The 71,494-nt window shown below is 43.3% G+C and overlaps 2 protein-coding genes, 1 long non-coding RNA gene and 1 pseudogene across 3 annotated transcripts; 3 read left to right on the top strand and 1 right to left on the bottom strand.

The window, feature by feature from the left end:
- The window catches only part of LOC131730552 (uncharacterized), a 10,470-nt pseudogene extending 2,775 nt beyond the window's left edge, over positions 1–7,695 (top strand).
- Positions 7,696–20,832: 13,137 nt separating this feature from the next.
- Positions 20,833–30,810, top strand: LOC117394639 (zona pellucida sperm-binding protein 2-like). The gene is made up of 23 exons (XM_059020691.1): positions 20,833–20,939; positions 21,307–21,357; positions 21,594–21,686; positions 21,760–21,884; positions 21,994–22,137; positions 22,861–22,938; positions 24,020–24,190; positions 24,322–24,418; positions 24,690–24,913; positions 25,256–25,409; positions 25,572–25,780; positions 25,908–26,025; positions 26,823–27,025; positions 27,286–27,403; positions 27,890–28,059; positions 28,382–28,479; positions 28,728–28,861; positions 28,977–29,024; positions 29,183–29,366; positions 29,614–29,731; positions 29,992–30,079; positions 30,189–30,287; positions 30,676–30,810. The coding sequence occupies exons 5-23, from the start codon at positions 22,072–22,074 to the stop codon at positions 30,789–30,791; spliced, it is 2,493 nt and encodes an 830-aa protein (XP_058876674.1). The 5' UTR covers positions 20,833–20,939; positions 21,307–21,357; positions 21,594–21,686; positions 21,760–21,884; positions 21,994–22,071; the 3' UTR covers positions 30,792–30,810.
- An 18,790-nt stretch (positions 30,811–49,600) lies between these two features.
- Positions 49,601–51,825, bottom strand: LOC117969797 (uncharacterized). The gene is made up of 4 exons (XR_004662674.2): positions 51,391–51,825; positions 50,440–50,471; positions 50,252–50,343; positions 49,601–49,652 (listed from the first exon to the last, which is right to left on the bottom strand). It is a non-coding gene; the product is annotated as an uncharacterized LOC117969797 (long non-coding RNA).
- A 7,977-nt stretch (positions 51,826–59,802) lies between these two features.
- On the top strand, positions 59,803–70,088 carry LOC117435668 (uncharacterized). The gene is made up of 23 exons (XM_059020674.1): positions 59,803–59,898; positions 60,249–60,301; positions 60,541–60,633; positions 60,707–60,831; positions 60,939–61,082; positions 61,829–61,906; positions 62,967–63,137; positions 63,269–63,365; positions 63,635–63,858; positions 64,205–64,358; positions 64,521–64,729; positions 64,848–64,965; positions 65,786–65,988; positions 66,247–66,364; positions 66,851–67,020; positions 67,347–67,444; positions 67,695–67,828; positions 67,944–67,991; positions 68,148–68,331; positions 68,823–68,958; positions 69,267–69,354; positions 69,487–69,585; positions 69,952–70,088. The coding sequence occupies exons 1-23, from the start codon at positions 59,867–59,869 to the stop codon at positions 70,065–70,067; spliced, it is 2,892 nt and encodes a 963-aa protein (XP_058876657.1). The 5' UTR covers positions 59,803–59,866; the 3' UTR covers positions 70,068–70,088.
- The last annotated feature ends 1,406 nt before the right edge of the window (positions 70,089–71,494 follow it).

The raw sequence follows: 71,494 nt of genomic DNA, 5'->3' as shown, positions 1-71,494 counted from the left end.
GGGCACCAAGTGAGGCCTTGGGACTTGATCAACGTATTGCTGTGGAGTCCTGTTTCCATCAATCCCTCACTAGCAGCGGAGTTCTGTAGCAACTAGACCATCACACTTGGACCTCCCCACCGATTGGTCTCTCGTGCACAACAGTGTCCTAATTAGGTGTATATTAAGTGCCTATGTTTCAGTCCTAGTTTGTCTTCTATGCAGGCTTGTGACTTGCTGCTACTCTATGCAAGTGTGAACTGTCTTAAGCTTCATAACTTGTCTAGCTAAAATCACTCCACACTTTCCCAGTCAACTTGGCTTCTTGCCTCCTACCCCAGTCCCATAAAACCAGACTAGCCCCTAGACCTTCTGACCAGCTGCTGTCTCTCCTGTGTTCCAGGCCCAGGAAGCTATCATGTCAGTGTGGCAGGTTGTGTTCCACAAGACCGGACAGCCAGCCAAATCCATGAATGCCTCCGTGGCCCAGTCTCGGGGCTACATGATCAACTCCACCTCCAGTAGGATCCTCTTCCGCTCGCCCTATAACATGCCGGAATCAGAAATGCTTACAGTAAGACCTCTCCAAAAGCACTATTAAAATATCGGGTTCTGTTTTTAGCAGAGTTCCATATTGCTCCATCGGTGTCTCCAAGCACACTTGTATTGCTTCTGTGCCTGAGTTCATGCTATGTTCTTCCAGGTTAATGGAATCCAAGTGGAAGCAATCCGGGCAACTGTCTTCTACAAGCAAAGGTGGATGCTGCTATTGGTGGACACTTCTGCTGCCTGTACCAAGAGTAAGATCTAAAGCTTGGCTATCTTGCCATGGTCCAGAGGCCATGTAAAACGACTGCCATGGTGTGGTCCTCTTTTTAACTGGACAATTACTAGTGCAGTTACTTCTACTAGGTTACAAAAGGAACATCTCTGCATGCTAGCACTACAGAATTCTACAAACAAGGGCCATGATCATGGCCATATTGATTGCCATCTGCTTGCACTTCCTTTTATACAGAAATTCCTAATGGATACAAGTTTTTAACTCCAACTGTCTTTTCCCTCCTAGATCTTGGCACTTTTGATGGTACACATTTGGCTTGGGTTGCACCCAGAGTCCTCACTCCACTGGTCCTGCATATAGAGAAGTTCCAGGACAAGGGTATTGCCATGGGTGTGGAGGGGAAGCTGCTTGACCTTGCCACTATCCGAAGACGGAACTATGAACTGAAAGTCAATGAGACTTTCATAGATATCTCTGTTCCTTATGGCGCGGAGGGTGGCTACCTGAAGGTAATGGGGGGGGGGGGGGGGGGGGGTTGGTTTAGCTCTGGCGTTCCTTCACTGACAACCAGGCAGGTTCTGGATGTGTTGCAGACTCTCTCTACCCCCTAGATTGCGTGCCCTTGGTGTTTCTCTAGATGAGCACTTTGACAGTACACCTGCTTCTGATATCCCGTACACCTGCTTCTGATATCCCAGACACCTGGGAAATGCTCCCGTGGCAGAGTGAAGTTTAGCTGACCCTGAGTAAATCCTGGTTTTAATCTACACGTTGGCCAGTGACCCTTCCTTTCCAGCCTTGGTTCTGCATGCTTTTAATGGAGTCCACCTCCTGCTTTACTCTTGTGACCATGCCCTTCTGTCTCTTCAGAGTCGTGTTATAAATAACCAGTACAACCGGATCTACGCCATTGACCTGTACCTTGAGCACCAGTGGGCAGATGACCAGTGGGAAGCGACCCAGCACCGTTCTTTCAAGCCAGTCCGCACCCCCTCTATTGCTGAGACCCCCTTTGTTGTCAACAGTGAGTACGCTGCCTGCTTTCCAGCATGGCATTTAATGGCCTTGCTGTGGTGCCAATGTGTAATGCAGTGGGGGACGTCCTGGACTAAAACACTAGCCCTGGCTTTAAATCTGTAATGCAAACCCTCCTCCATCTTAACCTCCTAAATGCCTGCGTTTGTAGATACCATCCCAGCAGAAAAGGTCTTCACAGTGACCCTTGGCATCTTCAACCCTGATGTTGAGCTGAAGAACTTCACCATCAATGGGGTTCCTCTGACCCTTCCTGAGGCCATCAACCAAGGCATTGTGCTAACTGAGGTCCAGCACCCCAATGGCACCAAGTCTTTTGTCCTGAAGGTCCCCTTCACCCACCCACTCATCCCACAAAAGGTAGGGATGAAAGCATGCCTATATGTTGATGGAACTCAAAGCTTAAGACCCAAGCTGTACCGGTCTATTCTCCAGTACAGTTGCTGACTGTTACTGCTTCTTTACACCATTTGTTGTTCTCTGGCAGTATATTGGCAATGGTGTGAGGGAGTTCACCTTGAATATCAACTACACCTTGAACATCATCCCTGAGAATGCGCCTTATTTCCACCCTGCAACCATTGTGTGTCAGATTAAGGATGTCGGTAAGTATTGGGGCTGGGAAGTGTCCCTGAGCACTGATTGATTTAGACCACGGGTGTCAAACTCTGTTCCTGGCGGGCTACAGTGTTTTCTGGCTTTCGTTCCCCCTGAGCTCTCAATTATTTATTTCTTAGCAGATGCCCTTATCCAGGGCGACTTACAATCGTAAGCAAATACATTTCTTGTGTTACAGTACAAGTAATACAATAAGAGCAAATTACTTAATGGGTCTAATGATGATTAACCGGACACATTCAACACTTCTCTTCAGGCCTCCATGCTTCATAGGTAGTGTACCTTGAATCCAGTGCATTTCTAAAACCATCCACTGTAAAAGACCTTAATGTTTGATAATTCAACAAATTATCTCAATTGTTAATTGAGAGTTTTGGCATGAAAACCAGAAGACCCTGCGACCCTCGGGCTGGAGTTGACATCCCTGGACTAGACCAAGTCTCTCAACCAAAGGATTGGTGCACTGGTTGTGTGCCCACCCAGGGAATTCCATCATGAAGATGTCTCCCCTTTTTTCAATTGAGCTAGTTTGCAAGCTCTTGAAAGCCTCCTGAAAAATGTTTGCTGCTAGCATGCTGTCATCTTTCTTGGGATTTGCATACACCTCCCACACTAACAGACATGCACCCCTATTGGCACTTGCTGTTTGAGAGAAATGATGTTCATTAAAGCACTGCTGCCCAAAGAAGACTGCCAGCACTCTGCTGAAGCTTGAACTGTCGACGCCTGACCATTACTGAAGGTGTGGTTGGTAGTTTTTTTATTGGCATACACTTCAGGCTCTTGACTCTTCTTTCCTCCCCAGTACTTCCTGTGATCAAGGGCTCTTGTACTGAAAAGAGCCTAGTCTTTGAAGTGACGCGTGGGAACATGGACCACCTCTGGGCCATGTACATTGAGAAACACCAGCTTACCTCTGAGCTGGCGGCTCAACGGGGCTACATCCTCACCAACCAGACCAAGTTTATTCTAGAGGTGCCGCTCTTCAGTATCGGCTGCATCTATGAGGTACACATTTCTGGGGGCCATTGGGAATGTACTTGGCAGAGTCTCCCTAGAGGCTGAACTGGGTGTTTTGTAGGATTACATTCTCGTTCTGGGTTTGAGACTTTTTCTTTTCCTTTGTTTAGGTGTGTGAGCAAACCTGAGCCTTGTTAAATCTGTAGTTCTCCCTGCATGACTAGGTTGGAAAGCCTGCCCCTCTGTTGGTGTGCCATCAAACTGGGATGTTTTTTTCCCCCGTGTCGCTTGTCTCCCTCTTTTCCAGGATATCTCTCTCCGAGGCCTCTTTGTTCGAGTAGAACTGACCCTAATCGATATTGGGACACTCGTGGCAGTGCTGTCCGCTGTACAGTGCTGTCAATTTCCTACCAAGCAGCTGTTGGGTAGGTAGTTCCCCAAAGTGGGCTTGACTTTCTGTCTTGGTGCTCTGCACCTCCCTGCTTCCATGCCTTGCCATTTTCTACACGTGTTGACTAAGCAATCTCTAACATATGCTTTAGCCGTATACCTGACTCCTCCTTCTCCATTGCTATAGAGAGTATTCCACTGATCACATATTGCTTGCAACAATCCGTAGTGCCACTTGCCCAACTTCTAAATGGTCTACCTGGCCTCTTGGTCTGCGGTCAGGTCTCTATGCATATTGGTGAAGGCTTCTACCAGTACGTGCACCACAGTGTGATCCTTTAGTATTCGGCAGGCTTTGTTTGACCTGAAGCAAAATTAATTCTACAGGGTCCCACAGCACTTTTGGCCATAGCTGTAGGTATCGTCTCGAGGCTACTTGGTACACGATTTGGTGTGGCAATCTTGAACTGGTTCATGCAGCAAGTTCTCATGGAATGCTTCAACTTCACCCCATTCTCTTCAGTGTGCATGCCTAATGGTGTGATGACGGTGGTGGCTGTCACCATGGAGCCCATACCAGTAGTGGTACCCAGCAAGACCACCCTGCTGGATAAGACCTGCAAACCCAAAGAGTTTGACTCAACCAGGGCTCTCTTCACCTTCACTGTCAACACGTGTGGGACCAGGAGCAAGGTGGGTTTCCCGCATGGTGCTGTAGACTCGTGCAATAGCCCTTCATACAGGTCTTGTATTGGTGGACTGTACTAGATGCAATACGTATCCCTAAAAGTGCTGTGGACTAGCCTTGCATGTCTGCCCTAGTAAAGACTACAAGATTGCTTCCCCTTGAACTGTTTTTAAAATTGCATGTTTGACAAGTGACAACTCCTGTTTGTGTGTCTTTTTTTAAATGTGCTATTGGCATACAGATTTCTTTCAAATGGGGCTGCTATTCTAATTTCTAGTAGTGGGTGGGGGTGCTTTGTACTAATGGCTTGATCTGGCAATGTTTCAGATTGTGGAGAACTACCTGATCTATGAGAATGAGGTAGTGTATACCAGAGCTCTGTTCCCAGCCAATGCTCCAGTCATCACCAGGGACTCTGAATACAGGTGAGCGTGAGGAGTCCTGCACTTCTAGAAGGCCTGAAATGGGCCTACACTGGCACCTCTCGATACTGACTTTTTAGACTTGGGGCATGCTGCCCAATAGATAATGGTATACTTCCTGTGAAGATTTGCCTCTGAAGGAACCATTTAACAAATTGCAAGTAGTGTACAGTAATGTGTTTCAACTGCATTTTAAAGACCTTGGTAGTCTTATCAAATACTACTGCAACGTGTCTCCCGTAGGCTGACCATCCGTTGCCGCTACCCCCTCAACGACACCATGAAATTGCTAGCTGAAAGGAAGGCTGTCCCTGCCCCCTACTCTAAAAAAAAGTCTTGGATCCCTGGAGTTCTATCCTTACAGCTCTGAGCAGAGAGGTATGGCTTCTAGTGCCTAGTTTTAACTTGCCCAGTCCCGGGACAGTGTTGGTCAACTTTTATCCTGACTACCAGTATCCACCTACTACTATGACTCCATTTCTTGATTTCCCAGGCCCCAAAGCCAGAGATGTTCTGAATCTGAAGGCCCGTCTAGCAAGAGGTTGGTACCTGGTACACCCTTCATACCCACCTACCTTTAATGGCCAGGTTCTGTAGTCTTTCATCCATAACCCACCAGGAATGGTGGCTGTACACAATGCGCTTTAAAAGCATAGCAGTGATGGGCGCTCAGTCAACCTTTCTCCTTCCTGCCAGATGTGACCTTCTCCCAGTTCTATCGGGAGTTCCCAGTGTCCAAGTCTGGGCTGGAGCCCTTGTTCCTGGAGGTTGTGCTCCTCCACCACCAGAACCTGGCTGACCACCTCGTCCTGCGGGACTGCTGGGCCACAGAGACCCCTGAACTGGACGCCACCCCTCAATGGGACCTGGTCACTGACGGGTAAGGGGGTGGCGAGAGTAAGCAGGCAGATGGTATTGAGCTGGAGTTTCATGGTCACTTATGCCAGCTTTTAGAATGTGTGCTTGGTAGAGGTCTAAACTTTACTTGCTACTCTTGCTATGCTGTAGACTTGCATTGCATGATAACCTGGATGCCTAGATGGACGTGACCTGGCAAAGGCCTTTTCAGCATTGCAATGGGCTTTGGCTTCATGTACTTCTGCAATGAGTTGCATTTGCCTTGATTGGTGTTCATCTATATATGGTAAACACACACCATGGCAGTTTCCCTCTGGTGGGAAGTGCATGTAGAACACACTTGGAAGTCTTTTGGAGGCTTCCTAATGTGCTAGGATTCAGTCGTTTCCTAAAATGAATACCTTTGTCCTGTACTTCACCCCTCGAGCTCCATGCCACGAAACCCAGTGTGCGATTGCCTCATGTCGTCTCCTCCTTTTCTGCAGCTGCCTGGTCAGTGGCGACTCCTACAAGACCCGGTTCCACCCAGTGTCTGCCAGCGCTCTCACCAAGAGCCCCCACCACCTCAAGAGGCTTGAGGTCCAGGCTCAGTCTGTTGCAAACCATGCCCTGTGGCACCAGGTTGGTAACTTTTCAGTGAGCTCAACCCGAGCCTTTTGATCTGCATTCTCACCCTCGGGTTAATACACGGCCATCTACTCTAGGTTTGGGGTGGGGGAGGAAAGCTCCCATGTCAAACGATAGTTTAAACCTCCATCTAGACCCTGAAGTAGCTCCCTATTTGAACTGGTGTGGAATGACTCCAAGGTCAGAAATGGGCAGTCCTGCTCTAGAAATGGCTTTCTATAGGCTGACATATTGGTTGGCTGTGTATGAGGCTGAACTAGGGCTCTAACACTGTCGTCTGACCTTTTTTGTGTTTTGCAGATGTACTTCCACTGTCTAGCTGTGGTTTGTGCTTCTGAGAAGGCAGGTGTCTGCAATGAGACCTGTATCGCTGGAGACAAGAGATCAGGTAGGGAGTAGTGGTTAGGGCTCTGGACTTTTGACCGGAGGGTTGTGGGTTCAATCCCCAGTGGGGGACACTGCTATTGTACCCTTGAGCAAGGTACTTTACCTAGATTGCTCCAGTAAAAGCCAACTGTAAAAAATGGGTAATTGTATGTGATATCTTGTAACAATTGTAAGTTGCCCTGGATAAGGGCGTCTGCTAAGAAATAAATAGGCAGGGTGTATCTGACCTCTCCTGCAGTGGATATATGATACCCATTTGTATGTTCTATCGACTCCCAATTGCTCCTTTTTGGATCTAACTCTTTTGGGGTATGTCTTCCAGCCCGCAGTGTTGAGCTGGCTGACTCTGTCAAAGGCTATATTTCTGCTGGACCAGTCCAAATTGTACCCGAGGGGGAAGTTGCCAGTGTTCAAGCAGCCGGTAAGCAGTAAAGCACCAAGACACTAATCCCCTGCCTGCCCTGTAACTGTGTTCCTTTGCATGGTGATGAAGGTTAGGAAACTGCTGCCATTTTGGCTTTTGCATGGGAAGCTTTGTGTATTGCACCAAAGGGGAATCTGGCGCCAAAAGGGCACCTGCAGGGGCTGTAGTTTTTTCTAGACCTCTTCTGTTGCAAGTTTTAGCCAAACAAATGCTTGTCCCAGGCACGCTACATAATGTAACCAGTAGCTGTGCTTTCAAATTAAGCCCTCCAGGCTAACTAGCTCTGCCTCTTCTACCCAACACTTGCATCTCTTCCCCCCAGTGCACACATTGGGTATTGTGTAGCTTCCTCAGGGTTCTAATGCTTGCCATTGTCTACTTTTCAGGTGCGACTCCTCCTCTGGTCCCCTATATTCCAGTCTTGGGAGTTGCAGTGGGAGTCCTTCTACTTGCTGTTGTAGTGTTTGCTGCCAAAGCTATGAGATGTTGGGTTTCTATTTAATAAAAATCTTTGAATGTGAAATTGTCTCGTGTGTGGCTAGCTTTCACATTTGCATCGGTCAATGGATCTGAATTAACTGGGGTATTGGATGGCTAAAATGATGCCTGCAGTCTTCTTCAGCTAACCTTTGAATGTCCTTTTTCAATAACTCTTTCCCATGAGAGGATTCTGCTGTTGCCTCACTAAATGATGCTTTAAACCTTTTGGTTTTCAGCCATGAAGTGAAGAGGGTTTGCAGTAAAACTTGTGTGACCCAAGCATTGGTTGAGGGTGACGAGATCTCTATCGGTAACCTAGACCTTTTTTTACATGCCTGTACGCCTTTTGCCATTTCAAGGGAACGGTATCATAGTGTAATGATTTGGTCCAGTTTCTACCACAGTGTTCACAGGCAAGCCATGTTTTTGCAGTTTATAAATTGAATCAGTTTTTATTCCCCCCCTCGCAATCCGTACTAACATGTACTCCTAGGAGGAAGCATTGCCTTCCTAGTTAGTGGAGAGGCAAGTTGTAAGCTGTTTTTAGAGCTAGCACTGACTGCTGTTGTGCAAATAAGATTCAATTCCATGACAATCCCCTAGAGCAGTGCTTCTCAACCCTGGTCCTGGTGTGTCTTGTTCCAACCGAGCTCTCAAGTACTTAATTGAACCCTTAAGAGCTCGGTTGGAACCAAAACGACCAGGGTTTAGAACCACTGCCCTAGAGAAAAGGAGGGGAGGAAAGCCAATGTGTCTTGGGAACCTGCTACTAGGACTGCTGTAATGGTTAATTATTAGTTCAAATCCAGGGAGGGGCTGTGTATTTTGTCTATCCATTCTACGAGGAACTACCGTTCCTCTCAAATGTACAAGTTAGAAAAACTTGTTTGAAACTACCAAGCATCTCTGTATAGCGCAAAGAGTTTAGCTGTTTTTGCCATGTAGCAGCGGCAAAACTAAATGATTTAGAATTACAATCTGTACCAGTATCAAAAGTCTGAAACTTCCTTACAGCAAATGTGGGGGGAATAAAACCGTACATGCCTCTTGTACACAATGCGATAGAAGTCGTCAAACTAAGGTAACATTGTTATTCTTCCTCTTCTGTCTACTTCTTAAGGGTGTGTAGCGACTTTTTCAAACAGAAAAGCTAAATAACTGATTCCACATGTTGATCAACGTCAAAATAAACCAGAGAATGCAAGCGCTTTGATATCCACACCATTTATATGAAACCATTTGTTTTAAAACGGCACATCGCAGAAAAAAATACGTGGTCTGAACTTGCAACATGACGTTCTTGACGAGCACACGACCTTGGCCCACTGCGCAGTTGTTGAAATGCGTTTTATTTTTTAAGCTTCCATCCGAGCCTGACCAGCTTTTGCTGAAAGTTCTGCGCGATTCTAGGAATGTTTGATTTCCTGTTTGAGAATTTCTAGTTTCCTGTTTGTTTGGTAGATACCACAGCATGGAATTGTACACGAGTGGTATGTAGCTTCCTTGTCTAAATCTCTGATAAATTGTAGTTCCTCGTTAAATTAAAGATAAAGGGATTTATTTGGTAGAAATAAACGATTTAAACAAATACATAGGAGGCATAAATACATTTAGAAATAATTTAAATAAATGTAGAAATGAATACATAAATGTATAAATAGCAAGCTAGAAAATTACGTCATATTAATTGATTTGGCTGATGCGTTTATCCATAGCAACTGACATTTATATACCTATATACAAAGTACATGTCTCATGTAAATATATATATATAATATATATATATATACAGTGTGTGTGTGTGTGTGTATATATATAACATTTCTATTGTAAGTTGCCTAAAATTAATAGCGCATCAAAGAAAGTCACCAAGGTTGAAACATTTAATGGTAGCTACTGAGTCAACATTTACATTGTAACGTTTAAAACAGTCTTCTAAAATGTAACAAACAAGGGTCATTTAAATGTGTTGGCTGAAAAAAGTAACAAGCAGACAAAACTGATTAAAACAAAACAAGTTTGAATGACAAATTCGGCAACATTGTCGAGTTTTGTAAACATTTAAAACTTAGGCTGTGTTCATACAGTAATTATACGGACTGTGTTGCATAGCGTTACGCTGACTTTGAAAAACAAAATGGTAAAACCAGGGTTAAGTGCAAGTGACAAAACCGAAACTCTGTGTTTTTCTTTACACCCACTAAAGTACATATGACGTTTTAAACCACTTCGTGCTACTTAAAGTTTACAAACGAGAGGTGGTCATTTCAGCCCATCTTGCTCGTTTGGTTGTTAGTAGCTTAGTGAGCGAAACAACCTATACAAACTAATCTGAACAAGAAGAAAACATATGTGATATATATATATATTTTTTTAAATCCGTCTAGCATGTTGTGCGCTCGCAAGCACGCTCACGCACAAAATGATCTGGCCCGTGAGCAGAAAAATTCCAGTTGAAACCAGTAGATCTTATCAATTGGTCTCAACTGGAATGAACTGGTCTGTACTACTCACCAGTAGACGTATCAATTGGTCTCAACTGGTATGAACTACTCACAAGTAGACCTTATCAATGGGTCTCAACTGGTATGAACTGGTCTACACTACTCTCCAGTAGATCTCTACTGGTCTATGGTATATTAGTCCATTTCATCAATGGGTCTCAACTGGTATGAACTGGTCTACACTACTCTCCAGTAGATCTCTACTGGTCTATGGTATATTAGTCCATTTCATCAATGGGTCCCAACTGGTATGAACTCTCCTGCACTATCTCTACTGGTGAGTAGTGCAGCAGTAGATCTCTCAAATAAAGATAACACTATGTAACACAATTTTTGTTCCTGGGTAGTAAGTGTTATTTCCTAATTGCTTATACCTCAAAAGTATAGAAAATGGCTATTATTCCCCACAAACTTTGCTTTTGTGACCAGGACAGTGATATTTTGAAATTTACCTATTTCCAATGAGAAAACGGGTGAATTTATGTGAACGAAAAGACACAAATTCAGAAAAAAACAACATATGAATCCAAATTAACATGTATTTATACTAAAGTAATACAAAAATGACTACAAAAGATTTAGTAGTGAGTAGTTTTTCGAGATTTACGATTATACTGTAAATCACTTTCACGATTCAGCCCCCAAATATAGTCTCCCATCATGTTCTCGTTATACTGTCCTTCATTGACAGCTCATCCAGGAGCCTCAAAGCCGTGCTACTCCATAATGGTAACAAGTACCCGTCTCTTCCCCTGGCTCACTCGGTGCACCTCAAAGAGGATTACAACAGCATCAAGACCTTGCTGGACGCCTTGAAGTATCATGAGCATTGCTGGGACCCCCGGAAGGTGCTGATGCCACCACTGCACATCAAATTGGGCCTTATGAAACAATTTGTCAGAGCTCTAGATAAGGAGTTGGCAGCCTTCAAGTACCTTCAAGACTTCTTCCCTAAGCTGTCTGAGGCAAAGGTCAAAGCCGGTGTCTTCGTCAGACCACAGATAAAGAAGATCCTGGAGTGCAATGAATTCCCCAAGAAGCTCACTAGTAAGGAGAAAGCGGCTTGGAACAGCTTTGTCGCAGTGGTTCGGGGCTTCCTGGGCAATCACAAGGCCGAAAACTATGTGGAGCTGGTTGAGACTCTGGTGAAGAACTACGGCACAATGGGCTGTAGGATGTCCCTCAAAGTCCATATCCTTGATGCTCATCTTGATAAATTCAAGGAGAACATGGGAGCGTACTCGGCGGAGCAAGGCGAGCGCTTCCACCAGGATATACTGGACTTTGAACGCCGCTACCAAGGACAGTATAACGGGAACATGATGGGAGACTACATTTGGGGGCTGATTCGTGAAAGTGATTTACAGTATAATCGTAAATCTCGAAAAACTACTCACTTCTAAATCTTTTGTAGTCATTTTTGTATTACTTTAGTATAAATACATGTTAATTTGGATTCATATGTTGTTTTTTTCTGACTTTATGTGAACGAAAAGACACACATTCGCCCGTTTTCTCATTGGAAATAGGTAAGTTTCAGAATATCACTGTCCTGGTCACAAAAGCAAAGTTTGTGGGGAATAATAGCCGTTTTCTATACATTTGAGGCATCAGCTATTAGGAAATAACACTTACTACCCAGGAACCAAAAAAAAATAAATACATTTTGTTACACGGTGTAATTGCAAGCTACTGATAGTAGCTAATTATAGTAGTATGTGTCTGCATCCACAATAATAGGCTCCTATTTGAGTATATATATGTTACTCGTGTAAGCTTTTATTCAAAATTCTAAATTATAGCAAAATAATGTATTAGAAATGAATACAATGTCTTACCTTAGCTACCTCTTTTTCAATGGAAGTTTAAAAAGAAAAGGACACTTAATTTCTGATATTATATTTGTTTAATTATGTTAAGAACAATAAGAAAGTACAAAATCTAGTCATTCCATTAATATTTTATAAAAACTGGTCACAGTTATAAAATATGAAAAAACAAACAGTATATATTATTTTACAATTCATTTACAATGGACTGATGAACAGGTTGCAGAATTGCTGTTTGTTTTTTTTAACATATCACAATAACATTGCATAGATAACATATTACAATTTAAAATGTACCTTTTCTCTTAGTCTATGAGAGGTTAAAATAACAAACAAGTAAAAAATATGTAAATAAAAAAATACCAAAACAAGGTTCTACCAAGGTTCTTTTTCTATCACAAAATGTAATGGTAACTAATGAAATCTTCAGTCTGGATACCTAAAGAAATAAATGACAGGGAGCGTCTTAATATATCAGGGTAAGTGTACCCCCACCAGCACTTATTATCAGAGCTGAGTGGTCCCATAACTTCACAGATATCTGTGAGCATCTAGTGGAATTGATTCCTTGACATTTCACAGCTGTATTCTCTAACACTGCACGATCTGTAAGTATTGAGACAGTGAAGTCAAAATTTGTATTTTTGCAGTATACTCAAGCAATTTGGATTTCAGATGAAAAGATGAATATGAGGCAAAAGTACAGAATGTCACCTTTTATTTCTAGGTATTTCTGTGCATATATGTTTTACCATTTTAGAATAATAACACTTAAAATAAAAGGTGACGTTCTGTACTTTTGCCTCATATTCATCTTTTCATTTCAAATCCAAATTGCTCCAGTATACAGAAAAAAATACCAATTCTGACTTCACTGTCCCAATACTTACGATGGGCACTGTATATATGGGCTTAATTGGAACACACATGGACGACATGTGTAAACTAGATTTGGTGGGCTTACAGAATACATTTACCCTACACTTTTTAGTCCCTCTCATATACATTTGGAAATTTGCAAATATATGCAGTCTGACCAAAACAAATGAAAATACATTTACATACAATATCCGTTGCACTCGGTACAAGAAGTCGTGCTCGTTTGTATTCTGAACACATTGTTATATGATACCGGCATTGTCTTGTCTTTGCTCTATATCAAACATTTTTAAAAATATAATAATCTCGTTTTCAATGGTGGCATTGCTTCTAGCAATTTTTATTATTTCTCCCATTCTTTGCCCTGTTACTTTCATACTTTTGCCCATTTACAACCATTCTGCTGTAAACAACCAAAGTCGACGGTATCTCTTTACCAGCTTCTCTGAATAGTGTCTGCTCTTCCTGTCCTAAACTACTTTGTACATAGCCTGGACCCAGTAGTGTTATTCCATTGCTTGTATCAGAAGCCTGAAGTTCTGGATAATCTGTTAATTTTGTGAAGAACTCAGCAATGCTTGTTTTAATATTGTGGATCTCTTTAAATAATGGAATTGCTTTGTAAAGCAGAAATTTGTTAACGACTTGTTTAGCTACACCTTTTGTACCTTTCACTAATTGTAATAATTTACCATTACCAGACTCAAAAACAAATGCTGAATGTGCCCACAGTGGACCCCAGAGTTTCACACTTTTTGCCAAATGAAGCAAAAGATGGACATTTGATGTCATGTTAGCTTCACCACATAATGATTGCAGCTTTACTACAAATTCGAGCAGGAGAATATCAGCATTATTCACATCTTGAGGTAAAATCGGAGATTGTAACGGAAGATAAATTGCTTCAACAAGAAGTGCAAAGTGCTTCAGATACCTCTCTGGCAGTATTCCTTTCAGACAGGGCAAACTATAGAATAGTAACCAATTTCTCCATTCAGATGCTTTCCAGTACTTTCGGTCTTTTACTGATCTTGGTAATCATGCCATATTCTGCGGTGGTTTAATGCTAAGTAGTCTTGAATCTATGACAGCTAGACATGATGGTGAGCCTATATAACATTCTTCATTTGCATACTGAAGCCACAGCTCTGTAAGTTGCCGTGTAACACCCAAGAGCACACAGTGCATGTAGTCTGGAGTAAAGCCCCAGACTATTCCAAAGTAGGGAAGATTAATTAAAGGAGAAGGACCTTTAACTCCGTTGTATATAATCCTTTCTCTTAATGCAGTTTTCATGTCATTCAGCATTCCCCTGTCTGTCCTATCTGCATACTCTACTTCTGAAACTGGGTATTTGACCTGCCCTGAAACCAACATACCAGGGTGATAGCACCAGCTGCAACCAAAGTATCCATTGTACTGTGTAGAATTTTGCATGGCAGGTCTTGCTACAGAATCTACACAGCAACAAATACCTACAATTTTACTTGTTACTATGGTCTTGTCCATTTTCCCCCATTTTACACCTAATTCTGTAAGCATTTTGGCCTCTTCTACAAAATGCCCAAGAAATATATCCATATTTGGATGCCCCTTGCCAAACCACAAACCTGCTAAAATCAAATGTTTACCCCTTTCACTGGGAGGTAGTTCATTAATCATTATCTGAATAGGCCATATAGAGAAGGAAGATGAATTAAACACCGAACTGCCATCACAATTGAAATTGTACGAAAAGTTTTCTGGTTTACTTAAAATTTTTCCAGGCTGTGATATCTGCCTATAACATTCGCCATCATAAATGTCACATATAGACTCACGGTTAGTCATTTTTCTGGACATTCTATACGACAACACATCAGTACCCTCCAGCTTTTCTAGTAAACATTGAATCTGAGGAGCAAGTGGTACACTTATAAAGAAATTTCCTTCATCCAAGTTGTCTAAGTTACAAACACTGTGACACTGGGGGCATTTTTTCTCTTTTTCATCAAAACCCTTACAGTAATTTCCTACATATGTTTGACAAAATGTACAATAAAAATGAAATTTTGTCAACTCACATGATTTACTAAAAACCTTACTGAAAAGATGTTTCGTATCTGGGACAACTTCTCTCTCAAACAATTTGTTAATTATTTGAAGGAGATCCACTACAGCAACACCAGTAAGGGAGTGCCTCATGGCAAATGTCATAACCATTAAAAGTGCCTCTGCTTTTGTTGTAGAAACAAAATCGCACAGATTGAAATTCAGGTCTGGATTTGACCCCAACATATGTAAGGGATCATTTGAGAAACCAGGACCAGGACTTTCCACATTTACCGCTGTTCCAGATGACATGTGTTCTTGATCACTGTCTGGTTCATCAAACTCATCAGGAAGGTCTTGAATATTTACTTCATAAGCCAGTTCTTCACTGTTGTGGCTGTAAGTTATGTCTTCTGTTCCAGAGTGTATCTGTAAAATATGTATTTTAAAAGAGTAAAATTAAAGTGTTGGCTTTATAAAGAATAATTTAGTTTTCACATAATAAGCGGCAGACCCAGACCCAGTTGCAGGTATGAGTCCTGGAGCAGCGGCAGCAGTTACCCCAGCTACAATATATTATGCATTACTGTTTGTTATATTCATGGTGTTTCTTACCGTAGAACAACTGCTGCCTGAGAGTCTGTCAGAATCTCCCACTAACTGTTCTATAGTTTCATCATTCTCAGTCTGTTAAATAAAGGCAGAATACATGTAATAACGTTATGTTTTTGGTTTTTTTTTGGTTTTTTTTGGGGGGGGGGGGGGGGAGAACAGGATGTTATCACTAGAAAACATTACAGACAACTTGCAATCAATTTGAAATGTGAAATAAACTGCTACTCCTGTTTTATAACTCATGCAAAACTAATGAATGGATACTTACCAAAGGCACCTCTGATAAAGCAATATGATGTTTTCTTTCATGCAGCCACTGTGTTGAGCGCGGCCTGTAATCTTCTACTCCAGGTTCTAAATATCTTTTATATTTTGAAGGCCTTTCCATTTTTTAATTCTGCTGAAACATATACAATATTTTTGTTTACTTTCACTTAACAATTATGAATAACAAGAGAAAAAAACCTATTAATTTATAATAAAAAATACTAAAAATATTACAAACAAAAGGGTATTAAGTTTTAATACACTATATACTTTGTTAAGTATTGTGATTAATTTTTGGTTTAACATACCTTTTGGAAGTTTCTCGAAACCGCTGGCTCCTCTTGTCTCTGTCGTCATTCCCCGTTGTCGGTTAATGGTTGTTACACGCGCGCTACTGATGCAGCTTTACAGTTGCAATAAAATTTGAACAGCTGCGCGAGAAGATTTGGAATTTTCAGACCGGTTCATCTTCGCTAAAGGCTAGAAGGTAAGTTATGTTACCTCTGTGTAATGGTATTTAAAAATAATGTAACTATTACTGTGAAAATTGTAATTTGACTTTTTTCTTGGTAATTTGGGGTGTTCGCTTTTGTCAGATACATTGAAGATGATGTACGTGCTGTCGTAGTCTTTTATTAGAGACTTCAATCCTGAAACGACTAAAGATTTTGACAGAAAGGAAATTTACCAGATTTACTGGACTGAAAGCCAACAAAAACTTCCAGAGGATAAGCATAAACTTAAGCAACATCTGGTTAGTTCTAATAACTATTATAAAGGACAAATTCTATTACTTGTCAGGTAAGGACGTTTTATCTTTTTTTATTTAGGGTGAATTGGACAACGAGGTTAAAAGTAAAAGTAGGCTAATAACATAATGACAATATAAAAAATAACTAGGATACTTGTGAAAAGAAAACACGTTTGGACAATTATTTTGATAAAGGATATTAATACAATTTCGAATGAATAACTTTTTGCAAAGATGGCATTCTATGTAAGAACTAGGCCATATTGAATTGTCTCATAAACATTTCCAGATGACGAGAAGGATTTAAAGAAACAAATTTCCAGTGGAAAACGAATCCATGTTCCCAAGGCTAACCATGATGAAGAAATCGAAGAAAATCAATGTTTTAAAAATCTGGATCTGGAAATCTCCGCAATGAAACATTCAATGGTAAGTATCTTAATATGTAAAAAAAAACAAAAAAAAAAACATAAATAATAATAGTAATTAGAAACCCATATATTTATATTTGATCTGTAATGGTTTCTTGTATACTGTGCATTAGGTATTTATTATTTTATTTAATATGTGTTTTATCTGTAATGGTTTCTTGTAGGCGACAGTGCGTTTGTAAAACGCTGTGGTCCACTATGAAAGGCGCTCTATAAAATAAAGATCGATTGATATATTTCTAAATACATTTTAGCAGGAACAAAAAAGAAAAACCTTTCAGGCACAGAAGCAAACAATGTCGAAAATATTAGAAATAAAAAAAGAAGACAAGGAAAAGAAATCCTCTATTCAGAGAAAAAGGATTATGTGGAGGAAATAGAATCCAGCAGCTCTGACGACTCGGACGTAGACCTTGTACCGTCCAAACTGTTTAAAGAAATGAAAGAAAAATATAATGCAACAGAAAAAAACTATGAAATCCTAAAAAAACAAAAGAGGAATATGAACGAAGAAATGTCACTGGTGAGAAAAGAAAATCAAACGCTAAATACTGAAAACAGAACCCTGAGGGACCTCAACATTAAGTTGCAGAGCAACTTGCTTAGCAGATTTCCAAGAGGTAAGAATTATATTTATGTTTACAGTTTAATTTATTTCATGTAACCCTCCTATTTTGCTCAGAATTTAAGTACATCTGTTATGTTTTGGGTCATTGACATGATGCCATTACAAAGTAGCTTATTTTATATAGTTGTTCAACATACTCTCTCCAGTTACCCACCAAAACGTTTTAATATGTACTCTTATTAGTCATACTCGAGCACATCAATAAAAAAAAATGTACTCTTTATACTGCTTGGCCTTCTTGTACTTATAAATGTGCTGGGGTGTATTTACATGTACTTGGCCCCAGGTTTGTTTTCTAGTAACATGTTTTGTTCATTGTTTTGTTTTTCCAGAGTCAGAGCCCACAACATCTGAAAAACCTATTGCTGTCCATGAATGTCCAGCTTCAAAGGAATCGCAATATATTCCTTTTGATTGCTTGATGGAAATGTAAGCTAAGCTTTACACGATATCCAATTACATAGAAGAAAGGACAAGCTTGTTTCTAAGATACTGAGGCAATACTATAATTCAAAATTAAACCCTGTACCAAGACTATTTGATGAAGTTGTTTATATTATGCAACAATCTATTAATATTTAAATGTTAAAACTGATGTTCTGTTACAAAATATTGTCCCTCTCTATAATTGTGTTGAAGGTGTGTATTGGAGAGGGCATTTGGTTGCCAGAAGAAAAATGGATATGGATTTCCAAGGCAAGCAAAGATTCCATTTTTTGCAAAGAGCTTGCTGTAGCAGTCTGGGGTTCAGAAGTGCTAAAGGACAGGAGCACATAGGGCAAAATCTGCAACAGATTTAAACAAATGAGAGCAGTTGCAAAACGACAGAAAAACCTCTAGAGCTACTGGGAGACCAGTACCAGTAGAGACCAGTAGAGCTACTGGGAGACCAGTGCCACTACAGACCAGTAGAGGTACTGGGAGACCAGTACAGACCAGTAGAGGTACAGAAAAACCAGTAGAGCTACTGGGAGACCAGTACAGACCAGTAGAGGTACAGAAAAACCAGTAGAGCTACTGGGAGACCAGTACCAGTAGAGACCAGTAGAGGTACTGGGAGACCAGTACAGACCAGTAGAGGTACAGAAAAACCAGTAGAGCTACTGGGAGACCAGTACCACTACAGACCAGTAGAGGTACTGGGAGACCAGTACAGACCAGTAGAGGTACAGAAAAACCAGTAGAGCTACTGGGAGACCAGTACCACTACAGACCAGTAGAGGTACTGGGAGACCAGTACAGACAAGTAGAGGTACAGAAAAACCAGTAGAGCTACTGGGAGACCAGTAGAGACCAGTAGAGCTACTGGGAGACCAGTGCAACTACAGACCAGTAGAGGTACTGGTAAACCAAAAGAGCTACTGGGAGACCAGTACCAGTAGAGACCAGTAGAGCTACTGTTTCCAACCCAAACCAGTAGACCAGTTCAGTTGTCCAGAAACCCATTTGAAACCAGTTGCCACTGGTCACCAGTAGAAACCAGTTGAACATTTTCTGTTGGAATTTCCACTAGGGTTTGCTACTGAATCTCTGCTGGTAGTCTTACATTCTGTGTGTATGTTGTTACAGTAAAGTGTAATGACTGGCGTCGCTATATCTGAACTTAATTAATATTTTTTTTAAGAATGACAGACGCAACACTCTGTGGAGCTTTGTATTGGCCTGCGTGACACGCTAACGGCCCCTGTTCGGGCCAGGACCACACCACCAAAACAAGAAAGCCCACTATAAACCCTCGACCCTGTTCCGTATCCTTCTCTCGGTTCTTGTCTGTATCCGAATCCTTTTCACTAGCACCTTACTCTCAGGCAGTGTCCCTCAGCTACCCGATAGGTCTCCCACGATTGTCAGTTTCTCAGCACGTTTTTCTCCGTCACTCTCATAATGTGTATCAAAAATATGTTACGGGTTATTGCCTTCGCTGTAAACTAATGGTGCAGTTGTCCACAATGTCACTATTATTGATGGTTCGGTTGCATTTTGATAATGCCTTAGCTTTAAAGACATTGGGTTGTGCAGATCTACCATTAGGTGGCACTAAAGTATGAAGCGCTGCGGGTGATTCGGATCAGTGAACCTTTTGGTGAAACACTGGTTCACGGCTGAATTAGTATTATTATTATTTATTTCTTAGCAGACGCCCTTATCCAGGGCGACTTACAATCGTAAGCAAAAACATTTCAAGCGTTACAATACAAGTAATACAATAAGAGCAAGAAATACAATAACTTTTGTTCAAGTAAAGTACAAGTTTGACAAACCACAATTCAATAATACAGCAGGTAATAGTGATAGTTACATCAGGATATGATTAAATAGTGATAGTTACATCAGGATGTGATTAAATACAAAGTACTACAGGTTAAAAACTTGGCAGATTACAGTATTCTGAAGTACATGATTAAATGCAGTAAAATAGGGGCTGATAAGCGCAAAATAAAGCACATTTACATGAAGGGTGATAGTGTCCCAGGATACAAACAGAGGAGTTCTACCGGTGCTCTTTGAAGAGGTGAGTCTTAAGGAGGCGCCGGAATGTGGTCAGGGACTGGGCAGTCCTGACATCTGTAGGAAGGTCATTCCACCACTGCGGAGCAAGGGTGGAGAAGGAGCGGGCTTTGGAGGCAGGGGAGCGTAGCGGTGGTAGAGCCAGTCTTCTAGTGCAGGCGGAGCGGAGCGGTCGAGTGGGGGTGTAGGGAGAGATGAGGGTCTGGAGGTAGCTGGGTGCAGACTGGTCAAGGCATCTGTAGGCTAGTACAAGAGTCTTGAACTGGATGCGAGCGGTGATCGGGAGCCAGTGGAGCGAGCGGAGTAGTGGAGTAGCGTGGGCGAAGCGAGGCAGAGAGAACACTAGGCGGGCAGCAGAGTTCTGGATGAGCTGGAGCGGACGGGTGGCGGACGCAGGGAGGCCAGCCAGGAGGGAGTTGCAGTAGTCTAGGCGGGGTTGCAGTAGTCTAGTCTAGGCTAGACATTGTAAAACGGTATAAATTGCACCCTACTTAGCGCTACTGTATTATGTGTATTTATATTATTAAATACCGTTGTTGTAATCAAAACCCTCTGAAGATTAACCCAACACTCCTCGGCTTTGCCTCGGGAGGGGGCAAATGATAAACACGCTCCTATTTGTCAATAATTAAGATCATTCCAATAAACGGATTATTAAACTCAGGTGCTGCCGCCCCGATTGGATGCAAGCTAATTCAGGCGACTTTATAATCCTGTAACCAGTCCTACTCTAGCAAGCGAGTATATCGGTTTCTTTATTATAAATACACGCTGTGCAGCTTGTGGGTTGGTTGCTGGCTTTGGCACGAAGGATGGGTGTAATGGATTGTAAACTCCTTTTAGGGTGAGTTTGATGTGTTATAGTGTTTGGTTTGTTTATGTCTTTAATGGCTACGCGGTTTTAGATGCTTGCGTTATTACTATTATTATTATTATTATTATTATTATTATTATTATTTCTTACCAGACGCCCTTATCCATGGCGAATTACAATCATAAGCAAATACATTTCAAGTATCACAGTACAAGTAATAATACAATTAAGAGCAAGATAAATACAATGATTTTGCGTTACTGTATTTCATTTCTATATGTTTTGTTCTTGCGTTGCCGTGTAAAGGTATGCAGTGTCTTGAGTACACCCGAGTTTGTGTAGGATACAGCGTGTGTCTGAATAACACTTCTTGCATGCATTTTTTTCATCCTCAGAGTTGTGCTGTGTATGCTGTTACCTTTGGATGCGAAGGCGCAAGCGCCACCAGGTAAGTGGCGTTTATTTAATTATGTGGTCTTTTGTAGCTGCCACTTGACCTGCTTAAACGGGAAGTTTGTCTGAAATGTTACAAGCTGTCTCTGCCCTAGCACGGTCTTGCTCTTAAAAGCGCACTGTATTTGCCGTATAATCAACGTTGTTTTCGTTATTAAAACCGGTTAGTTCTCTGAATTAGTTATTGAACCACTGCAAGTGAGAGTAAGTCTCTCGCCTCTTTGCCCGCAGGGACCTTTGTTAATGAGTGTCGGGACCGATACTTCTGGCTGACGACGAAAAGAAGCTTCCTAATTGGAGGGAACTTTCGCTTCGATATCATTGGTAAATATGATTTGATCGGTAACTTGTATTTGCAGGATGCCTCAACATCCAATTAAGCCTTTTTTGTGTTTAGGTAACGACGGCATTCACCCTCTGGACGATAGATACGCCGCATCCTGTGGTTTTACCTACTCTGTTAATATCCCCGGCGACCTGATATTCAGGGCTTCTTTCTTTGCTTGTCACGTCTCCAGCAATGTGAGTCCTGTGCGGTCGCACTTCACACGGCCAGCTCCGTATGTATGGCAACATTATTACAAGCGACAGTGTCGCCTTGTAAACTGATGGCTTTTCTCTCTTTTTTTAGAGTGATTCGGAGTTTAGCTTGAGGTTCCGTTTCGTTCGCATCGACCAGTTCAGCAGAGAGACTTAATACCCGTTCTCTATGACGTGCAGTACTACCAAGCAGTGGTACCCCCGCGAAATCGTCTGTGAAGAGAACTACATGGAGGTAAGACCTCTCCAGTCCTGGGTTTGACCTGTACTCCCACTAGCTATAATACATTGCCCACAATAATGCCTCACCCTTTGGTCCATTATCCTTCTGCAGATTCTTTTCTTTTTAAACTACCTTTCTGTGCCACTGTGGTACCAGTTAATAAAACAATACTTTAATTCAACCAATATTTCCCCATATCTTATTTTGTCAACATGTTGCAACTGAAACTGGTTTAGGACAGAATACCAAACAATAATTGAATTACAAGTATTGTAGAATCTCTTTGGAAACCTATGTGTGCTTTATTTGGATTACAAATCCAAATTGGTGTGCATTGCCTCTTTGCTTCCCATATTTGTGCCTTTTATTTACAGCATTAAACTGAAGGTTTTTCACTAGTAACAATACACAGTATCTGGATGTGTAGTCCTCTACCAAACCCAGTAAACAAATGCAACCTGCCACTGTTGGTGTTGCTAAACTGCAGTGTCCATGATTGTTTACAGTTGTACCTTGTACTCCTTCAGAAGCTTGTATCAAATTCTCAGCAGACTTATTGCTGCATGGCTTAATTCTGGCTGGTTGTGACTTCAGAGCCCAATACCTCTATCGGGGTTCCTCTTGGCTGATCTAGCCATGTACTTCTCAGAAGTGACGGGCTGCTAGATCATCTTTAAGCTATAGGGAGGTCTGAACCTAAATGATTGTATAACATTATCCCCTTGTCATCTTTAGATATCTGTAAGGAGAAATGTGCCAGTTATTGCTCAGGAGGGGATGGATACTGAAGACTGGCAAGCTGCTCTCCCTGCAGTAAGTTAAAAGACACACTGTTTGTTTACAAGCTGCTATCCAGCTCACAGTAGCATCTTGCTGTGAGCAGGACTATTGGCTTGTCTTTCTGCAACCTGTCCTAGATTTCCAACTTAACAAAAGGTTTAGTTCATGTTAATATAAAATGATTGCTGTTTGATGCAAATGCTCATTCATTATATATATATATATATATATATATATATATGGCAGCATGAGCATCAAATGTGTCTCTCATATTTGGGTAAAATGCACTATATCTATTTGAAAAAGGACTTTGTCTCGCTGCAGTGACTCTACTGTGCTGACCAACAATTGATATTTTAGCATCTGATGTTTATTGGGGGGGGGGGGGGGGACAGGGGATACTGCAAGTCACAGGCTAGCATGTGTGGCCACTGTTGGAAGCAGTATGCATGCTTTGCACCAGGTTTCGGATGTTGTCTTGTGGAATCCTGGCCCATTCCTCTTGTCATGCCTGGATAAGCATCTGCCTGTTCAGTGGTCTCCGAGCCCTAGAAGCCACAGGCCGCCCAAGTTCATCGCACAAATGTTTAATTGGGCTTGGGTCTGGGGAATAAAGGCATCCATGGCATGACTCTCCCATTGTGCAAGAAAGCTGTCGTGACACGAGCAACATGTGGCCACTCCTGCAAGACCATGCACGTTGGCCTATTAGGATGGGCTTGCAAGAAGGGCACCAAGTGAAGCCTTGGGACTTGATCAACGTATTGCTGTGGAGTCCTGTTTCCATCAATCCCTCACTGGCAGCGGAGTTCTGTAGCAACTAGACCATCACACTTGGACCTCCCCACCGATTGGTCTCTTGTGCACAACCGTGTCCCTAATTGGGTGTATATGAACTGCCTATGTTTCAGTCCTAGTTTGTCTTCTATGCAGGCTTGTGACTTGCTGCTAATCTATGCAAGTGTGAAATGTCTTTTTAAGCTTCATAACTTGTCTAGCTAAAATCACTCTACACTTTCCCAGTCAACTTGGCTTCTTGCCTCCTACCCCAGTCCCATAAAACCAGACTAGCCCCTAGACCTTCTGACCAGCTGCTGTCTCTCCTGTGTTCCAGGCCCAGGAAGCTATCCTGTCAGTGTGGCAGGTTGTGTTCCACAAGACCGGACAGCCAGCAAAATCCATGAATGCCTCCGTGGCCCAGTCTCGGGGCTACATGATCAACTCCACCTCCAGTAGGATCCTCTTCCGCTCGCCCTATAACATGCCGGAATCAGAAATGCTTACAGTAAGACCTCTCCAAAAGCACTATTAAAATATCGGGTTCTGTTTTTAGCAGAGGTCCATATTGCTCCATCAGTGTCTCCAAGCACACTTGTATTGCTTCTGTGCCTGTGAGTTCATGCCATGTTCTTCCAGGTTAATGGAATCCAAGTGGAAGCAATCCGGGCAACTGTCTTCTACAAGCAAAGGTGGATGCTGCTATTGGTGGACACTTCTGCTGCCTGTACCAAGAGTAAGATCTAAAGCTTGGGTATCTTGCCATGGTCCAGAGGCCATGTAAAACGACTGCCATGGTGTGGTCCTCTTTTTTTAACTGGACAATTACTAGTGCAGTTACTTCTACTAGGTTACAAAAGGAACATCTCTGCATGCTAGCACTACAGAATTCTACAAACAAGGGCCATGATCATGGCCATATTGATTGCCATCTGCTTGCACTTCCTTTTATACAGAAATTCCTAATGGATACAAGTTTTTAAATCCAACTGTCTTTTCCCTCCTAGATCTTGGCACTTTTGATGGTACACATTTGGCTTGGGTTGCACCCAGAGTCCTCACTCCACTGGTCCTGCATATAGAGAAGTTCCAGGACAAGGGTATTGCCATGGGTGTGGAGGGGGAGCTGCTTGACCTTGCCACTATCCAGAGACGGCACTATGAACTGAAAGTCAATGAGACCTTCATAGGAATCTCTGTTCCTTATGGCGCAGAGGGTGGCTACCTGAAGGTAACGGGCGGGGGGGGGGGGGCAGGGGGGGAGTTTAGCTCTGGCGTTCCTTCACTGACAACCAGGCAGGTTCTGGATGTGTTGCAGACTCTCTCTACCCCCTAGATTGCGTGCCCTTGGTGTTTCTCTAGATAAGCACTTTGACAGTACACCTGCTTCCGATATCCCAGACACCTGGGAAATGCTCCCGTGGCAGAGTGAAGTTTAGCTGACCCTGAGTAAATCCTGGTTTTAATCTACACGTTGGCCAGTGACCCTTCCTTTCCAGCCTTGGTTCTGCATGCTTTTAATGGAGTCCACCTCCTGCTTTACTCTTGTGACCATGCCCTTCTGTCTCTTCAGAGTCGTGTTATAAATAACCAGTACAACCGGATCTACGCCATTGACCTGTACCTTGAGCACCAGTGGGCAGATGACCTGTGGGAAGCGACCCAGCACCGTTCTTTCAAGCCAGTCCGCACCCCCTCTATTGCCGAGACCCCCTTTGTCGTCAACAGTGAGTACGCTGCCTGCTTTCCAGCATGGCATTTAATGGCCTTGCTGTGGTGCCAATGTGTAATGCAGTGGGGGACGCCCTGGACTAAAACACTAGCCCTGGCTTTAAATCTGTAATGCAAACCCTCCTCCATCTTAACCTCCTAAATGCCTGTGTTTGTAGATACCATCCCAGCAGAAAAGGTCTTCACAGTGACCCTTGGCATCTTCAACCCTGATGTTGAGCTGAAGAACTTCACCATCAATGGGGTTCCTCTGACCCTTCCTGAGGCCATCAACCAAGGCATTGTGCTAACTGAGGTCCAGCACCCCAATGGCACCAAGTCTTTTGTCCTGAAGGTCCCCTTCACCCACCCCCTCATCCCACAAAAGGTAGGGATGAAAGCATGCCTATATGTTGATGGATCGAAAAGCTTAAGACCCAAGCTGTACCGGTCTATTCTCCAGTAACAGTCAGCAACTGTACTGCTTCTTTACACCATTTGTTGTTCTCTGGCAGTATATTGGCAATGGTGTGAGGGAGTTCACCTTGAATATCAACTACACCTTGAACATCATCCCTGAGAATGCGCCTTATTTCCACCCTGCAACCATTGTGTGTCAGATTAAGGATGTCGGTAAGTATTGGGGCTGGGAAGTGTCCCTGAGCACTGACTGATTAGACCAGGGGTGTCAAACTCTGTTCCTGGCGGGCTACAGTGTTTTCTGGCTTTCGTTCCCCCTGAGCTCTCAATTATTTTATTTCTTGGCAGATGCCCTTATCCAGGGCGACTTACAATCATAAGCAAATACATTTCTTGTGTTGCAGTACAAGTAATACAATAAGAGCAAATTACTTAATGGGTCTAATCATGATTAACTGGACACATTCAACACTTCTCTTCAGGCCTCAATGCTTCATAGGTAGTGTACCTTGAATCCAGAGCATTTCTAAAACCCTCAACTGTAAAAGACCTTAATGTTTGATAATTTAACAAATTACATCAATTGTTAATTGAGAGTTTTGGCATGACGACCCTCGGGCTGGAGTTGACATCCCTGGACTAGACCAAGTCTCTCAACCAAAGGATTGGTGCACTGGTTGTGTGCCCACCCAGGGAATTCCATCATGAAGGTGTCTCACCTTTTTTCAATTGAGCTAGTTTGCAAGCTCTTGAAAGCCTCCCGGAAATGCTTGCTGCTAGCATGCTGTCACCTTTCTTGGGATTTGCATACACCTCCCACACTAACAAATATGCACCCCTATTGGCACTTGCTGTTTGAGAGAAATGATGTTCATTAAAGCACTGCTGCCCAAAGAAGACTGCCAGCACTCTGCTGAAGCTTGAACTGTTGACGCCTGACCATTACTGAAGGTGTGGTTGGTAGTTTATTGGCATACACTTCAGGCTCTTGACTGTTCTCTTGCCTCCAGTACTTCCTGTGATCAAGGGCTCTTGTACTGAAAAGAGCCTAGTCTTTGAAGTGACGCGTGGGAACATGGACCACCTCTGGGCCGTGTACATTGAGAAACACCAGCTTACCTCTGAGCTGGCGGCTCAACGGGGCTACATCCTCACCAACCAGACCAAGTTTATTCTAGAGGTGCCGCTCTTCAGTATCGGCTGCATCTATGAGGTACACATTTCTGGGGGCCATTAGGAATGTACTTGGCAGAGCCTCCCTAGAGGCTGAACTGGGTGTTTTGTAGGATTACATTCTCGTTCTGCGTTTGAGGTGTTTTTTTTTCCTTTGTTTAGGTGTGTGTGTGAGCAAACCTGAGCCTTGTTAAATCTGTAGTTCTCCCTGCATGACTAGGTTGGAAAGCCTGCCCCTCTGTTGGTGTGCCATCAAACTGGGATGTTTTTTCCAGTGTCGCTTGTCTCCCTCTTTTCCAGGATATCTCTCTCCGAGGCCTCTTTGTTCGAGTAGAACTGACCCTAATCAATATTGGGACACTCTCGGCAGTGCTGTCAGCTGTACAGCGCTGTCAGTTTCCTACCAAGCAGCTGCTAGGTAAGTAGCTCCCCAAAGTGGGCTTGACTTTCTGTCTTGGTGCTCTGCACCTCCCTGCTTCCATGCCTTGCCATTTTCTACACGTGTTGACTAAACAATTTCTAACATATGCTTTAGTCGTATTCCTGACTCCTTCTCCATTGCTGTAGAGAGTATTCCACTTGATCGCATATTGCTTGCAACAATCCGTAGTGCCACTTGCCCAACTTCTAAATGGTCTACCTGGCCTCTTGGTCTGCGGTCAGGTCTCTATGCATATTGGTGAAGGCTTCTACCAGTACCTGCACCACAGTGTGATCCTTTAGTATTCGGCAGGCTTTGTTTGACCTGAAGCAAAATTAATTCTACAGGGTCCCGCAGCACTTTTGGCCATAGCTGTAGGTATCGTCTCGAGGCCACTTGGTACACGATTTGGTGTGGCAATCTTGAACTGCTTCATGCAGCAAGTTCTCATGGAATGCTTCAACTTCACCCCATTCTCTTCAGTGTGCATGCCTAATGGTGTGATGACGGTGGTGGCTGTCACCATGGAGCCCATACCAGTAGTGGAACCCAGCAAGACCACCCTGCTGGATAAGACCTGCAAACCCAAAGAGTTTGACTCGACCAGGGCTCTCTTTACCTTCAGTGTCAACACGTGTGGGACCAGGAGCAAGGTGGGTTTCCTGCATGGTGCTGTAGACTCGTGCAATAGCCCTTTATACAGGTCTTGTATTGGTGGACTGTACTAGATGCAATACGTATCCCTAAAAGTGCTGTGGACTAGCCTTGCATGTCTGCCCTAGTAAAGACTACAAGATTGCTTCCCCTTGAACTGTTTTTAAAATTGCATGTTTGACAAGTGACAACTCCTGTTGGTGTGTCTTTTTTTAAATGTGCTATTGGCATACAGATTTCTTTCAAATGGGGCTGCTATTCTAATTTCTAGTAGTGGGTGGGGGTGCTTTGTACTAATGGCTTGATATGGCAATGTTTCAGATTGTGGAGAACTACCTGATCTATGAGAATGAGGTGGTGTATACCAGAGCGCTGTTCCCAGCCAATGCTCCAGTCATCACCAGGGACTCTGAATACAGGTGAGCATGAGGAGTCCTGCACTTCTAGAAGGCCTGAAATGGGCCTACACTGGCACCTCTCGATACTGACTTTGTAGACTTGGGGCATGCTGCCCAATAGATAATGGTATACTTCCTGTGAAGATTTAACTCTGAAGGAACCATTTTCCAAATTGGAAGTAATGTGTTTCAACTGCATTTTAAAGACCTTGGTAGACTTATCCAATACTACTCCAATGAAGTGGTTCTGTGCAACGTGTCTCCTGTAGGCTGACCATCCGTTGCCGCTACCCCCTCAATGACACCATGAAATTGCTAGCTGAAAGGAAGGCTGTCCCTGCCCCCTACTCTAAAAAAAGTCTTGGATCCCTGGAGTTCTATCCTTACAGCTCTGAGCAGAGAGGTATGGCTTCTAGTGCCTAGTTTTAACTTGCCCAGTCCCGGGACAGTGTTGGTCAACTTTTATCCTGACTACCAGTATCCACCTACTACTATGACTCCATTTCTTGATTTCCCAGGCCACAAAGCCAGAGACGTTCTGAATCTGAAGTCCCGTCTAGCAAGAGGTTGGTACCTGGTACACCCCTTCATACCCACCTACCTTTAATGGCCAGGTTCTGTAGTCTTTCATCCATAACCCACCAGGAATGGTGTTTATACACGTGAAGTGCTTTAAAAGCATAGCAGTGATGGGTGCTCCGTCAACCTTTCTCCTTCCCGCCAGATGTGACCTTCTCCCAGTTCTATCGGGAGTTCCCAGTGTCCAAGTCTGGGCTGGAGCCCTTGTTCCTGGAGGTTGTGCTCCTCCACCACCAGAACCTGGCTGACCACCTCATCCTGCGGGACTGCTGGGTCGCAGAGACCCCTGAACTGGACGCCACCCCTCAATGGGACCTGGTCACTGACGGGTAAGGGGGTGGGGGTGACGAGAGTAAGCAGGCAGATGGTGTTGCGCTGGAGTTTTATTGTCATTTATGCTAGCTTTTAGGATGTGCATGTGGGAACTGCATGTTTAATACACTAGGAAGTCTCTTTTGGAGGCTTCCAAATGTGCTAGGATGCAGTAGTTTCCTAAAATGAATACCTCTGTCCTGTACTTCATGCCACGAAACCCAGTGTGCGATTGCCTCCAATGTCGTCTCCTCCTTTCTGCAGCTGTCTGGTCAGTGGTGACTCCTACAAGACCCGGTTCCACCCAGTGTCTGCCAGCCCTCTCACAAAGAGGCTTGAGGTCCAGGCTCGGTCTGTTGCAAACCATGCCCTGTGGCAACAGGTTGGTAACTTTTCAGTGAGCTCAACCCGAACCTTTTGATCTGCATTCTTGCCCTCGGGTTAATGCATGTCCATTTACTCCATGTCAAACGATAGTTTAAACCTCCATCCAGACCCTGAAGTGGCTCCCTAGTTAAACTGGTGTGGAATGACTCCAAGGTTAGAAATGGGCAGTCCTGCTCTAGAAATGGCTTTCTATTGGCTGGCTGTGTATTTGACTGAACTAGGGCTCTAACACTGTCTGACCTTCGTGTTTTGCAGATGTATTTCCACTGTCTAGCTCTTGTTTGTGCTTCTGGGAAGGCAGGTGTCTGCAATCAGACCTGTATCGCTGGAGACAAGAGATCAGGTAGGCAGGGTGTAGGACCTCTCTTGCAGTGGATGATACCCATTTGTATGTTCTATCGACTCCCAATTGCTCCTTTTTGGATCCAACTCTTTTGGGGTATGTCTTCCAGCCCGCAGTGTTGAGCTGGCTGACTCTGTCAAAGGCTATATTTCTGCTGGACCAGTCCAAATTGTACCAGAGGGGGAAGTTGCCAGTGTTCAAGCAGCCGGTAAGCAGTAAAGCACCAAGACACTAATCCCCTGCCTGCCCTGTAATTGCGTTCCTTTGCATGGTGACGGAGAAGGTTAGGAAACTGCTGCCATTTTGGCTCCTGCATAGTAAGCTTTGTGTATTGCACCAAAGGGGAATCTGGAGCCAATATGGCACCTGCAGGGGCTGTGGTTTTTCTAGACCTCTTCTGTTGCAAGTTTTAGCCAAACAAATGCTTGTCCCAGGCACGCTACATAATGTAACCAGTAGCTGTGCTTTCAAACTAAGCCCTCCAGGCTAACTAGCTCTGCCTCTTGTACCCAACACTTGCATCTCTTCCCCAGTGCACACATTGGGTATTGTCTAGCTTCCTCAGGGTCCTAATGCTTGCCATTGTCTGCTTTCAGGTGCGACTCCTCCTCTGGTCCCCTATATTCCAGTCTTGGGTGTTGCAGTGGGAGTCCTTCTACTTGCTGTTGTAGTGTTTGCTGCCAAAGCTATGAGATGTTGGGTTTCTATTTAATAAAAATCTTTGACTGAAATTGTTTCGTGCCGTTTAGCTTTCACATTTTCATCTATCAATGGATCTGAATTAACTGGGGTATTGGATGGCTAAAATGATGCCTGCAGCCTTATTCAGCTAACATTTGAATGTCCTTTTTCAGTAGCTTGCTTTACCATGAGAGGATTCTGCTGTTGGTTCACTAAATGATGCTTTTAAACCTTTTGGTTTTCAGCCATGAAGTGAAGAGGGTTTGCAGTGAAACTTGTGTGACTCTCGAGCATGGGTTGAGGGTGACGAGATCTCTAACGATCAACTAGACCTTTTTTACATGCGCTGTACACCTTTTGCCCCTTTCAAGTGAACGGTATCAAAGAATGATTTGGTCCAGTTTCTACCACAGTGTTCATAGGCAAGCCCCATTTTTACGGTTTAAACATCTGGGATGTTTATAAATTGAATGTTTTTATTCACCCTCCAATCCATTTTACAAATAGTTTTCAAAAGATCCGGAATAACTTTTCAGAATTAATAGGTGTCATGGACTTCAATAAATTCAAAACTTCACCTTTGTTTCAACTCTTATGATCTCATTTCTTTGCTTTCCTCAGAGCCCCTCCTTTATCTGACATTAAGTGAACCAAGGTTCCCAGGATCTTGGTTTATAGTATAATATAAAAACACTACTGCATGCAAAACACTAATTTTATGTGTTATGAGAGATGTTCTTAATATGTTACATCATCTTCTAAGTGATTATATTATGCTAAATTAAAGGTATGTGTTTCTTTTAACTTCATATTGTTTCATCATTTTGTTAATGAGTCAGTTTTGATTCCATACACCATTGTCTAACAGTGTATTTGACAAAAGTTTGTCTCATACAATATTCAAGTCATTTAGTTTCACTAAGTTTAAGTGGTAATAGTTTTCATTACAATTATTTATCCACTAAGATGCACTGACCAGGCTCTGACCTGTACCTCTCTGGGAATATGTTACTGCTAGCAGTTTCCACAGTCTCTTGTTTTTTTCCAAGGTCAGAGTCTATGCAAAGCACTTTATTAGATATATGACCTGTCCATTAAGCCATGATTTGTGCATATTAGTTCAAGACATTTACTTATCAGTACTAAACCACTAACTCCATAAACCTTCACACTCCCTCTCTATGAGGCTTGCAGCTCTGCTGAAGTGGAACCCAAGGACATTCCTTCTTTCTAGATAAGAAGAGAGGCCCTGGTTTCACTGTAGCAGTTTCAAATCACCACATTATAAGGAATCCATCTAACATCATTAGACAATAGTATAGTGGATTAATAACAAGGTACATTATAGTATATTACAAACTTAACACAAAAACATAACACAACACCTTTTAACTTCTATACTTCAATGGATATCATAATGTCTAGAAGTCTTATTGTTCAAAGGAAAGAAGAATAAACTTGTACCATTTTCCCATTTAAGTAAATCGAATACTGCTCCAGGTTTTAATCTTCTTATCACTACAGCAAAGTCGTGAACAAGCAATAATACTTGTCAGTTTTAAATAATATGTTTTCTCATTATAGCAAATACTTAAAACATATTATTAATCTTATGAAATAACTGTTATGAACTATAAACAGTTTCAATCAGCACTGAACCTGTTTCATTATAAGATAATCTTTCAATTAATTTACCTCTGTTTATCAATTGCTATAATATTATTTTGGTGAATCCCTTTTAGGATTTAAATCCAAATATATGCCAGTATAACTGCATTCAACTAGGCGTGACCCTTTGTTCATAAAAAAATCCAGCCGAGACAGGATTTTTTTCTCAAGACCTCTGGCTTGTTAGTTAATCTTTTGGTCACAAAGAGTCTCTTCTTATCTTGTGTTTTAGGACATAAATGTGTAGATTAACGTTCACTTTTAGCCGGAATGGTGCTTTTTATCAAGCGTCATGCTTTCTGAAGATAAGATATACTTGTGGTAAATCGTTCATTATATATATTTTCTTAGGGATTCTCAGACCACTAAGTACTTAATTGAATACATGTGTAATTCCAAACAAGAGAGGACTGACCTATTTCATGGAGCAAGAGAGCCACCTACTAGTGGTACAAGGATACTCTTTCTTTATCCTTCCTAATATCTTTGACACTTCATTTTATAATACATTCCATATTTGAAATTGCCTAGTACATATTCAGCATATCCATATGTTCTCAGCAGGATTCAGCTTCTGTACCAGGTTTCGCTCTTAGTTGTTTCCACAAGAAGTCCCTTGATTTCCATGGCCTGACTTCATTCCTATAAGATACTTGGACACGTTTAGCTGTAAATATTATTTCTATATATTTCCTTTTGTTCGCACAGAGTCACTTTGCGAGGTACGCCTTCCATCCAGAACACTGAAGGAGGCCAAAACTCACTGTTATTCATATTTTCTGGTATCCAATTACTGTTCTGCCTCGCATCATCAGTTGGTAGACACAATACAACTGAATCTGATTCAATTGATGAACCAACAGCTGTAGCTACTGAGATCCTCCATGCAAAAGGTGTCATTGTTTTACTGACCAGCCTAGCTGATTCAGCGTCACTTGCGACAACCACTATCAGCTGCACGGGCGGCTGGATTAAATCCAGTGGTCGTAAAAAAGTGGTTTATGGAGTATGAAAGCCTGTTGTCCAAGCTTGGCATTGAAAATCTTCCTTCACACATCTGGAATTGTGATGAAACAGGGCTCCAAGATGACTTTGTGTCAATAAAAGTTGTCGGAGATGTTAGACAACCAAGCTTTGAGAAAGGGGAAACAACCACAGTACTTGTTTCCTTCAATGCAGTGGGCAGTTATGGTCCACTCATGATCATTTTTAAAAAATGATAACAAAGCCTACAAGCAACAAAATACATTATTATTAATAATAATAATAATAATAATAATACATACAGGTAGTGAACAAAAAGATGGAAACACCTGGGTAAATGAGGGACACCAAGATGAGGAGACCTCAGTGACTTTGAAAGAGGGGTGATTGTTGGGGCGCGTTTGGCAGGAGCTTCAGTGACCAAGACAGCTCAACTTGCTGATGTTTCACGAGCAATGGTGTCTCAGGTGATGTCGACATGGAACTCCGAAGGAAAGACATCATCAGCAAAGGGCAACAGTGGGTGGAAGCGCATACTCCAGGATCGTGATATCCATGCATTAATTCGAAGTGCAAGGCAAAACAGACGAGCAACTGCAGATCAATTGACTGCAAATTTCAACCTGGGGTGCGAGCAGCCAGTTTCTTCAACAACGGTCTGCCGAGAACTCCACAGAGCGGATACATAAGAACGTAAGAAAGTTTACAAACGAGAGGAGGCCATTCAGCCCATCTTGCTCGTTTGGTTGTTAGTAGCTTATTGATCCCAGAATATCATCAAGCAGCTTCTTGAAGGATCCCAGGGTGTCAGCTTCAACAACATTCCTGAGGAGTTGGTTCCAGACCCTCACAATTCTCTGTGTATAAAAGTGCCTCCTATTTTCTGTTCTGAATGCCCCTTTATCTAATCTCCATTTGTGACCCCTGGTCCTCGTTTCTTTTTTCAGGTCAAAAAAGTCCCCTGGGTCGACATTGTCTATACCTTTTAGGATTTTGAATGTTTGAATCAGCTCGCAGCGTAGTCTTCTTTGTTCAAGACTGAATATATTCAATTCTTTTAGCCTGTCTGCATATGACATGCCTTTTAAACCTGGGATAATTCTGGTTGCTCTTCTTTGCACTCTTTCTAGAGCAGCAATATCCTTTTTGTAACGCGGTGACCAGAACTGAACACAATATTCTAGGTGAGGTCTTACTAATGCATTGTAAACTTTTAACATTACTTCCCTTGATTTAAATTCAACACTTCTCACAATATATCGGGGCACCTTGTTGGCCTTTTTTATAGCTTCCCCACATTGTCTAGATGAAGACATTTCTGAGTCAACATAAACTCCTAGGTCTTTATCATAGTTCCCTTCTTCAATTTCAGTATCTCCCATATGATATTTATAATTCACATTTGTATTGCCTGTATGCAATACTTTACACTTTTCTCTATTAAATGTCATTTGCCACGTGTCTGCCCTGTTCTGAATGCTGTCTAGATCATTTTGAATGACCTTTGCTGCTGCAACACTTAATAGGGCGTTATTGCCCAACGCCCTATTAAGTGATTTTACATTGGTGTTTCCATTTTTTGTTCTCTACCTGTATATTGAATTCTGATATTTTTGTGATAAATCTGAAATGGTGTGCATAATGGTGTGCATCAGAAAGTTTGTAAGCAACTGTGGCAAATTGGTTGATTGTGTACAGGCGCAGGAGTGATGCAGTAGATCTCCGGCCCCAGTGGGCAACCTTGCCTCCTCTTCATGGAGGTCAAGGTTGGCCCCCAGCAGGGGTGGAGCTGCTACCCCGGCCCCTTTGCCATACCAGCAACGGGACAGACAAATAACCAATGTTCCCTCCTTCCCTCCTATCTGTTTTAGATGTAACCAACAGGGACACCAGGCCAGGTCATGCCCATCAGCAATGGAGGGTGACGTGGCGACGTGCAATTGGACATCTGAAGCGGGTAAGAATTATTGCAGATTATGGCTAGAGTAGGGCTCCCCAAGGAAATCCTGACTAATCATGGAACTAACTTTCTGTCTAACACGTTACAGCAAGTTTATAAAATACTAAAAATACATCCCATCAGGACATCTCTTTGTCAAACACAGACGGATGGTTTGGTGGAACGTTTCAATCAGACCTTAAAGCAGATGCTGAGACGATTGGTGAACCAAGAGCAAAAGCATTGGGCATCACTTCTCCCCTACTTCCTTTTTGCAGTGAGAGAGGTGCCGCAGAGTTCGGCAGGTTTTCCCCCTTTGAGCGCTTGTACGGCTGACAGCCTCGCGGAACCCTCGATCTGTTGAGAGAGGGGTGGGAGGAGCACAAAGGCTCGTCCAAAAATGTAGTGCAGCATGTGCTTCTACTGAGAGATTGCCTGGATTTGGTCGGTCGTTTGGTCCAGGACAACCTCAAATCGGCTCAGCACCGGCAACAGCTGCATTACAAGAAAAATGCACAAATTCGAACCTTTCGACCAGCAGACAAAGTAATGCTGCTGCTTCCCTCCTCAGAATCGAAATGATGTGCTAAATGGCAGGGGCCATATGAAGTGATTCGGGCTGTAGGGAAGGTGAGGATGATTTAGGCCCTGGTCTAGAGACCTCTAGCACAAAAGACATTTCGATGGGGGAACAGTTACTCCCTGATCAGCAATGAGAGCTGCGTAGGTTAATTGAGGAGTTCAATGATGTTTTTCTGACGTGCCCGGTAGAACTAACCTTATTGAATATACCATTATCTCTCCCCCAGGTGTCATGGCGATGCTCGAACTTGGGGTGATTGAGCGCTCCAGGAGCGAGTGGTGCAGTCCAATTGTGATAGTGGTCAAAAAGGACGACACCAACCGCTTCTGCGTTGATTTCCGTATGATAAACGCTATTGCCAAGTTCGATGTGTACCCCATGCCTCGGGTCGACGAGCTTCTAGATAGACTGGGAACTGCTAGGTTTATCTCCACTCTGGACCTGGAAAAGAAAACTGGACTAATTTTTTAGTGCAATTGGAAGATCATTCTAAGATTGCTGCTCTGTGAGAAAGAGTACCCAGTCTAGATTTATTCTATCGAAAACCCATAGCTGTTTATTTATTGGTAATTATTTGTAGAAATACTAGTTTCATTCAAATACGAACTTTCGACAAGTATTTAGGTACATCCCAAAAGGGGTTGCCATTGCATTTGTTTAATGTATTTTAGTATGTCGAAATGTATTATTTGTGTAAACCCACCTGTTATACTCATATTCACAGCCCATCTTGTTTGATTCGGCGAGATGGTGCTACATTTCAAAATTTTACAAATGAAACATACTACAGAATCTCTGCTGGTAGTCTTACATTCTAAGTGTATGTTTTTACAGTATAGTGCAATGACTGGGGTCGCTATATCTGAACTTAATCCTTTGAGTAGTACGAAAGTACCGGTACATTCGCTGCTCTCTGGTCCCCAAGGAGTACGAACCTGCCGGTACGTTCTGCAACTCTTAACTTGAATTACTGAGCCTACAAAGCTCCTGATCGCATAATGTTGTAACACTAGGTTTCTGTAACACCTTTTATTGGTCTCTTGCACCCTCTGCCAGATATTGACTGAATTACATATAATTATCCCAGTCACAAAAATGTCAACAGTGTTTGTAAACTGGAGAAAATCAGTGAGAAAGAAGTATTAGTAATAATACTGAATTCAGATTCGGATTTAAATTCAAATACTCACAATTCTTCGACTGAATCGGATGTCAGCGAGTGTGTCAGTGAAGACATAAGCGAAGAATATTTACCATCAACATCAAATGACAGCGAAGAGGCGACGCCAAGCTCTGTGCGTTGCTCCATGCTTCAAGGAGTATCATATGCTGAAGCATTAGACACTCTCACTCCCTCCACCCCCACAACCTGTTTACCCGGATATGATTTATTCATCTCTCTCTCTCTCTCTCTCTCTCTCTCTCTCTCTCTCTCTCTCTCTCTCTCTCTCTCTCTCTCTCTCTCTCTCTCTCTCTCTCTCTCTCTCTCTCTCTCTCTCTCTCTCTCTCTTTTGCCCTTTTTTTTGTTAGGACGTGTTGTTGTGGTTGTTCCACCCCGTTGGTTTTTGTTTATTGCCTACAGGTTATTTTTTAGTCAAAAACTTTCCCTCTGACTAAATAATAAAATATATTTATTTGTTTTATTTATTTATGGTAAAAATGATGTGGATGTATTTCATTAGTGTTCACTACATACATACAAACATATAGCTTTCAGCTTGTTTGTAAGCTGTACTCGTAATAATCAAGCGCATGCAGAAGACAGAAAAAAAAAAAAACTCACTCCCATAGGACCGGCAGTGCATTTTAGAACTCACTACTCAACAGTGGCGTGCCGTCAGGACCTTCAAGGTATTCTCTGCTGACCAGACAGTGCCAAGTAAACCGTCAGTCAAATGACATTACATTGCCTCACTCACTTGCGTACAGTGTGCTTGCTTATACTATGAAACATACTACTCTAATTATTATATATGTTCATTTGTCTGATGCCTTTATCCAAGATGACTTACAGGGTTTACTAGAGGTTTTTTTAAGAGTCTAGGGGTTTCCTGAAGGGGATGTGATCAGCCAATAAGAGATCTGCATTTCCCCCGCATAAGTCTAAAACAACGACCAAATGCTAGAAAAAAAAAACAGTTGAGGGTATTCTCCGTTTCAATTGAAGGTCTTGAGTGAGTTTAACCAATAGGCGAGAATGTCCTCTTATTTTTCTTTTTTTTTTAGACAGACGACCAATCAGGAGTGAGCAGAGGTGGGTCATAAATCTCCCAGGGCAGAGGTTCCCAAACTGTGGTACGCGTACCCCCAGGGGTACGCGAGACGTGTTTAGGGGGGTACGCGTGACAAATTGTGTAATGGCGAACATTTTTGTTTTGTTTTGTTTTGTTGTTTTTTTTTTGCATTTTCATAAGATTTGTCATACTCACACAAAACTTTAAAACGCATTGGAAATTCATTTTAATTTCTGCCGTGAAATGGAGAAACAAACAGAGCCATGCAAGACAATCTCGCAGCAGCGGGACACTTGGGATCAACGCTGTGGTGTGCTCGTTTATTGCAAACCTCCAAGAGGTAACAATGAGAACAAGGATACACAGGGACAGTGACGTACAGAACTCTCACCACCAATAACTGTATGTTTTTAGTTTTTTATTAATTACATTTTTTTTTTGGTGCTTATGAGCTATTTTCGATTTTTATGTAAATCATTTTTTCAGAGCTTTCGATTTTTATTTCACGGGGCGTGAGCTGGGTTGAAGAGTAAGGCAGAAGAAGCAGCAAGGGGCTGTTAGTAGGACAGAAGGTGGTCACTGACTGAGGGCGACGATGCCGACACATCCCAGGGGTAGAGGACCCAGCAACCGAAATGAGATAGACAAGGTGATCGCTGACTGAGGGCGACAATGCCGACACATCTCAGGGGCGAAGGACCCAGCAATCGAGGGCAGGATAGACAAGAGGTCGCTGACTGAGGGCGACGATGCCGACACATCCCAGGGGCAGAGGACCCAGCAACCGAAAACACTAATGAGGGTGAAGACTCGAAGAGCCGCCCCTCAAGAGGAGATTGGAGAGGTACCCAGCATCTGAGACTTCTGTAAGAGGCGCTCGTAAAACCCCTGATAGGCCGAGATGTCACGCTGCCTGGGACCTGAAATAAGGACAAAGCATTGAAGTTAGTATAGGACTCAGCACGAGAGGCCACGTCCCGAAAGAGAGGCAGTACAGAGCAGAGCCTCGACAGGTAAGATAGGCGCAGGAGCTGCGATAGAACAGATTTTGGCCGGGGGTCCGCTCTGACTCACATGGTGAGAACCCCCCTGAAGGTAAGGGAGGCGGATGCCTAACCCTGAGGTCGGGGAAGTGAGACTCACTTGCCCCCCAGAGACGACCGATGCGAAGGCATGTAAGAAGGAGGAGGAGGGGAGGAGGAGGAAAATGAAACACTAGACAGAAAAGGTGCAGGTGATCAGAGCTTAAATAGAAAATAGATGCTAATTAACAGGAAATTAGAAAATTGGGAGATTGAAAGATTGGAAGCACCCAGCTCCACGCCCCCTGAACCACGCAAGCTAACATTTCACGGGGCGTGAGCTGGGTTGAAGAGTAAGGCAGAAGAAGCAGCAAGGGGCTGTTAGTAGGACAGAAGGTGGTCACTGACTGAGGGCGACGATGCCGACACATCCCAGGGGTAGAGGACCCAGCAACCGAAATGAGATAGACAAGGTGATCGCTGACTGAGGGCGACGATGCCGACACATCTCAGGGGCGAAGGACCCAGCAATCGAGGGCAGGATAGACAAGAGGTCGCTGACTGAGGGCGACGATGCCGACACATCCCAGGGGCAGAGGACCCAGCAACCGAAAACACTAATGAGGGTGAAGACTCGAAGAGCCGCCCCTCAAGAGGAGATTGGAGAGGTACCCAGCATCTGAGACTTCTGTAAGAGGCGCTCGTAAAACCCCTGATGTCACGCTGCCTGGGACCTGAAATAAGGACAAAGCATTGAAGTTAGTATAGGACTCAGCACGAGAGGCCACGTCCCGAAAGAGAGGCAGTACAGAGCAGAGCCTCGACAGGTAAGATAGGCGCAGGAGCTGCGATAGAACAGATTTTGGCCGGGGGTCCGCTCTGACTCACATGGTGAGAACCCCCCTGAAGGTAAGGGAGGCGGATGCCTAACCCTGAGGTCGGGGAAGTGAGACTCACTTGCCCCCCAAAGGATGGACCCCCGGCACCTCACGAAAATTCCCACACCGTGAAGAAAACGAGAGACAGCACATGCCAACGCATAACATAAACAAAAGTACGTAAAGACGAACGAGACAAACAGAGAGATGGTTAGATTATTAGTAGCTGTGATTATGTGTATACCTGCCGCTCAGTGGAGAGGAAAAAAAACCCATGAACCTAATGGGGAAAAACCTCTGGTGGCTCCGGCGGACAGGTAGCCCCCACTCCGGGCATACTAGCGATTTTAGAATGGGCTACAACTATATCGGAGGGAGATGAATGAATGTAAGAATCTACTGCGGAAGAAGACCAGCGGCCCATGGTCTTGATCAGGCTGTGGTTGATGCTGGCCCTTGCAGCGGAGGTAGCTGCGCCTATACGAAATGAATGGGGAGAATAAAGCTGAGGAGGGAGGCCTGCTCTGGAGAGGAGGGTGGAGAGGTGGGCTGAGAACCAGTGACGTGTAATAATAGCGTGGGAGGAATCGATGAATAGAGGGTCCAGGGGGGGGGGGATTTCCTGATGGAGAGATATTTTGACATAGCCAAGAAAGGGCAGATAGAAGATTCAATCCTTGAAAGTTGGATGAACTGACCATGCCGGAGTTGATCTGTCTTTGAGGTACGCAGCCGAATTAAAAAATAGCAGTTGGAAATGCAAGAGAGGTCACATACACGAATACCCGCTGCGGGGAAGCTTGAAGCTGAAGGAACCGTGAATTCTGAGCTTCTGAGGAATCCGAAGAAGGCTGCGAGACAGATGGTCTCCATTAGGAGATCTTCGTAGGGGGAGAAACAACCTTTCCGAAGAGTAGAGATGAGAGAATGGAGGATGTCTGTTGATATAGGCAGGCGGGAAGATGCAGCAGGGGGGGAGCTTTTGAGAATTCCGCGGAGAGTCAGACGAACGACTGGTATGGAGAGGATGATGGGTGAAGGCACGGACATGATGCGGTAGTGATATTGGATTCCTGAAATATAATATTTAATGGATGCTGGGGAAAGATGGAGAGATTCTTTAGCATGAACGATGAAGGCTAGGATCCAGTCTTGATTGAAGGGAATAGGGTGGATACGATTATGAGCACAGAATCTTAAAAATGCTGACCAGGCCGTAGAATAAGAGGCTCTTGAAGAAGGGGCGAGGGCTGTAGACATGTAGTTTTGAGCAGATTGAAGGAGGTTGCGAAGGGTAGAGTTCAGTCTAGAAGCAGCTGATGAAACTGTGGGATCTGGAGAGGGCTTGGGGAGGCAGAAGGAACCAGCTGACGGAACTTGGATACCTGTAGGCGAGAGAGAGCATCAGCAGCATTATTGTGGATACCAGGCAGATGGCGGGCCTGTATTAGGAAGTTGAGAGATACGGAAGACCATATGAGACGACGGAGCAGGCGCATAATGAGGGGGGATGAAGAACGTCCTTTGTTGATGATGTGCACTGTGGGTTTGTTATCGCTGAAGAAAAGGATTGATTTTCTTGACCATTGGTGACCCCAAAGGACAGCGCCCACTACGATTGGATAAATTTCTAGGAGAGCTGTAGATTTCTCTTGAGGGGGAAGGAACTGAATTTCAGGGGGCCAAGTGCTGGAGAACCATTCGGGAGCGAGGAACCCGCCGAATCCGATGGAGGAGGCGTCGGTGAAGAGGGCAAGGTCATGAGGGGCTGAAATGAAGTCGTCATAAAATAGAGAGAGGCCATTCCAGTTAGTAAGGAGATTGATCCACATCTTTATGTCTTTTCTGGCGTCGGCTGAGATTTTCACGTGAGAATTCATATTCCTAACAGTTGATGAGAGGGCTAGGAGACGTGAAATAAAAGTTCTGCCCTGAGGAATGATGCGGATGGCGAAATTAAAATGACCGAGGAGAGACAGGAGGTCCCTCTTCTTAATGAAAGAGGAGATCTGAAAACTGTTAATGAGTGAGAGTAAGCGTTGGAGTTTGGCAGGAGGCAGACTGGCTTCGAATTTCACGGTATTTAGTGTAATGCCGAGGAATTCCAGGGAGTTAACAGGGCCGATGGTTTTCTCTTGAGAGAGAGGGACACCAACTAGGGAGAAGAGGGTCTTAAGCTGGTTAATTGCTTGGGCTGGAGGATCCAAAGGGGGTGAAATAAGCAAAAAGTCATCCATTAGATGGAGAAGGAAGGGGACATGATAGGAGTTGAGCAAAATCCAAGAGAGGGCTTCTGACAAAGAATCGAATATTTTTGGGCTACTGCGACAACCAAAGGTGAGCTGGGTGGAGAAATAGAACTTGTCTGCCCAACAGACTCCGAAAAGGTGACGGAGGGAAGGATGAATAGGCATGACCTTGAATGCATCAGAGATATCGGCTTTGGCAAGCCAGGCTCCATGACCTGCAATTTTGATGAAATAAATGGCATCTGAGAGCTTAATGTAGTGAAGAGCGAACTCCTCGCTTGAAATGAGGGAGTTAATGCTGCGTGTGTAGCCGCCCCGAGGAGCGGATAGATCAATGATAAGGCGTTTCTTGCCAGAATATTTGCGGGTAGCGATGCCTATGGGATTAATGCGAAAGGTAGTGAAGGGGGGTGCTGCAAAGGGGCCGACCATGAAGCCTTTGTCGACTTCGGCCTGGAGAAGGGAACTGACGACTTCTGGCTCAGTGATGGCAGAACGGAGGTTCTGACAAATGTGAGACTCGGAAGGAACGTGAGAAATGCCAGTGAAGAAGCCATTTGTAAGTCCGCTAATTAGATAGGAGACGAACGCCTTGTCTGGATGATTTAGAAGCGCATTAGCAAGAGCCGGAACGATGATAGGAGTAAAAACCTGAAGTAACTTTGATTGTCACTTAGCTTTAAGAGGACATATGGACCGGGAGTGGGCATCATTGCAGAAGCTGCAGACATGGAGGTTCTTGCAGGCGCGGTTGAAACAGACAGAAGAATTAAAGTTATTGCATATTTGCCTGCCACCTGAAAACTTAATGGGACGGCCATAGACATCTTGAGCTTGAGATCTGGTGGGTGGAGCTGAAGCATGGATGGAAGCAGGGGTAAGATGTCTTGAACTGAGAAGAGAAGGCAAAGGATTAGGAATGGGTTGGGGAGCACTAGCTGCTACCTTAGGACATAGGTAAGAGGAGTGCGCTGTGGAGGCACATGCACTGCAGGCGTTGGCACGAATTCCGCTGAAAATGCGGGTGAAAAGATCTGGGTCGGAACGGGACCAATCCACGATACGGTTGTCGGCTGAGAGGGTGGCGGCAGCTTTGGCTGAGAAGGCACGGTGGTATTGATAGAACAAGGTGCCTCCGTAGCGCACAGACAATTCGACGACCAGAAAAAGATACTGATTTAGCTCCTGTAATCTATGTGGATAGACAGAACAAAGAATGTCACGATAGACGGAGAAAGCAAGGACGAATTCTCCCACGGAAAGGCTTTTTTGAAGACGTGGGTCGCGGGACTTTAGAGTGACTGAAACGTCTCCGCAGTCAACCACTCTGTGATCTAAAAACTCAGAAGAAGCAATGAGAATAGAAACGAGATTAACATCCTTGCCTTCAATTATTAGCTTCCTAATTTTTGGAGAAATAGAATGGCTGGTGATAGCACGGGGAGAAGAGGAACTTGCTACAGTGGCTGAAGAGAGGTTGAACTCTGGAAGAGCAGCGGGGGGTACTGAAGAAGACGTACCAAAAGTATAAGCAGGAGTGCTGGAACTGAAGGCGGGTGGAGCCGAAGAAGGGTTCTCCAGTTTGTCAAGACGGGCGCTGAGGGCTAGCTGAGAGTCTATAATGGGCTGGAGCAGAGATTGCAGTTGATTAAACGTGACCTGAGGAGCGCTGCTGGAGGAGGGGACGGGCGGGGTGAGTGACTGCGGCGGCAGATGCTGTGGCTGCGTTGACTGCGCTGGCAGGGGGAGCTGGGCTGCGAGAGCAGGATCTTGCGCATGCGCAGCATGAACAGGAACTGAGAACGTAGCAGGAGAGGAGGGCCTGACGGCCGAAGCTTGCAAGCGGGGGGGAAAAATCGGCTCGGCTGACAAAGCTTCACAATAAGTAAGAAATAGAGACATGCGATCTCCACCAACGGGAATGGGAATGGACTTTTCAAAGAGTATTTTCAGCAGCTTGGGTGTCGTCCAATCTTTATAGTGGAGCTGCGGTGGAGGCTGGCTAGCGGAACCGCGCTTTGAGCCCCGCTCTTGCCTAGCTGAAGAACGGGTAGAAGCAAGGTTGACTGGCGGGGCTGGTGCGGTCATGGACCGAGACGAGGAATGGGATGCCTGACAGAGACGGACCGGTGGAGGGGTCGGAGGCAGGAACTCGTCTGAGTCGGAAGGAAAGGCGTAGGCTGAACGCTTCTCCATTTGGAAGCAGGTAAGACTGCGCGTATAAATCTTGATGAAACGATGGTCTTCGTAATATATATATATATATATATTTTCTTCGAGTAATGCGTAACACTACCGGTCAGGATTCAAAAACGAAACACTAGACAGAAAAGGTGCAGGTGATCAGAGCTTAAATAGAAAATAGATGCTAATTAACAGGAAATTAGAAAATTGGGAGATTGAAAGATTGGAAGCACCCAGCTCCACGCCCCCTGAACCACGCAAGCTAACATGTACTGTATGAAATTATTGTTTTCTGTTACTATACTTTACAAAATGCTTGTTTTTTTCTGTCACAAAGTAGTAACTGTACAGTACCACACTTTGTACCTTCTTTGCTTTGTTGTCTTCCACAACGAAATCCCTGTGGTCACGGACACATTCTTCTGGGTTTTTTGTGTTTAGGCATTTTTTTTTACATTTCGCCACAATTTGCAATTCTGTTTTAAATCCTACGTATCTTAACTGTAATATAGCTTTAAATCCCGCGAACAAGCCTCCAGTCGAGAAAGTATTCAGAACTAATCAATACAAGTTAGGGAAAGGTAGTTTGTTTTGTTTTTTTATGTATTAGGTTTTTGAGTTATGAGAATTGAGTATATTCCCAGTGTTTTTCTGGTGTTCATTATACACATTTTTTTTTTGTTGTTTTTTTTGTATCTTGGGTGTTTTATCGGTTAAACCCTAAAATCAGACGCCGTAATTATATTATTATAGTCATTTATATTGTAAGTATATTATTGTGTATGTGTATAAATCTGTGTATTATGAAAGCATATATTAAAAACAACATGAAAATATAAATCTGTATGCTAGGGGTACGCAGACAGTTGATAGGTTTGGAACGGGGTACGCGGCAATCAAAAGTTTGGGAACCTCTGTCCCGGGGTATTCTCTGCCTCACTTGAAAGGCCTGCTTTTGCAACCAATGGGAAAGTCAAAGCTCTGACAGCTGACCAATCATTAGTGAGCAACCCCAAAACATGAATATTCCTTGGTTAGCACTGCAGTTAGGAGGATAGCTGGGTTTGCACGATATTGCTTATAAATATACAGTGATAAATCCAAATACATTTACAACATCTAATTATTTCAAATTTTATTTTACACTAAAATAAAAATAATTGAAAAAACTGAGACATCATAGTCGATTTGGTTACGAATTATTTTTCAAGGAGAACTTTCTCTGAAAAATTGGAGGGGGGGTCGACGACTCTGCTACCCCAGTCCATTTTTTTTTTATATAATTTAGTCGTTGCCAATTAGTTTTTATTATTTTCTCCCCAATTTGAAATGCCCAATTATTTTTTAGGCTCAGCTCACCGCTACCACCCCTGCGCTGTCTCGGGAGGGGCGAAGATGAACACACGCTGTCCTCCGAAGCGTGAGCCGTCAGCCGCCCGCTTCTTTTACACACTGCGAACTCACTGTGCAGCCGCCTCAGAGCTACAGCGTCGGAGAACAACGCAGCGCTGGGCAGCTTACAGGCAAGCCCACAGGCGCCCGGCCAGACTACAGGGGTCGCTGCTGCTATCACATTATACTGCATCACAGCAGACCTTCTGACCAAAGGATCATTCCCATTAGCGATGCTTTTGTGACACTCAGTTGTAGTTATTAGATTCAAAAGAGTTACAATCAGATTGGATACTATTAATTTAGTATTACTACCCTTAACTCAAGTGCATCACCTGTGCTTTATTTAAAATATTTAACATAAGTTTTTTACACTCTCCTTTCCAAACATATACATTATAACTTCATAGTCCTATGAAGATTTGTCAAAAAAAGATTCATACATTATGTGGTTGCTACTGTACCTAGCAGGAAGTGCTGTCCACAAGGAAATGTTTATAGAACCAGAATATTAAACAACTCAAAAAAACAAATCGGGCTGTGACCCACTCCGTCATGACTCAATATTGATTATCACCAGCACCCAACATGATTTACTCAGAGGCTCTTGTGGTTTCATCCTCTACCTATTGGTGGGTAACAGGTATGTTATAATGTCTGTCGTCCTCTGTCAGGAGGGTGATCTTGTGCCAGTCCCTCCCACATACATCAGTGAAACTAACTTCAAATTCCTCTGTGCCATACTTGTACAGTCTGAAGGTTTGGATTTGCAGCTGTAATGTGTATCCAAGAAGAAACATCTCAATCTGTAACAACAAAAAAAAAGCCAGATCCTATTCGTAACTTTAAACATTACATTAACAGATTTAAACTTTGACATGTTTTTCAAGGAGTTGTTTTGTACTTTATAAAGACAGTGATTTGGGTGGGCGGAGAGGGGGGAAATGGGTACAGTCAACCTGTCTCTAAGCTGCAAGGGTTAATGCTCTATACTGAGATTTCAATTGAAAGGGCTGGAAGCTTTTTCATGATTTCATCGTAATAAAGTACACAAATAGCCGTGCATTTCAAACATGTGGAAGCAGTTTCCAATTTCACTGATGTTACCTTTCCAGGGATTGTGTAAACACTAGAGCCAGGTTTTAACTAAGCACATTCTAAACAGGTCCTATCATGTTTACATCGACAGAATGCAAAACAACTACTGTACGCCAAGTCACTCAATCACTTTGGAATTGAGAATAGATTTTCTGCTTTATTTCAAGGCTTAGTTTACCTGCTCAAGTCCACCAGAGTCACCAATGGTGTTCAGGTGATTTAGCATGAAGCTAAAAGGGTCTAAAGATGTGTCCCTTGAGAAAAGGATTGCACAGAAATTGGGGACATCTTGCCCGTGTCTCATGCCCTCAAACATCTCAATGGCCAGGTAGAGCATGAGGAATTTCACTGCCTCGTACATCTTGTACTCGCTTGATTCATCCATGAACAGGAGCTTGCAGGCCTTTTCACGTGCCTTCTTATCCTTGAGTCCATGAATATCACCCCACTATGGAAAGATTAAAACATTACAACAATCCCATGAAAACTCAGGGGAAACCCAGCTACTTACAGGTTGTAACCCTTTCTTTGGATCTGAATCCCCCTTACAGGAAAATGTCCAACTTACAGAATTTTTAAATGGGTGTTATTTCCCACTAATACAAAACAAAGCTGTATTTAGTAATATATTATATATAGTTAAAATGGTAAAATAAAACAAAAAACACACAACAATGCATGCATTGACTTCAACTTGCTGAAATGCAAATATGCTGATAAGACAAGTACACTTCTACAGTATGCATGTGCATTTCTGTGGAAGTGTCCAAAGCTGCAGCAACATGTGAATCTATCTACAATGTAGTGTACATTTTACAAATAAAGTGCCTTAATTATCACAACTGCATAGGAAGTGTGAAGTTACTTGCTACACTTTAAGTGACTGTTTAGAACAACCGCTCAGTGTTTCTCAAACTGGTTTCTCTCGGGGAATTTCTCTTGAGGAAACATTGAAAAAGTCGGAGTGTGTTAAACATATCACGTCTGTGTATGCACATGAATGGAGAATGCCACTTGCCCTGCACTGAGAAAAGTGTTTCTATAAGACCCCTGCTAAGTCTGGTCTGAACTAAGAGGTAAATTGTTTACCCCTCTATGACTGCATTATCAAACAAAATAAAGACTGATAGACTGATACCCTATTCACACTACCTACAGTACTGGACATAACTTCAATTCAAAATGTAAGGATTGTGCATTGTTTGACATAAAATGGACAAACCTTTTAGGATTTGTCACAAAATAAACAATTATTTGTAGATTTAACCATTTACTTCTAAAACAACAACAATGGTGATAGAGGGCTTGGTGACTGCCATGTCTTCCAGACCAGGGATTCTCAAACTGGGGCCTGGGGATCAGCAAACATTACCCAGGGGGTTCCCGCAAGATTCTGGAAACTGCTACTTTTGTACAAGAGTATACAAATGCTCTTTGACTGTAGTCGTGAAAGACCAGCTGTCACAAAGACGGCCAGAGTGGGTTGCGTCAGACCAGAAAGGAATTCAAACACAGAGACGGTGGTTGTGATGAGCTGAGTGCAATGGCTGCACTCAGCGTTTAATAACAAAATAAAAGGTTTAAACAACGGAATACAAAACAGGACATGGCACTTGACGCCAAAATAAACAGACAGACAAAACGACTGACACTAACACACAGGTGAAACGGAGACGAACAAACACGGTGAGAACAAACACTTATATTTACGATCTTTCACTTTTAATTACTCCTCTCTCTCTCACCCGTTCTCCTCTTCCGAACACCCAACCCCCACTGAGTGCTACGTGTCTCTATATATACACTGTTGTGCTGGGATTCAATTACTAATGAATTATTCACTTGAATCCCAGCACGTGAATTAATTCTGTGCAACCCCGTGCTCACATATTACATTTAACCAGCATGTGAAGTGATTTGTGCTCTCCTTGTGCCTAAATACAAATCTACACTTTTTAAATACACGTGAAACACAGACCCTTTTATATCCCGTGTACCAATCTATACACCAACATTAACATACGCACGCATACATACACAGAACACACAAATGCACACAGGGGCGGGGCACTTTGCCACACCAGCCTTGGGATTTTATGCAGAATCTACTGTACATAATACACAGACTTGAATTTTGTCAATTTCTTGGCTTTATTCTACAGTGATCTGACTGTTGTGGTGGTGAGAGAGGCTTCTCAGGGAGCTACACAGCACCAATAAAACATGAGAAAAGAAAAAAAGTTATCCTCTAGAACACTACAGTAAAAAAAGGAATACTTCATGCTATCTACATTTTCATTAATGTCTCAGAAAATAATTCCAAAAACTAAAGTTTGGTTGTAGTTGAAAAATGACATTAGTTCATAAGACCAGGACAAAAAAAAAATCAAACAAGAAACTGCTGTCCAAAATTATTCAAAACACATATAATAGTTATAAAAACAGGTATGAATTAAAAAAAAAATATATAGGAATATGAATATGTACCAATATACAGCCACCTTTCTTTAAAAAGGTACCTTTGTGATATCTTGCTCTTTCATCCAGGATGGAAAGGGTATGCCATTGCTGAGCACCTGAAACAGTGTCGCTCTCAATGCACACTAGTTGTCTCCACGAAATGTACCTGATATTATGTACCCTGTAGATTTCTCCATAGGCCTGAAAACAGATCATGGAGACCACAATGATAAACAAATGACCATGCATCTAAAGCTGTATTAGAGGGGTTCAATACAACAACAAGAAGTTGAAGGAAATTCCCCAATGAAAATGTCATGAATTACATTAACATGCATACTAACTGCTATACTAAGATTACTTCCAAGCACATCTGAGAAAATGCTTCTTGTATTTATCATCGACTCCCTCAGATACATTTATGGTAACAACACTGCACCCATTCGCCCCTACTGACAACCTGATTCCAGTTTGGAATACAGGTGGTGGGTACTAAAGCCAGGTTGATATTGGACTATTTTTTACTGTGGAAACTTAGGTTGACATCCCTGATTATTGACAAGAGACACGACTCATCTGAAAGATGTTCGTTACATTGTACTTGTTAAATAAACAAACTCCCGCATGAACGTTCATAGAGTGCTGTGTTTGTATTATTGAAGATGCCTGTAGACAACTAACTCACTCGGTTAATTGGCCATCCACATTCATGGAATAACAACAGTGAACTTTTAGATAGTCATGTATTTAATGGGTTATAATTGAGTAGCATGGGGAGGATTCTGTAGGATTGTTTATACCTTCCTTATTTGATCAGCATGAGGTGTCATTCCTTTCCATTCCAGTTCACAGTATTCTAGTAGGTCCATTGCTGGGGTTACACTGAGACTTTCTGACACCAGAGGAGAGAAAAAAACACTAAAGTGCTACACAGCATCAATGCAGACACAGATATACAATTCTGAATCATACATGAAAGAATTCTTACTTTTGGTCATCCCTGGGAAACATCCTTTGTAACTGAAATGAAAGAGGAAAGGCTAAGTCAGTATATCCCCATACTTTAAATTGAGGTGAGCAAAGATGTTCTGGGACTTGGGTGGTTCGGGATAACACATTTCCTGGAGGTTCAGGTCCCTGGCTTATTGTAAGATATGCTGTGAAGTGTCTTGTTTGGTTATAAATCATTGTGTGTTTCCTGCCCTTGGTGTCTATTGTTTGTAATGTTTTTTAATAGGATATGAACTATAGAAAGTACAGTGCCAACATGATAAAAGCAATCCCAGTAAATATTCCCAATTATGCACAAACAGCCATCAAAACCCAAAAGATCTATAAAAGGAATTTTGTTTTTTTAATGATGTCACTACAAGGTTTTGTTTTTTTTCCTATATAATCCAGGATCTAAGAGGAATGGTCATGAAGTGGAATGTTGCAAGTAATAAAACACTGCTGTACATGTTCCGTTTTTAATTTACTGCACTGAAATACCAGTGTTGTCTGTGACACAGCTCCTGAGTGCCTTCTGACAGATCCTAGTAGCACACACATAAGACATGGAATTAAATCAAAAGGAAACTTGTTGTGTATTGATGATGTTGTCTGGCTATGCCTTAAGATAAGGATCTACTGTAACATGGGGAATACATTATGAATATAAAATAAAGGTTTTAAATATTAATTAAATGGAATAAAGCGTTTCCTCATTTGCCCTTTGTCTACACAATTATCGAGCGCCAATAAATAACAAGTGGACAGTCTGATTTAATTTAGAAACTCAAACTAATCAAACTAACTAAAACCACTCATATGGTATTTTATACACGATCATTTTGATTTCATTTCCTGGTTTCCATAGAAATGTGTTATCTCTGCAGTGAATTGTGCGTTTGTGTCCTGGGCAAGATTTAACCTGTAACTAAACTCCACAAATAAATACCTCTCCCAGTATGCACAGCGGTAGATGATTCAGTAAAAGAGATATTCCAAAAACCAGGCAGGATATTCAAAAACCAGTGTTATTGCATTGAAATCGTGGTATAGTAACGAGAGCTTTAGTAGCAATGCTTTAGTGTTAATTAAATGAATCTGTTAATGCTTTGAAATTGAGTCGATGAGGTTGTTAATTAACTTATTTCTCGTTAAAAAGCTTAATTGTCGCAGGCCAAATACATCACGTCCTGTCTCAACGACTAAATAAGGGGAACTCGTTAATCAAAATGCATGCTAACGAGATCAAGAAAAATGAATGGAAGCAGAATTTATGGAAACTACCAGCGAGACGGCTTTCTGACCAGCAGCAGCCAAATGGAAATGAAATAAAAAAATAATGTGAATATCTATTTTTTGTATAATTTGTAAACTTCATTTAAAATTGTGCATTGTGTCATGCAGAATGTACATTTATTTAGATAACTTCACATATAAAATGCTGATTTACGATTATCTGGCATGTGGGTAAAAATCGGAGGGCACGGATTTAAAAAAAAAAAAAAAACTTTTTGTATTTATTTTTTGTGGGGGGTGGGGGTAAGCCATCTATCTATATTGGTTGGAATTTATTTTCTTATGCTGACATCTACTTTTGTATGTATTTTAGTATGTACGATTGTAGGCTATAAATACATATATTTGAAGTGTCATTTGTGTTTGTAGTTGTTAGTTATTGTACATGTCTACCATGTGTGTAACACTTCATTATACATTTATTAAGCTTTTAAAATTAGGACCGAACACCCAAACCCAGTACATAATGTATTTACAGTTAATTGTTTGGTGAATTCCTCTAATCACGCATATTCTCATTACATTACAAATACGTTACGCAAAATCCATGTCAATGATCTCGATCACATTAGGTATTCCATGCATGTCCATGGCGATATCTTTTGAAAGCAAACCCCATATTGCACTTTTTAGCTATTAGCTGGGGGCAGTTCAAATCCTAACCAGAAGGGCGCTCTAACCCACTGTGGATCTTTGCATATCAGACAGTGAAATTTGGTCAAGCCCTTCAGATAACACCAAAAAAGTCTACACGAAACGATTCATTCTCACCGAGGTGCATTTATTTATTTTACTAGTGTAATAAATGACGCAAACTTCGATTAATCGATTGCTATGACGTTTTGGAAAATGTGTGTGAAAATAACCTGTCTGAAGTCTAGACGCCCTGATAATAAGTTCAAATAACTATACCTTGTTTTCTTATTACATTTTTCATATTTAATTTATTTAAGTTTTCTTTTGTCGAACATTTCAACAACTGCTTGTGCTTTGTTGGAACATACATTTAGTGATTTTTTTTTTTTTTTTTTTTTTTTTACTAGATACAAAATTGGTATTTAAAACCCAAGCAATATTGAATCAAGAATTACAGCCTCTTGAACCACCAGGAAAACAACCACGCAACCAGTTTCGACCGCCAGCTATTGTTGAAAAATCCAACAAGGATCCTACGTCGAATTAAATAAAATAAATATAGCCTAATATCACTACTAATTTCGGCGTACTTTATAACTGTTAATCTATTTTAGTTGAAAAAACTAAAATAGATTAAAATAGATTAATTAAAATAGAACAAATGTACACCAAAACACAAATAGGTTTCTGACACGTATTGTTATATTTGAAAATAAATATTTTTAAATATGCACAATTGATTTTATTGGACTGTTTTCAGTAAAATATAAAATAAAATAACCCAGATATATATATATATATATATATATATATATATATATATATATATATATATATATATATATATATATATAAACAACTGCATATTATTGAATAGACTTCAGGCGCCCCCTGTCCCCTAATTTGTGAACTGCAATATATTCTTTACCAATAGATTTATTGTACATCTTCCCACACCACTCAATTGTTATTGTGTTATGAATGTATTAAAATTGAATAGTTTTGCGTGCGAAACAATTATACTTACCTGTGTAAATGTGCTATAGTCCAAGTAACGGGAGAAGAATGCTGAGTCGACAAACAAACAAAAAAAAGTTGTTAAATGAAGACCCGGGAATGGATGTTTTTTCATTGCCGACCTGATAGATTTTGTTTCTTGCTATTTCAGTTGTGATTTGAGGATAAAGCAGTTCAAAAATAATATCACAGTAACTGCTATTCAGAATACACAACAGCCGGAACAATTATCGGTACCTGTAGGCTACTCCTCAATACGAGCAAATAACAATACGCTGTGCTAGCTCTGCTGGCTGTGTTTCAGTGTGCAAGAGACTCTACACAGCTGAGAATATGTCAAATCGCTGGAAAGCATGCAAAGGTCATAAAAAGACGCTCTTCTTTCTCCGTTACAACCACCACGTATGTGCCAAGGCAGTCTTGTTTTCAAACCGTGTAAACAAACGTACAGCAGTTATTTCCAACTACATGGCGACCACGTGTTTGTGTCAAATAATGTATAGAAAAGGTAATATCGGTAATACTCTATCAATCGTATTGTGCCTGCCTCCTTTTCATTCCTTATGTAATTCTTTCACAGTCAGGGATGGGCAGTATTGAACATACATGTAATTGAAATACGTATTTTCATTGCATTTGTATTTTTGTAATGTGTAATGCAAATGCTAATGTATAAGTCTTTTGTATTGAAAAATATACATGCCTGAGTATTTTGTAATTTCAAAATACTCAAAAATGACATTGCTGCTATGCCACCCGGAGCTAAGTTCATTTCAGGATTTCCGATGCAAACAAACTTTTTGCTGTGAGAACACAACAACATAGAGTTTTGTAAACAACGTTTTCTATACAAAAATATGTATTTTTGTTTTTTCTGAAAGGGAGTGTTTTGAACGTATGCCCGTTACACTCAGTGTGTTAGCAATTTACATTCAAAACACTAGTCTTTTATGCCGTGGAGTGTTTTGGGCGTCCTATTTTGTAGAGTTATTATGTAAACTACGCCACCTTGTGGCTTATTGTTATACCACATTACGCTATGCATGCTAGTTACTGTTTTACCTTGGGCCTGTGCGTTGTCACGGGGTTCAGCATGGTTCTATACACAAACAGCTTGTCGTGTCTTTATTACAACACGTGAAACATGGTGTCAGAAGTGGCTAGACACAAAATAAAGCCACTTGTTTAAAGGACAGCGCTTTCAGAGCACGGTGACCGCATGGACTTGTGAGTAGCAGCCAAGGACTGTGTTGTTTGTAGAATTTGCAGTACTGCTGACTGGAAGCTCAGAGAGGCAAGCGATAAGCATCATGGCAACTGCCAACAGCATCCCACCCCCCGAGGGAATGGAAATGAGCGGCGATTGGAGCGGCAGCTGGGAAAATTTCCGAGCGGAATTTGAAGATTATTCCTCAGCAATAGGTTTGGATGAGAAGTCTGCAGAAGTACAAGCGGCTGCTCTGAGAAGGATGATGGGCAGCGAATGCCGGCATGTTTATAAACATAATCTTAATCTCTCAGCGGAGCAGCAAAAGGATGTTACAGCCGTACTAAATGCATTAGAAGTCTACTTCAGACCCGCAAAAAAGGTGATTTCTGAAAGATATGTGTTTGGCTGCTGCAAACAAGATGAAGGAGAATCGTTTGACAACTTTGTTACGCGACTGAGAGAAAAAGCAGCAACATGTGAATATGGCGTTCTGAGGGATGAGTTAATTTTGGGACAAAATTGTTATTGGCATAGCAAGTGAGAGCACGCGTCATCGTCTCCTACGAGAACGGGGCTTAACCTTGAACACAGCTACTGAAATGTGCCACACAGCGGAGCTCACCCGCAAACGCATGAAAGCCATGGAGCAGGACAGGCAGCAGAGCGACAGTGTCAATACTGCAGTACAGCGGCAGCATATCAGGGCTGGCCATGGGACCAAATCACAGCAAAATAGCCACCTGCTCAGCACCCCTGCAACCAACTCAATATGTAAGCACTGTGGTAATGCACACCAACGAGTGAAAGAGCAGTGTCCAGCTCATGGGAAGACATGCAGGTCTTGTGGAGGCACAGATCATTTTGATAGAGTATGCCTGTCAGGTAAACGACGAACACCAACAAGGAAGCTGCACACCTTAGAGGGCACATCTTCAGATGATGAAGATCCACATAATTTTGAAGGAATTTATAGCAGTGAATGCATTGGTGCTGTGCGGTCCAAAGAAAATAAATGGTTTGTTATTAAAAATTAAATTAAAAATTCCAACCCTGTCAGCTTGATTCTGGGGCAACATGTGATGTAATGAGCCTGAGAGACAAAATGAAATTAGCACCTGGGACCCGACTCCTGCCAAGTGACACTAGACTGAAGTTGTACTCAGGCGAACTGATGAAGTCTCTGGGAATCTTCAGGACAGAGTGTATAATACGTGGACATACACACAAGCTTGAGTTTAAAATTGTGGAAGCCAGTCAGAAACCTCTGTTGTCCGGCTCAACATGTGAGAGCCTGGGTCTGATACAATTCTCCATGCCGAGCTCCACAAGGTGGACCATCACTTGAAGGGATCCTTGACGAAGCAGCTGCTAACAAAGGCGTACGATGATGTGTTTAATGGGCCAGTAGAATCTGTACCAGGAGAGGTTCATTTTGACCTTGACCCAAATGTCTCTCCAGTTCAATGTGCACCACGCAATGTGCCAGTTGCCATCAAGCCGGCAGTAAAGGCTCAGCTAGACAAACATGAAGCAGATGGACATATCGCACCAGTGACTGAACCAACTGATTGGATAAGCAACATGGTAATTGTGAAGAAGTCTGAAAAGCTGAGGATTTGCATAGATCCAAAGTTTCTGAACCAAGCACTGAGGAGATATCACTACATCATGCCAACACTTGGGGATGTCTTGTACAAACTACCTAAAGCACGGGTGTTCACGCTTGTTGATGCGTGTGATGCATTTTTGCAGTGTAAATTAGATGACGAGAGCAGCTACATGACAACTTTCTGGACCCCCTGGGCCTTTTGGAGTTTCTGTAGCACCAGAGGTGTATCAACGTAAACAACATGAGCTCCTAGCTGGGCTCTGTGGAATTGAGCTGATAGCTGATGACATCCTTGTGGTTGGCTGTGGGGATACAGATGAGGAAGCAGAGCGCGATCATGACAGCAAACTGCTGGCACTGATAGATCGCTGCAGGCAAATAAAACTGAGGCTTAGTTTGAAGAAACTGCAATTTAATGTTAAAGAGGTTCGCTTCCATGGCCACATTCTGTCCTCAGAGGGTCTTAAAGCTGACCCTGAGAAGATCAGAGCCATACGGGAGATGCTACAGCCGATGGATGTCAAATCGGTTCAGTGCTTCATTGGGTTTGTCACCTACCTGGCAAAATTCATGCCACGCCTATAAGAGGTTTGATCACATCAAACGCTTGGTCACAGCTACGCCTGTGCTGCAGTATTATGATGTTACAAAACCACTATTCAGAGTGATTCAAGCAAAAGTGGGCTTGGATGCTGCCTACTACAAGAAGGCCAGCCTGTTGCATTTGCATCTAGGGCGCTGACCCCGACTGAGCAAGGCTACGCTCAGATTGAAAAGGAATGTCTGAGCATAGCGTTTGCCTGCCAGGGCTTCCATCACTATCTCTATGGCCACGACGTGATCACTGCAGAAACTGACCATAAGCCATTGATATCTATTTTCAATAAGCCTCTACTGAGCGCACCCAAGCGCCTTCAAAGCATGCTGCTCACATTACAGAACTACAGCCTCAATGTTGTCTATAAACCTGGCCCTGAGATGTACATCAGTGACACACTCAGCAGAGCAACAGCAGCAGATGGCATGTCCAATGCTGAGCAGGAGCGACACACAGTTTGCAGTGTGCAGCAGGAGCAGTATGACATAGCACAGATTAACCAAACTGGCTATTTAAATGTCACGGATCAGCGGTTGCTCCAGATAAGACAGCATACAGAGATTGATGAAAGTTTGCAAGCGCTAAAGTCGGCAGTCTTGGCTGGTTGGCCAGACTTAAAGGAAGAAGTGTCACTCCTTGTGAGAGAATAATGGACATTTAGGGATGAAATAAGCATTCAGAATGGCATACTGTACAAAGGGCCGAGGGTCATCATTCCAAAATCATTAAGACCAGAGATGCTGACACGCATACACTCAAGCCACATTGGTAGGGAAGCATGCTACAGGCAGGCATGCGATACCCTGTACTGGCCCAACATGCAAAATGAGATCAAAGACTTTGTCAGTCGTTGTTCAACTTGCAATGAATATGCACAGCTGCAGCTGAAAGAAACCATGATGTCTCATGTGCTGCCTACACGGCCTTGGCAAAGTGTAAGCATGGACCTGTTCAGCTATGCAGGGCAAGTGTTTCTACTAATGGTTGACCATTACTTTGACTTCTGGGAGACTGAGCTGCTCCCGGACTTGTCTGCTGAAGCCACAATCAAGCGTTGCAAGGCACAGTTTGCACGACATGGCCAACCGGACAGAGTGATCTCAATAATGGACCCCAATTTGCATGTGAGCAATTCAGACGAATTGCAACTGAATGGGAGTTTGAGCATCTTACCTCTTTGCCACGGCACCTGCAAGCAAATGGAAAAGCTGAATCCGCTGTCAAAATAGTGAAGAATCTGTGCAAGAAAGCTTAAGCATGAGGGCAAAGACCCATGGAAAGCCATCCTACATTGCAGGAACACGCCAATTGAGGGCATGGAGAGTAGTCCAGCACAGCGCCTGATGTCAAGGAGGCTGAAGACTTCATCGCCAGTAGCCAACAAGCTACTTGAACCCTGCGTAGTGCCAAGTGTATTAGAGAAACTGCGTCGGAGGAAACAGATCTCCAAATTGACATATGATGTGTCTGCCAAAGACTTACCCGAACTGAACATCGGTGAGCCGATCCATATGAAGCCACTCCCTGGGGATAGGACTGGCCGCTGGGGGCTGGGTACCTGTGTACAGAGGGTTGCGCCTCGCTCTTATCTGGTGGATGTAGAGGGTAACCTTTACCACCGTAATCGCGTGGATCTGCGAGTGGCAGAACAACCAGCTGCACAAGGCTATGGACTGCCTGCACACGACCCAACGGAGGTGCTCACAAACCCCAGTATTGCTAGACCAAGTAAGGAAAGAGGAGAGTATGCAGCTGTTGTTCCAGAGAGCTACGAGGATGAGAATTTCAAGCAAGTTAGCACACCGGTTGGTGTTTCAGGGCCAAGCACACCAGCCAGAGGAGAGTGCAGCACCACATCTGGAGTGAAACAGCTCCCTGCGGACAAGATCCCTGTCTTCTCTCGCAGTGGAAGACAGTTAAGAACACCAGACAGACTCAATTTGTAACTGATCTAACAGCAAAATAATAGGTTACCTGTTTAGGACTTTACAGGAGGGTTCAGTTCAAGTTTGTTTGTGTTTTTTTCTCTCCTTTCTTTTCCTTTTCTGCTCAGAAAGGCATGTTTTTTAAAAAAAGTGTTTATGAATACTACTAATAGTAATCAAACCAAGTGTTATGTAATCGATTGGTCAATTCACTCTTGCTTGTGTCTCCCTTATAGGGTAATTAAGGAAAGTGGACCAATATAAAAAGGGAGATGTTGTAGAGTTATTATGTAAACTACGCCACCTTGTGGCTTATTGATCTAGTTACTGTTTTACCCTTGGCCTGTGCGTTGTCACGGGGTTCATCATGGTTCTATACACAGACAGCTTGTCGTGTCTTTATTACAACACGTGAAACATCCTACACCGGGGTTGTTACAATATTCATTTTACATTTTTAAATTACTACCAATGGATTACGAAGCACTCCAAGGAGATCAAGATGCCTTACCATTTAGTGAAACAACATTTGAGAAGATACAGTAACTGAGAGCATTAATAATTACTTAATAATGTGTATCAAAAATATGTTACGGGTTATTGGTACTAATGGTGCAGTTGTCCACAATGTCACTATTATTGATGGTTCGGTTGCATTTTGGTAATGCCTTAGCTTTAAAGACATTGGGTTGTGCAGATCTACCACTGTGGCACTAAAGTATGAAGCGCTGCGGGTGATTCGGATCAGTGAACCTGTTGGTGAAACACTGGTTCAAGGCTGAAATAGTAAAACGGTATAAATTGCACGCTACTTAGCGCTACTGTATTATGTGTATTTATATTATTAAATACCGTTGTTGTAATCAAAACCCTCTGAAGATTAACCCAACACTCCTCGGCTTTGCCTCGGGAGGGGGCAAATGATAAACACGCTCCTATTTGTCAATAATTAAGATCATTCCAATAAACGGATTATTAAACTCAGGTGCTGCCGCCCCGATTGGATGCAAGCTAATTCAGGCGACTTTATAATCCTGTAACCAGTCACTTCTCTAGCAAGCGAGTATATCGGTTTCTTTATTATAAATACACGCTGTGCAGCTTGTGGGTTGGTGGCTGGCTTTGGCACGAAGGATGGGTATCATGGATTGTAAACTCCTTTTAGGGTGAGTTTGATGTGTTCTAGTGTTTGGTTTGTTTATGTCTTTAATGGCTACGCCGTTTTAGATGCTTGCGTTATTATTATTATTATTATTATTATTATTTCTTACCAGACGCCCTTATCCATGGCGAATTACAATCATAAGCAAATACATTTCAAGTATCACAGTACAAGTAATAATACAATTAAGAGCAAGATAAATACAATGACTTTGCGTTGATGTATTTCATTTCTATATGTTTTGTTCTTGCGTTGCCGTGTAAAGATATGCATTGTCTTGAGTACGCCCGAGTTTGTGTAGGATACAGCGTGTGTCTGAATAACACTTCTTGTATGCATTTTTTTCATCCTCAGAGTTGTGCTGTGTATGCTGTTACCTTTGGATGCGAAGGCGCAAGCGCCACCAGGTAAGTGGCGTTTATTTAATTGTTCCGTGGTCTTTTGTAGCTGCCACTTGACCTGCTTAAACGGGAAGTTTGTCTGAAATGTTACAAGCTGTCTCTGCCCTAGCACGGTCTTGCTCTTAAAAGCTCACTGTATTTGCCGTATAATCAACGTTGTTTTCGTTATTAAAACCGGTTAGTTCTCTGAATTAGTTATTGAACCACTGCAAGTGAGAGTAAGTCTCTCGCCTCTTTGCCCGCAGGGACCTTTGTTAATGAGTGTCGGGACCGATACTTCTGGCTGACTACGAAAAGAAACTTCCTAATTGGAGGGAACTTTCGCTTCGATATCATTGGTAAATATGATTTGATCGGTAACTTGTATTTGCAGGATGCCTCAACATCCAATTAAGCCTTTTTTGTGTTTAGGTAACGACGGCATTCACCCTCTGGACGATAGATACGCCGCATCCTGTGGCTTTACCTACTCTGTTAATATCCCCGGCGACCTGATATTCAGGGCTTCTTTCTTTGCTTGTCACGTCTCCAGCAATGTGAGTCCTGTGCGGTCGCACTTCACACGGCCAGCTCCGTATGTATGGCAACATTATTACAAGCGACAGTGTCGCCTTGTAAACTAATGGCTTTTCTCTCTTTTTAGAGTGATTCGGAGTTTAGCTTGAGGTTCCGTTTCGTTCGCATCGACCAGTTCAGCAGAGAGACTTACTACCCGTTCTCTATGACGTGCAGTACTACCAAGCAGTGGTACCCCCGCGAAATCGTCTGTGAAGAGAACTACATGGAGGTAAGACCTCTCCAGTCCTGGGTTTGACCTGTACTCCCACTAGCTATAATACATTGCCCACAATAATGCCTCACCCTTTGGTCCATTATCCTTCTGCAGATTCTTTTCTTTTTAAACTACCTTTTTGTGCCACTGTGGTACCAGTTTTAATAAAACAATACTTTAATTCAACCAATATTTCCCCATATTTTGTCAACATGTTGCAACTGAAACTGGTTTAGGACAGAATACCAAACAATAATTGAATTACAAGTATTGTAGAATCTCTTTGGAAACCTGTGTGCTTTATTTGGATAACAAATCCAAATTGGTGTGCATTGCCTCTGCTTCCCATATTTGTGCATTTTATTTACAGCATTAAACTGAAGGTGAATTAATGATTCTTTGTGCATTTTTTTTTTTTTCACTAGTAACAATACACAGTATCTGGATGCGTAGTCCTCTACCAAACCCAGTAAACAAATGCAACCTGCCACTGTTGGTGTTGCTAAACTGCAGTGTCCATGATTGTTTACAGTTGTCCCTTGTACTCCTTCAGAAGCTTGTATCAAATTCTCAGCAGACTTATTGCTGCATGGCTTAATTCTATCTGGTTGTGACTTCAGAGCCCAATACCTCTATCAGGGTTCCTCTTGGCTGATCTAGCCATGTACTTCTCAGAAGTGACGGGCTGCTAGATCATCTTTAAGCTATAGGGAGGTCTGAACCTAAATGATTGTATAACGTTATCCCCTTGTCATCTTTAGATATCTGTAAGGAGAAATGTGCCAGTTATTGCTCAGGAGGGGATGGATACTGAAGACTGGCAAGCTGCTCTCCCTGCAGTAAGTTAAGCCACTCCTGTTTTGGTCTGAAGATGTTCATGCAGCATGGCAATTATATAGGGTGCTTACAAGCTGTTATCCAGCTCGCAGTAGCATCTTGTTGGCTGCTGTGAGCAGGACTATTGGCTTGTGTCTTTCTGCAACCTGTCCTATATTGCTAATTTAACAAAAGATATAGCTCATCTTTTAATAACATGATGTCTGATGCTCATGCTGCCATATATGTATGAATGAGCATCAAATGTATCGCTCATATTGGGATAAAATGCATTTGAAAAATGACATGTTGTCTCGGTGCAGTGACTCTACTGTGCTGACCAACAATTGATATTTTACCATCTGAAGTTATGCTAGTCACAGGCTAGCGTGTGTGGCCACTGTTGGAAGCAGTACGCATGCCTTGCACCAGGTTTCGGATGTTGTCTTGTGGAATCCTGGCCCATTCCTCTTGTCATGCCTGGATAAGCATCTGCCTGTTCAGTGGTCTCCGAGCCCTAGAAGCCACAGGCCGCCCAAGTTCATCGCACAAATGTTTAATTGGGCTTGGGTCTGGGGAATAAAGGCATCCATGGCATGACTCTCCCATTGTGCAAGAAAGCTGTCGTGACACGAGCAACATGTGGCCATTCCTGCAAGACCATGCACGTTGGCCTATTAGGATGGGCTTGCAAGAAGGGCACCAAGTGAGGCCTTGGGACTTGATCAACGTATTGCTGTGGAGTCCTGTTTCCATCAATCCCTCACTGGCAGCGGAGTTCTGTAGCAACTAGACCATCACACTTGGACCTCCCCACCGATTGGTCTCTCGTGCACAACCGTGTCCCTAATTGGGTGTATATGAAGTGCCTATGTTTCAGTCCTAGTTTGTCTTCTATGCAGGCTTGTGACTTGCTGCTAATCTATGCAAGTGTGAAATGTCTTTTTAAGCTTCATAACTTGTCTAGCTAAAATCACTCCACACTTTCCCAGTCAACTTGGCTTCTTGCCTCCTACCCCAGTCCCATAAAACCAGACTAGCCCCTAGACCTTCTGACCAGCTGCTGTCTCTCCTGTGTTCCAGGCCCAGGAAGCTATCCTGTCAGTGTGGCAGGTTGTGTTCCACAAGACCGGACAGCCAGCAAAATCCATGAATGCCTCCGTGGCCCAGTCTCGGGGCTACATGATCAACTCCACCTCCAGTAGGATCCTCTTCCGCTCGCCCTATAACATGCCGGAATCAGAAATGCTTACAGTAAGACCTCTCCAAAAGCACTATTAAAATATCGGGTTCTGTTTTTAGCAGAGGTCCATATTGCTCCATCAGTGTCTCCAAGCACACTTGTATTGCTTCTGTGCCTGTGAGTTCATGCCATGTTCTTCCAGGTTAATGGAATCCAAGTGGAAGCAATCCGGGCAACTGTCTTCTACAAGCAAAGGTGGATGCTGCTATTGGTGGACACTTCTGCTGCCTGTACCAAGAGTAAGATCTAAAGCCTGGCTATCTTGCCATGGTCCAGAGGCCATGTAAAACGACTGCCATGGTGTGGTCCTCTTTTTAACTGGACAATTACTAGTGCAGTTACTTCTACTAGGTTACAAAAGGAACATCTCTGCATGCTAGCACTACAGAATTCTACAAACAAGGGCCATGATCATGGCCATATTGATTGCCATCTGCTTGCACTTCCTTTTATACAGAAATTCCTAATGGATACAAGTTTTTAAATCCAACTGTCTTTTCCCTCCTAGATCTTGGCACTTTTGATGGTACACATTTGGCTTGGGTTGCACCCAGAGTCCTCACTCCACTGGTTCTGCATATAGAGAAGTTCCAGGACAAGGGTATTGCCATGGGTGTGGAGGGGGAGCTGCTTGACCTTGCCACTATCCAGAGACGGCACTATGAACTGAAAGTCAATGAGACCTTCATAGGAATCTCTGTTCCTTATGGCGCGGAGGGTGGCTACCTGAAGGTAACGGGGGGGGGGGGGGGGGGGGGCAGGGGGGGAGTTTAGCTCTGGCGTTCCTTCACTGACAACCAGGCAGGTTCTGGATGTGTTGCAGACTCTCTCTACCCCCTAGATCGCGTGCCCTTGGTGTTTCTCTAGATAAGCACTTTGACAGTACACCTGCTTCTGATATCCCAGACACCTGGGAAATGCTCCCGTGGCAGAGTGAAGTTTAGCTGACCCTGAGTAAATCCTGGTTTTAATCTACACATTGGCCAATGACCCTTCCTTTCCAGCCTTGGTTCTGCATGCTTTTAATGGAGTCCACCTCCTGCTTTACTCTTGTGACCATGCCCTTCTGTCTCTTCAGAGTCGTGTTATAAATAACCAGTACAACCGGATCTACGCCATTGACCTGTACCTTGAGCACCAGTGGGCAGATGACCTGTGGGAAGCGACCCAGCACCGTTCTTTCAAGCCAGTCCGCACCCCCTCTATTGCTGAGACCCCCTTTGTCGTCAACAGTGAGTACGCTGCCTGCTTTCCAGCATGGCATTTAATGGCCTTGCTGTGGTGCCAATGTGTAATGCAGTGGGGGACGCCATGGACTAAAACACTAGCCCTGGCTTTAAATCTGTAATGCAAACCCTCCTCCATCTTAACCTCCTAAATGCCTGTGTTTGTAGATACCATCCCAGCAGAAAAGGTCTTCACAGTGACCCTTGGCATCTTCAACCCTGATGTTGAGCTGAAGAACTTCACCATCAATGGGGTTCCTCTGACCCTTCCTGAGGCCATCAACCAAGGCATTGTGCTAACTGAGGTCCAGCACCCCAATGGCACCAAGTCTTTTGTCCTGAAGGTCCCCTTCACCCACCCCCTCATCCCACAAAAGGTAGGGATGAAAGCATGCCTATATGTTGATGGATCGAAAAGCTTAAGACCCAAGCTGTACCGGTCTATTCTCCAGTACAGTTGCTGACTGTTACTTTACACCATTTGTTCTCTGGCAGTATATTGGCAATGGTGTGAGGGAGTTCACCTTGAATATCAACTACACCTTGAACATCATCCCTGAGAATGCGCCTTATTTCCACCCTGCAACCATTGTGTGTCAGATTAAGGATGTCGGTAAGTATTGGGGCTGGGAAGTGTCCCTGAGCACTGACTGATTAGACCAGGGGTGTCAAACTCTGTTCCTGGCGGGCTACAGTGTTTTCTGGCTTTCGTTCCCCCTGAGCTCTCAATTATTTTATTTCTTAGCAGATGCCCTTATCCAGGGCGACTTACAATCGTAAGCAAATACATTTCTTGTGTTGCAGTACAAGTAATACAATAAGAGCAAATTACTTAATGGGTCTAATGATGATTAACTGGACACATTCAACACTTCTCTTCAGGCCTCAATGCTTCATAGGTAGTGTACCTTGAATCCAGTGCATTTCTAAAACCCTCAACTGTAAAAGACCTTAATGTTTGATAATTCAACAAATTATCTCAATTGTTAATTGAGAGTTTTGGCATGACGACCCTCAGGCTGGAGTTGACATCCCTGGACTAGACCAAGTCTCTCAACCAAAGGATTGGTGCACTGGTTGTGTGCCCACCCAGGGAATTCCATCATGAAGGTGTCTCCCCTTTTTTTCTTTTTTTTTTTTTTTTTTCAATTGAGCTAGTTTGCAAGCTCTTGAAAGCCTCCCGGAAATGCTTGCTGCTAGCATGCTGTCACCTTTCTTGGGGATTTGCATACACCTCCCACACTAACAAATATGCACCCCTATTGGCACTTGCTGTTTGAGAGAAATGATGTTCATTAAAGCACTGCTGCCCAAAGAAGACTGCCAGCACTCTGCTGAAGCTTGAACTGTCGACGCCTGACCATTACTGAAGGTGTGGTTGGTAGTTTATTGGCATACACTTCAGGCTCTTGACTCTTCTCTTGCCTCCCCAGTACTTCCTGTGATCAAGGGCTCTTGTACTGAAAAGAGCCTAGTCTTTGAAGTGACGCGTGGGAACATGGACCACCTCTGGGCCATGTACATTGAGAAACACCAGCTTACCTCTGAGCTGGCGGCTCAACGGGGCTACATCCTCACCAACCAGACCAAGTTTATTCTAGAGGTGCCGCTCTTCAGTATCGGCTGCATCTATGAGGTACACATTTCCGGGGGCCATTAGGAATGTACTTGGCAGAGCCTCCCTAGAGGCTGAACTGGGTGTTTTGTAGGATTACATTCTCATTCTGCGTTTGAGGTGTTTTTTTTTCCTTTGTTTAGGTGTGTGTGAGCAAACCTGAGCCTTGTTAAATCTGTAGTTATCCCTGCATGACTAGGTTGGAAAGCCTGCCCCTCTGTTGGTGTGCCATCAAACTGGGATGTTTTTTCCAGTGTCGCTTGTCTCCCTCTTTTCCAGGATATCTCTCTCCGAGGCCTCTTTGTTCGAGTAGAACTGACCCTAATCAATATTGGGACACTCTCGGCAGTGCTGTCAGCTGTACAGCGCTGTCAGTTTCCTACCAAGCAGCTGCTAGGTAAGTAGCTCCCCAAAGTGGGCTTGACTTTCTGTCTTGGTGCTCTGCACCTCCCTGCTTCCATGCCTTGCCATTTTCTACACGTGTTGACTAAACAATTTCTAACATATGCTTTAGTCGTATTCCTGACTCCTTCTCCATTGCTGTAGAGAGTATTCCACTTGATCGCATATTGCTTGCAACAATCCGTAGTGCCACTTGCCCAACTTCTAAATGGTCTACCTGGCCTCTTGGTCTGCGGTCAGGTCTCTATGCATATTGGTGAAGGCTTCTACCAGTACCTGCACCACAGTGTGATCCTTTAGTATTCGGCAGGCTTTGTTTGACCTGAAGCAAAATTAATTCTACAGGGTCCCGCAGCACTTTTGGCCATAGCTGTAGGTATCGTCTCGAGGCCACTTGGTACACGATTTGGTGTGGCAATCTTGAACTGGTTCATGCAGCAAGTTCTCATGGAATGCTTCAACTTCACCCCATTCTCTTCAGTGTGCATGCCTAATGGTGTGATGACGGTGGTGGCTGTCACCATGGAGCCCATACCAGTAGTGGAACCCAGCAAGACCACCCTGCTGGATAAGACCTGCAAACCCAAAGAGTTTGACTCAACCAGGGCTCTCTTCACCTTCACTGTCAACACGTGTGGGACCAGGAGCAAGGTGGGTTTCCTGCATGGTGCTGTAGACTCGTGCAATAGCCCTTTATACAGGTCTTGTATTGGTGGACTGTACTAGATGCAATACATATCCCTAAAAGTGCTGTGGACTAGCCTGGCATGTCTGCCCTAGTAAAAACTACTACAAGATTGCTTCCCCTTGAACTGTTTTTAAAATTGCATGTTTGACAAGTGACAACTCCTGTTTGTGTGTCTTTTTTTTAAATGTGCTATTGGCATACAGATTTCTTTCAAATGGGGCTGCTATTCTAATTTCTAGTAGTGGGTGGGGGCGCTTTGTACTAATGGCTTGATATGGCAATGTTTCAGATTGTGGAGAACTACCTGATCTATGAGAATGAGGTGGTGTATACCAGAGCGCTGTTCCCAGCCAATGCTCCAGTCATCACCAGGGACTCTGAATACAGGTGAGCATGAGGAGTCCTGCACTTCTAGAAGGCCTGAAATGGGCCTACACTGGCACCTCTCGATACTGACTTTTTTTAGACTTGGGGCATGCTGCCCAATAGATAATGGTATACTTCCTGTGAAGATTTAACTCTGAAGGAACCATTTTCCAAATTGGAAGTAATGTGTTTCAACTGCATTTTAAAGACCTTGGTAGACTTATCCAATACTACTCCAATGAAGTGGTTCTGTGCAACGTGTCTCCCGTAGGCTGACCATCCGTTGCCGCTACCCCCTCAACGACACCATGAAATTGCTAGCTGAAAGGAAGGCTGTCCCTGCCCCCTACTCTAAAAAAAGTCTTGGATCCCTGGAGTTCTATCCTTACAGCTCTGAGCAGAGAGGTATGGCTTCTAGTGCCTAGTTTTAACTTGCCCGGTCCCGGGACAGTGTTGGTCAACTTTTATCCTGACTACCAGTATCCACCTACTACTATGACTCCATTTCTTGATTTCCCAGGCCCCAAAGCCAGAGACGTTCTGAATCTGAAGGCCCGTCTAGCAAGAGGTTGGTACCTGGTACACCCCTTCATACCCACCTACCTTTAATGGCCAGGTTCTGTAGTCTTTCATCCATAACCCACCAGGAATGGTGGCTGTACACAATGCGCTTTAAAAGCATAGCAGTGATGGGCGCTCAGTCAACCTTTCTCCTTCCCGCCAGATGTGACCTTCTCCCAGTTCTATCGGGAGTTCCCAGTGTCCAAGTCTGGGCTGGAGCCCTTGTTCCTGGAGGTTGTGCTCCTCCACCACCAGAACCTGGCTGACCACCTCATCCTGCGGGACTGCTGGGCCACAGAGACCCCTGAACTGGACGCCACCCCTCAATGGGACCTGGTCACTGACGGGTAAGGGGGTGGGGGTGACGAGAGTAAGCAGGCAGATGGTATTGAGCTGGAGTTTCATTGTCATTTATGCCAGCTTTTAAAATGTGTGCTTGGTAGCGGTCTAAACTTTACTTGCTACTCTTACTATGCTGTAGACTTGCAGTAACTTGCATTGCATGATAACCTGGATGCCTAGATAGACGTGACTTGTGACCTGGCAAAGGCCTTTTCAGCATTGCAATGGGCTTTGGTTTCATATTCTGAAATGAGTTGCATTTGCCTTGATTGGTGTTCATCTATTATATGGTAGAAAACACACCATGGCAGTTTCCCTCTGATGGGAACTGCATGTAGAACACACTTGGAAGTCTTTTGGAGGCTTCCTAATGTGCTAGGATTCAGTAGTTTCCTAAAATGAATACCTCTGTCCTGTACTTCAGCCCTCGAGCTCCATGCCACGAAACCCAGTGTGCGATTGCCTCCAATGTCGTCGTCTCCTCCTTTTTCTGCAGCTGCCTGGTCAGTGGCGACTCCTACAAGACCCGGTTCCACCCAGTGTCTGCCAGCGCTCTCACCAAGAGCCCCCACCACCTCAAGAGGCTTGAGGTCCAGGCTCAGTCTGTTGCAAACCATGCCCTGTGGCAACAGGTTGGTAACTTTTTTCAGTGAGCTCAATCCGAGCCTTTTGATCTGCATTCTCACCCTCGGGTTAATACACGGCCATCTACTCTAGGTTTGGGGTGGGGGAGGAAAGCTCCCATGTCAAACGATAGTTTAAACCTCCATCTAGACCCTGAAGTAGCTCCCTATTTGAACTGGTGTGGAATGACTCCAAGGTCAGAAATGGGCAGTCCTGCTCTAGAAATGGCTTTCTATAGGCTGACATATTGGTTGGCTGTGTATGAGGCTGAACTAGGGCTCTAACACTGTCGTCTGACCTTTTTTGTGTTTTGCAGATGTACTTCCACTGTCTAGCTGTGGTTTGTGCTTCTGAAAAGGCAGGTGTCTGCAATAAGACCTGTATCGCTGGAGACAAGAGATCAGGTAGGCAGGGTGTATCTGACCTCTCCTGCAGTGGATATATGATAGCCATTTGTATGTTCTATAGACTCCCAATTTGCACTTTTTTTTTTTTTTTTTTTTTTGGATCTAACTCTTTTGGGCTATGTCTTCCAGCCCGCAGTGTTGAGCTGGCTGACTCTGTCAAAGGCTATATTTCTGCTGGACCAGTCCAAATTGTTCCTGAGGGGGAAGTTGCCAGTGTTCAAGCAGCTGGTAAGCAGTAAAGCACCAAGACACTAATCCCCTGCCTGCCCTGTAATTGCGTTCCTTTGCATGGTGATGAAGGTTAGGAAACTGCTGCCATTTTGGCTTTTGCATGGGAAGCTTTGTGTATTGCACCAAAGGGGAATCTGCAGGGGCTGTAGTTTTGCGACCTCTTCTGTTGCAAGTTTTAGCCAAACAAATGCTTGTCCCAGGCACGCTACATAATGTAACCAGTAGCTGTGCTTTCAAACTAAGCCCTCCAGGCTAACTAGCTCTGCCTCTTGTACCCAACACTTGCATCTCTTCCCCCAGTACACACGTTGGGTATTGTGTAGCTTCCTCAGGGTCCTAATGCTTGCCATTGTCTGCTTTCAGGTGCGACTCCTCCTCTGGTCCCCTATATTCCAGTCTTGGGAGTTGCAGTGGGAGTCCTTCTACTTGCTGTTGTAGTGTTTGCTGCCAAAGCTATGAGATGTTGGGTTTCTATTTAATAAAAATCTTTGAATGTGAAATTGTCTCGTGTGGCTAGCTTTCCCATTTGCATCGGTCAATGGATCTGAATTAACTGGGGTATTGGATGGCTAAAATGATGCCTGCAGTCTTATTCAGCTAACCTTTGAATGTCCTTTTTCGATAACTTGCTTTACCATGAGAGGATTCTGCTGTTGGCTCACTAAATGATGCTTTAAACCTTTTGGTTTTCAGCCATGAAGTAAAGAGGGTTATTATTTATTTCTTAGCAGACGCCCTTATCCAGGGTGACTTGCAATCGTAAGCAAATTTCAAGTGTTACAATACAAGTAATACAATAAGAGCAAGAAATACAATAACTTTTGTTCAAGCAAAGTATAAGTGTGTCAAACCACAATTCGATAATACAGCAGATAGTTACATCAGGATATGATTAAATACAAAGTACTACAGGTTAAACACTTGGCAGATTACAGTATTCTGAAGTACAGGATTAAATGCAGTAAAATAGGGGGCAGATAAGAGCAAAATAAAGCACATTTACATGAAGGGTGATAGTGTCCCAGGATACAAACAGAGGAGTTCTACAGGTGCTGTTTGAAGAGGTGAGTCTTAAGGAGGTGCCGGAATGTGGTCAGGGACTGGGCAGTCCTGACATCTGTAGGGAGGTCATTCCACCACTGCGGAGCAAGGGTGGAGAAGGAGCGGGCTCTGGAGGCAGGGGAGCGTAGCGGAGGTAGAGCTAGTCTTCTAGTGCAGGCGGAGCGGACAGGTCGAGGGGGGGTGTAGGGAGAGATGAGGGTCTGGTGGTAGCTGGGTGCAGTCTGGTCAAGGCATCTGTAGGCTGGATGCGAGCGGTGATCGGGAGCCAGTGGAGCGAGCGGAGTAGCGTGTGCAAAGCGAGGCAGAGAGAACTCCAGGCGGGCAGCAGAGTTCTGGATGAGCTGGAGCGGACGGGTGGCGGACGCAGGGAGGCCAGCCAGGAGGGAGTTGCAGTAGTCTAGGCGGGAGAGTACCAGGGCCTGGACCAGGAGCTGGGTAGCATAGTTGGTGAGGAAGGGTCGGATTCTTTGGATGTTGCTCAGGAAGAATCGGCAAGTGCGTGCCAGAGTGGAGATGTGCTGGGAATAAGAGAGGCAGGGGTCCAGGGTGACTCCACGGTTCTTAGCTGAGGAAGAGGGAGAGAGTGTGGTAGATTCCAGAGGAACAGAGATGGAGAGATCAGAGGAGGAGGGAAAGAAAAGGAGGTCAGATTTAGAGAGGTTGAGTTTGAGGTGATGCGAGTGCATCCAGGAGGAAATAGCAGACAGACAGGTAGAGATACGGGAGGAGATGGTGGAGTCAGAGGTGGGGAAGGAGAGGAAAATCTGAGCATCATCAGCATAGAAATGGTATGAGAAACCATAGGATGCGATGAGGGGGCCCAGGGAGCGGGTGTAGAGAGAGA

The sequence above is a fragment of the Acipenser ruthenus genome, chromosome 3, assembly GCF_902713425.1.
Source record: "Acipenser ruthenus chromosome 3, fAciRut3.2 maternal haplotype, whole genome shotgun sequence".
In the NCBI taxonomy this organism is placed as follows: Eukaryota; Metazoa; Chordata; class Actinopteri; order Acipenseriformes; family Acipenseridae; genus Acipenser; species Acipenser ruthenus.
This window is presented reverse-complemented; position numbering and strand designations above follow the sequence as displayed.

What these genes read in the sequence shown, in the direction of transcription:
- LOC117394639 (XM_059020691.1), top strand. Translation starts at nt 22,072, where the DNA reads ATGACGTGCAGTACTACCAAGCAGTGGTACCCCCGCGAAATCGTCTGT. An exon ending in TCCTACCAAGCAGCTGCTAG is followed by an intron (nt 27,404 to 27,889) that starts GTAAGTAGCTCC and finishes CATTCTCTTCAG; the next exon opens with TGTGCATGCCTAATGGTGTG. An exon ending in CGTGTGGGACCAGGAGCAAG is followed by an intron (nt 28,060 to 28,381) that starts GTGGGTTTCCTG and finishes GCAATGTTTCAG; the next exon opens with ATTGTGGAGAACTACCTGAT.
- LOC117435668 (XM_059020674.1), top strand. Translation starts at nt 59,867, where the DNA reads ATGGGTATCATGGATTGTAAACTCCTTTTAGG. An exon ending in TGGGACCTGGTCACTGACGG is followed by an intron (nt 68,332 to 68,822) that starts GTAAGGGGGTGG and finishes CTTTTTCTGCAG; the next exon opens with CTGCCTGGTCAGTGGCGACT. An exon ending in ACCATGCCCTGTGGCAACAG is followed by an intron (nt 68,959 to 69,266) that starts GTTGGTAACTTT and finishes TGTGTTTTGCAG; the next exon opens with ATGTACTTCCACTGTCTAGC.